Source organism: Lissotriton vulgaris, chromosome 1_1 (genome assembly GCF_964263255.1).
Source record: "Lissotriton vulgaris chromosome 1_1, aLisVul1.2, whole genome shotgun sequence".
NCBI classification, from domain to species: domain Eukaryota; kingdom Metazoa; phylum Chordata; class Amphibia; order Caudata; family Salamandridae; genus Lissotriton; species Lissotriton vulgaris.
This window is the reverse complement of record NC_141685.1, coordinates 1,540,303,354-1,540,374,423: the sequence shown is the minus strand read 5'-3', so window position 1 is coordinate 1,540,374,423 and position 71,070 is coordinate 1,540,303,354.

Genomic DNA, 71,070 nt, shown 5'->3' with positions numbered 1-71,070 from the left:
CATTTTGAAGCCAGGCAATGTGTTCAGGCCTGCACACACTTTGCCTTGCGTTCAACCATTATGCCCAGGGGTACTCAGTGGTGCATGGGCCTAGTCTTTCTGTGGGGTGTCTTGAATTTAAACATCATTGAGGGCATGGATGGCATGGGATTGTGGTGATTTTTGAGTGTTTTTCAACTTTTTGGGGTGTTGTTGGGGCCCGGCCATGTGGGTGGGGGCCATTTTGAGGCCTGGTACAGGCAGGGCCTGGCCATGTGGTGGGGGTCTAGGGGCCATTTTGAAGCCAGGCAGTGTGTTCAGGCCTGCACCCAGTTTGCCTTGCTTTCAACCATTATGCCCAGGGGTACTTAGTGGTGCATGGGACTAATCTTTCTGTGTGGTGTCTTGAATTTAAACATCATTGAGGGCATGGATGGCATGTGATTGTGGTGATTTTTGAGTGTTTCTCGACTTTTTGGGGTGTTGTTGGGGCCTGGCCATGTGGGTGGGGGGCATTTTGAGGCCTAGTACAAGCAGGGCCTGGACATGTGGTGGGGGTCAAGGGGCCAATTTGAAGCCAGGCAGTGTGTTCAGGGCTGCACCCAGTTTACCTTGCTATCAACCATTATGCCCAGGGGAACTCAGTGGTGCATGGGCCTAGTCTTTCTGTGGGGTGTCTTGAATTTAAACATCATTGAGGGCATGGATGGCATGGGATTGTGGTGATTTGTTGAGTGTTTTTCGACTTGTTGAGGTGTTGTTGGGGCCTGGCCATGTGGGTGGGGGCCATTTTGAGGACTGGTACAGGCAGAGCCTGACCATAAGGTGGGGTTCAAGGGGCCATTTTGAAGCCAGGCAGTGTGTTCAGGGCTGCACCCAGTTTACCTTGCTATCAACCATTATGCCCAGGGGAACTCAGTGGTGCATGGGCCTAGTCTTTCTGTGGGGTGTCTTGAATTTAAACATCATTGAGGGCATGGATGGCATGGGATTGTGGTGATTTTTGAGTGTTTTTCGACTTTTTGGGGTGTTGTTGGGGCCTGGCCATGTGGGTGGGGGTGAATTTGAGGCCTGGTACAGGCAGGGCCTGGCCATGTGGTGGGGGTCAAGGGGCCATTTTGAAGCCAGGCAGTGTGTTCAGGCCTGCACCCAGTTTGCCTTGCTTTCAACCATTATGCCCAGGAGTAGTGAGTGGTGCATGGGCCTAGTCTTTCTGTGGGGTGTCTTGAATTTAAACATCATTGAAGGCATGGATGGCATGGGATTGTGGTGATTTCTGAGTGTTTTTCGACTTTTTGGGGTGTTGTTGGGGCCTGGCCATGTGGGTGGGGGCCATTTTGAGGCCTGGCACAGGCAGGGCCTGGCCATGTGGTGGGGGTCAAGGGGGCATTTTGAAGCCAGGCAGTGTGTTCAGGCCTGCACCCAGTTTTCCTTGCTTTCAACCATTATGCCCAGGGGTACTCAGTGGTGCATGGGCCTAGTCTTTCTGTGGGGTGTCTTGAATTTAAACATCATTGAGGGCATGGATGACATGGGATTGTGTTAATTTTTGAGTGTTTTTTGACATTTTGGGGTGTTTTTGGGGCCTGGCCATGTGGGTGGGGGCCATTTTGAGGCCTGGCACAGGCAGGTCCTGGCCATGTTGTGGGGGTCAAGGGGCCATTTTGAAGCCAGGCATTGTGTTCAGGCCTGCACCCAGTTTGCCTATCTTTCAACCATTATGCCCAGGGGTACTCAGTGGTGCATGGGCCTAGTCTTTCTGTGGGGTGTCTTGAATTTAAACATCATTGAGGGCATGGATGACATGGGATTGTGGTGATTTTTGAGAGTTTTTTGACTTTTTGGAGTGTTGTTGGGGCCTGGCCATGTGGGTGGGGGCCATTTTGAGGCCTGGCACAGGCAGGGCCTGGCCATGTGGTGGGGGTCAAGGGACCATTTTGAAGCGAGGCAGTGTGTTCAGGCCTGCACCCAGTTTCCCTTGCTTTCAACCATTATGCCCAGGGGTACTCAGTGGTGCATGGGCCTAGTCATTCTGTGGGGTGTCTTGAATTTAAACATCATTAAGGGCATGGATGGCATGGGATTGTGGTGATTTTTGAGTGTTTTTCAACTTTTTGGGGTGTTGTTGGGGCCCGGCCATGTGGGTGGGGGCCATTTTGAGGCCTGGTACAGGCAGGGCCTGGCCATGTGGTGGGGGTCTAGGGGCCATTTTGAAGCCAGCAGTGTGTTCAGGCCTGCACACAGTTTACCTTGCTATCAACCATTATGCCCAGGGGAACTCAGTGATGCATGGGCCTAGTCTTTCTGTGGGGTGTCTTGAATTTAAACATCTTTGAGGGCATGGATGGCATGGGATTCTGGTGATTTTTGAGTGTTTTTTGACTTTTTAGGGTGTTGTTGGGGCCTGGCCATGTGGGTGGGGGTGAATTTGAGGCCTGGTACAGGCAAGGCCTGGCCATGTGGTAGGGGTCAAGGGGCCATTTTGAAGCCAGGCAGTGTGTTCAGGCCTGCACCCAGTTTGCCTTGCTTTCAACCATTATGCCCAGGAGTAGTGAGTGGTGCATTGGCCTAGTCTTTCTGTGGGGTGTCTTGAATTTAAACATCATTGAGGGCATGGATGGCATGGGATTGTGGTGATTTTTGAGTGTTTTTCGACTTTTTGGGGTGTTGTTGGGGCCTGGCCATGTGGGTGGGGGCTATTTTGAGGCCTGGCACAGGCAGGGCCTGGCCATGTGGTGGGGGTCAAGGGGCCATTTTGAAGCGAGGCAGTGTGTTCAGGCCTGCACCCAGTTTGCATTGCTTTCAACCATTATGCCCAGGGGTACTCAGTGGTGCATGGGCCTAGTCATTCTGTGGGGTGTCTTGAATTTAAACATCATTTAGGGCATGGATGGCATGGGATTGTGGTTATTTTTGAGTGTTTGTTGACTTTTTGGGGTGTTGTTGGGGTCTGGCCATGTGGGTGGGGGCCATTTTGAGGCCTGGTACAGGCAGGGGCTGGCCATGTGGTGGGGGTCAAGGGGCCATTTTGAAGCCAGGCAGTGTGTTCAGCCCTTCACCCAGTTTGCCTTGCCTTGAACCATTATGCTCAGGGATACGTAGTGGTGCATGGGCCCAGTCTTTCTGTGGGGTGATTTGAATTTAAACATCATTGAGGGCATGGGATTGTGGTGATGTTTGAGTGTTTTTCGACTTTTTGGGGTGTTGTCGGGGCCTGGCCATGTGGGTGGGGACCATTATGAGGCCCGGTACAGGCAGGGCCTGGCCATGTGATTGGGGTCACGGGGCCATTTTGAAGCCAGGCAGTGTGTTCAGGCCGGCACCCAGTTTGCCTTGCCTTCCACCATTATGCCCAGGGGTACTCAGTGGTGCATGGACCTAGTCTTTCTGTGGGGTGTTTTGAAATTAAACATAATTGAGGGCATGGATGGCATGGGATTGTGGTGATTTGTTGAGTGTTTTTCGACTTGTTGAGGTGTTGTTGGGGCCTGGCCATGTGGGTGGGGGCCATTTTGAGGACTGGTACAGGCAGAGCCTGGCCATGTGGTGGGGTTCAAGGGGCCATTTTGAAGCCAGGCAGTGTGTTCAGGGCTGCACCCAGTTTACCTTGCTATCAACCATTATGCCCAGGGGAACTCAGTGGTGCATGGGCCTAGTCTTTCTGAAGGGTGTCTTGAATTTAAACATCATTGAGGGCATGGATGGCATGGGATTGTGGTGATTTTTGAGTGTTTTTCGACTTTTTGGGGTGTTGTTGGGGCCTGGCCATGTGGGTGGGGGTGAATTTGAGGCCTGCTACAGGCAGGGCTTGGCCATGTGGTGGGGGTCAAGGGGACATTTTGAAGCCAGGCAGTGTGTTCAGGCCTGCACCCAGTTTGCCTTGCTTTCAACCATTATGCCCAGGAGTAGTGAGTGGTGCATTGGCCTAGTCTTTCTGTGGGGTGTCTTGAATTTAAACATCATTGAAGGCATGGATGGCATGGGATTGTGGTGATTTTTGAGTGTTTTTTGACTTTTTGGGGTGTTGTTGGGGCCTGGCTATGTGGGTGGGGGCCATTTTGAGGCCTGGCACAGGCAGGGCCTGGCCATGTGGTGGGGGTCAAGGGGCTATTTTGAAGCCAGGCAGTGTGTTCAGGCCTGCACCCAGTTTGCCTTGCTTTCAACCATTATGCCCAGGGGTACTCAGTGGTGCATGGGCCTAGTCTTTCTGTGGGGTGTCTTGAATTTAAACATCATTGAGGGCATGGATGACATGGGATTGTGTTAATTTTTGAGTGTTTTTCGACTTTTTGGGGTGTTGTTGGTGCCTGGCCATGTGGGTCGGGGCCATTTTGAGGCCTGCCACAGGCAGGTCCTGGCCATATTGTGGGGGTCAAGGGGCCATTTTGAAGCTAGGCATTGTGTTCAGGCCTGCACCCAGTTTGCCTTGCTTTCAACCATTATGCCCAGGGGTACTCAGTGGTGCATGGGCCTAGACTTTCTGTGGAGTGTCTTGAATATAAACATCATTGAGGGCATGGATGGCATGGGATTGTGGTGATTTTTTAGTGATTTTTGACTTTTTGGAGTGTTGTTGGGGCCTGGCCAAGTGGGTGGGGACCATTATGAGGCCCAGTACAGGCAGGGCCTGGCCATGTGATGGGGGTCACGGGGCCATTTTGAAGCCAGGCATTGTGTTCAGGCCTGCACCCAGTTTGCCCTGATTTCAACCATTATGCACAGGGGTACTCAGTGGTGCATGGGCCTAGTCATTCCATGGGGTATCTTGAATTTAAACATCATTAAGGGCATGGATGGCATGGGATTGTAGTGATTTTTGAGTGTTTTTCGACTTTTTGGGGTGTTGTTGGGGCCTGGCCATGTGGGTGAGGGGCATTTTTGACCTGGTACAGGCAGGGCCTGGCCATGTGGTACGGGTCACTGGGCCATTTTGAAGCCAGGCAGTGTGTTCAGGCCGGCACCCAGTTTGCCTTGCCTTCCACCATTATGCCCAGGGGTACTCAGTGGTGCATGGGCCTAGTCATTCTGTGGGGTGTCTTGAATTTAAACATAATTGAGGGCATGGATGGCATGGGATTGTGGTGATTTTTGAGTGTTTTTCAACTTTTTGGGGTGTTGTTGGGGCCCAGCCATGTGGGTGGGGGCCATTTTGAGGCCTGGTACAGGCAGGGCCTGGCCATGTGGTGGGGGTCTAGGGGCCATTTTGAAGCCAGCAGTGTGTTCAGGCCTGCACACAGTTTACCTTGCTATCAACCATTATGCCCAGGGGAACTCAGTGATGCATGGGCCTAGTCTTTCTGTGGTGTGTCTTGAATTTAAACATCATTGAGGGCATGGATGGCATGGGATTGTGGTGATTTTTGAGTGTTTTTCGACTTTTTGGGGTGTTGTTGGGGCCTGGCCATGTGGGTGGGGGCTATTTTTGAGGCCTGGCACAGGCAGGGCCTGGCCATGTGGTGGGGGTCAAGGGGCCATTTTGAAGCGAGGCAGTGTGTTCAGGCCTGCACCCAGTTTGCCTTGCTTTCAACCATTATGCCCAGGGGTACTCAGTGGTGCATGGGCCTAGTCATTCTGTGGGGTGTCTTGAATTTAAACATCATTGAGGGCATGGATGGCATGGGATTGTGGTTATTTTTGAGTGTTTGTTGACTTTTTGGGGTGTTGTTGGGGTCTGGCCATGTGGGTGGGGGCCATTTTGAGGCCTGGTACAGGCAGGGGCTGGCCATGTGGTGGGGGTCAAGGGGCCATTTTGAAGCCAGGCAGTGTGTTCAGCCCTTCACCCAGTTTGCCTTGCCTTGAACCATTATGCTCAGGGATACTTAGTGGTGCATGGGCCCAGTCTTTCTGTGGGGTGATTTGAATTTAAACATCATTGAGGGCATGGATGGCATGGGATTGTGGTGATGTTTGAGTGTTTTTCGACTTTTTGGGGTGTTGTCGGGGCCTGGCCATGTGGGTGGGGACCATTATGAGGCCTGGTACAGGCAGGGCCTGGCCATGTGATGGGGGTCACGGGGCCATTTTGAAGCCAGGCAGTGTGTTCAGGCCGGCACCCAGTTTGCCTTGCCTTCCACCATTATGCCCAGGGGTACTCAGTGGTGCATAGACCTAGTCTTTCTGTGGGGTGTTTTGAAATTAAACATAATTGAGGGCATGGATGGCATGGGATTGTGGTGATTTGTTGAGTGTTTTTCGACTTGTTGAGGTGTTGTTGGGGCCTGGCCATGTGGGTGGGGGCCATTTTGAGGACTGGTACAGGCAGAGCCTGGCCATGTGGTGGGGTTCAAGGGGCCATTTTGAAGCCAGGCAGTGTGTTCAGGGCTGCACCCAGTTTACCTTGCTATCAACCATTATGCCCAGGGGAACTCAGTGGTGCATGGGCCTAGTCTTTCTGTGGGGTGTCTTGAATTTAAACATCATTGAGGGCATGGATGGCATGGGATTGTGGTGATTTTTGAGTGTTTTTCGACTTTTTGGGGTGTTGTTGGGGCCTGGCCATGTGGGTGGGGGTGAATTTGAGGCCTGCTACAGGCAGGGCTTGGCCATGTGGTGGGGGTCAAGGGGCCATTTTGAAGCCAGGCAGTGTGTTCAGGCCTGCACCCAGTTGACCTTGCTTTCAAACATTATGCCCAGGAGTAGTGAGTGGTGCATGGGCCTAGTCTTTCTGTGGGGTGTCTTGAATTTAAACATCATTGAGGGCATGGATGGCATGGGATTGTGGTGATTTTTGAGTGTATTTCGACTTTGTGGGGTGTTGTTGGGGCCTGGCCATGTGGGTGGGGGCCATTTTGAGGCCAGGTACAGGCAGGGCCTCGCCATGTGGTGGGGATCAAGGGGCCATTTTGAAGCCAGGCAGTGTGTTCAGGCCTGCACACACTTTGCCTCGCTTTCAACCATTATGCCCAGGGGTACTCAGTGGTGCATGGGCCTAGTCTTTCTGTGGGGTGTCTTGAATTTAAACATCATTGAGGGCATGGATGGCATGGGATTGTGGTGATTTTTGAGTGTTTCTCGACTTTTTGGGGTGTTGTTGGGGCCTGGCCATGTGGGTGGGGGGCATTTTGAGGCCTTGTACAAGCAGGGCCTGGACATGTGGTGGGGGTCAAGGGGCCAATTTGAAGCCAGGCAGTGTGTTCAGGCCTGCACCCAGTTTGCCTTGCCTTGAACCAATATGCCCAGGGGTACTTAGTGGTGCATGGCCTAGTCTTTCTGTAGGGTGATTTGAATTTAAACATTATTGAGGGCATTGATGGCATGGGATTGTGGTGATTTTTGAGTGTTTTTCGACTTTTTGGGGTGTTGTTGGGGCCTGACTATATGGGTGGGGGCCATTTTGGGGCCTGGTACAGGCAGGGCCTGGCCATGTGGTGGGGGTCAAGTGGCCATTTTTAAGCCAGGCAGTGTGTTTAGGCCTGCACCCAGTTTGCCTTGCTTTTAACCATGATGCCCAGGGGTACTCAGTGGTGATTGGGCCTACATCATTGAGGGCATGGATGGCATGGGATTGTGGTGATTGTTGAGTGTTTTTCGACTTTTTGGGGTGTTGTTGGGGCCTTACCATGTGGGTGGGGGCCATTTTGAGGCCTGGTACAGGCAGGCCCTGACCCTGTGGTGGGGGTCAAGTGGCCATTTTGAAGCCAGGCAGTGTGTTCAGGCCTGCACCCAGTTTGCCTTGTTTTTAACCATTATGCTCAGGGGTACTCAGTGGTGCATGGGCTTAGTCTTTCTGTGGGGTGATTTGTATTTAAACATCATTGAGGGCATGGGTGGCTTAGGATTGTAGTGATTTCTGAGTGCTTTTCGACTTTTTGAGGTGTTGGGCCTGGCCATGAGGGTGGGGTCCATTGTGAGGCCTGGTACAGGCAGGGCCTGGCCATGTGGTGGGGGTCAAGGTGCCATTTTGAGGCCAGGCAGTGTGTTCAGGCCTGCACCCAGTTTGCCTTGCTTTCAAACATTATGCCCAGGGGTACTCAGTGGTGCATGGGCCTAGTCTTTCTGTGGGGTGTCTTGAATTTAAACATCATTGAGGGCATGGATGGCATGGGATTGTGGTGATTTTTGAGTGTTTTTCGACTTTGTGGGGTGTTGTTGGGGCCTGGCCATGTGGGTGGGGGTCATTTTGCGGCCAGGTACAGGCAGGGCCTGGCCATGTGGTGGGGATCAAGGGGCCATTTTGAAGCCAGGCAATGTGTTCAGGCCTGCACACACTTTGCCTTGCGTTCAACCATTATGCCCAGGGGTACTCAGTGGTGCATGGGCCTAGTCTTTCTGTGGGGTGTCTTGAATTTAAACATCATTGAGGGCATGGATGGCATGGGATTGTGGTGATTTTTGAGTGTTTTTCAACTTTTTGGGGTGTTGTTGGGGCCCGGCCATGTGGGTGGGGGCCATTTTGAGGCCTGGTACAGGCAGGGCCTGGCCATGTGGTGGGGGTCTAGGGGCCATTTTGAAGCCAGGCAGTGTGTTCAGGCCTGCACCCAGTTTGCCTTGCTTTCAACCATTATGCCCAGGGGTACTTAGTGGTGCATGGGACTAATCTTTCTGTGGGGTGTCTTGAATTTAAACATCATTGAGGGCATGGATGGCATGCGATTGTGGTGATTTTTGAGTGTTTCTCGACTTTTTGGGGTGTTGTTGGGGCCTGGCCATGTGGGTGGGGGGCATTTTGAGGCCTAGTACAAGCAGGGCCTGGACATGTGGTGGGGGTCAAGGGGCCAATTTGAAGCCAGGCAGTGTGTTCAGGGCTGCACCCAGTTTACCTTGCTATCAACCATTATGCCCAGGGGAACTCAGTGGTGCATGGGCCTAGTCTTTCTGTGGGGTGTCTTGAATTTAAACATCATTGAGGGCATGGATGGCATGGGATTGTGGTGATTTGTTGAGTGTTTTTCGACTTGTTGAGGTGTTGTTGGGGCCTGGCCATGTGGGTGGGGGCCATTTTGAGGACTGGTACAGGCAGAGCCTGACCATAAGGTGGGGTTCAAGGGGCCATTTTGAAGCCAGGCAGTGTGTTCAGGGCTGCACCCAGTTTACCTTGCTATCAACCATTATGCCCAGGGGAACTCAGTGGTGCATGGGCCTAGTCTTTCTGTGGGGTGTCTTGAATTTAAACATCATTGAGGGCATGGATGGCATGGGATTGTGGTGATTTTTGAGTGTTTTTCGACTTTTTGGGGTGTTGTTGGGGCCTGGCCATGTGGGTGGGGGTGAATTTGAGGCCTGGTACAGGCAGGGCCTGGCCATGTGGTGGGGGTCAAGGGGCCATTTTGAAGCCAGGCAGTGTGTTCAGGCCTGCACCCAGTTTGCCTTGCTTTCAACCATTATGCCCAGGAGTAGTGAGTGGTGCATGGGCCTAGTCTTTCTGTGGGGTGTCTTGAATTTAAACATCATTGAAGGCATGGATGGCATGGGATTGTGGTGATTTCTGAGTGTTTTTCGACTTTTTGGGGTGTTGTTGGGGCCTGGCCATGTGGGTGGGGGCCATTTTGAGGCCTGGCACAGGCAGGGCCTGGCCATGTGGTGGGGGTCAAGGGGGCATTTTGAAGCCAGGCAGTGTGTTCAGGCCTGCACCCAGTTTTCCTTGCTTTCAACCATTATGCCCAGGGGTACTCAGTGGTGCATGGGCCTAGTCTTTCTGTGGGGTGTCTTGAATTTAAACATCATTGAGGGCATGGATGACATGGGATTGTGTTAATTTTTGAGTGTTTTTCGACATTTTGGGGTGTTTTTGGGGCCTGGCCATGTGGGTGGGGGCCATTTTGAGGCCTGGCACAGGCAGGTCCTGGCCATGTTGTGGGGGTCAAGGGGCCATTTTGAAGCCAGGCATTGTGTTCAGGCCTGCACCCAGTTTGCCTATCTTTCAACCATTATGCCCAGGGGTACTCAGTGGTGCATGGGCCTAGTCTTTCTGTGGGGTGTCTTGAATTTAAACATCATTGAGGGCATGGATGGCATGGGATTGTGGTGATTTTTGAGAGTTTTTTGACTTTTTGGAGTGTTGTTGGGGCCTGGCCATGTGGGTGGGGGCCATTTTGAGGCCTGGCACAGGCAGGGCCTGGCCATGTGGTGGGGGTCAAGGGACCATTTTGAAGCGAGGCAGTGTGTTCAGGCCTGCACCCAGTTTCCCTTGCTTTCAACCATTATGCCCAGGGGTACTCAGTGGTGCATGGGCCTAGTCATTCTGTGGGGTGTCTTGAATTTAAACATCATTAAGGGCATGGATGGCATGGGATTGTGGTGATTTTTGAGTGTTTTTCAACTTTTTGGGGTGTTGTTGGGGCCCGGCCATGTGGGTGGGGGCCATTTTGAGGCCTGGTACAGGCAGGGCCTGGCCATGTGGTGGGGGTCTAGGGGCCATTTTGAAGCCAGCAGTGTGTTCAGGCCTGCACACAGTTTACCTTGCTATCAACCATTATGCCCAGGGGAACTCAGTGATGCATGGGCCTAGTCTTTCTGTGGGGTGTCTTGAATTTAAACATCTTTGAGGGCATGGATGGCATGGGATTCTGGTGATTTTTGAGTGTTTTTTGACTTTTTAGGGTGTTGTTGGGGCCTGGCCATGTGGGTGGGGGTGAATTTGAGGCCTGGTACAGGCAAGGCCTGGCCATGTGGTAGGGGTCAAGGGGCCATTTTGAAGCCAGGCAGTGTGTTCAGGCCTGCACCCAGTTTGCCTTGCTTTCAACCATTATGCCCAGGAGTAGTGAGTGGTGCATTGGCCTAGTCTTTCTGTGGGGTGTCTTGAATTTAAACATCATTGAGGGCATGGATGGCATGGGATTGTGGTGATTTTTGAGTGTTTTTCGACTTTTTGGGGTGTTGTTGGGGCCTGGCCATGTGGGTGGGGGCTATTTTGAGGCCTGGCACAGGCAGGGCCTGGCCATGTGGTGGGGGTCAAGGGGCCATTTTGAAGCGAGGCAGTGTGTTCAGGCCTGCACCCAGTTTGCATTGCTTTCAACCATTATGCCCAGGAGTACTCAGTGGTGCATGGGCCTAGTCATTCTGTGGGGTGTCTTGAATTTAAACATCATTTAGGGCATGGATGGCATGGGATTGTGGTTATTTTTGAGTGTTTGTTGACTTTTTGGGGTGTTGTTGGGGTCTGGCCATGTGGGTGGGGGCCATTTTGAGGCCTGGTACAGGCAGGGGCTGGCCATGTGGTGGGGGTCAAGGGGCCATTTTGAAGCCAGGCAGTGTGTTCAGCCCTTCACCCAGTTTGCCTTGCCTTGAACCATTATGCTCAGGGATACGTAGTGGTGCATGGGCCCAGTCTTTCTGTGGGGTGATTTGAATTTAAACATCATTGAGGGCATGGATGGCATGGGATTGTGGTGATGTTTGAGTGTTTTTCGACTTTTTGGGGTGTTGTCGGGGCCTGGCCATGTGGGTGGGGACCATTATGAGGCCCGGTACAGGCAGGGCCTGGCCATGTGATTGGGGTCACGGGGCCATTTTGAAGCCAGGCAGTGTGTTCAGGCCGGCACCCAGTTTGCCTTGCCTTCCACCATTATGCCCAGGGGTACTCAGTGGTGCATGGACCTAGTCTTTCTGTGGGGTGTTTTGAAATTAAACATAATTGAGGGCATGGATGGCATGGGATTGTGGTGATTTGTTGAGTGTTTTTCGACTTGTTGAGGTGTTGTTGGGGCCTGGCCATGTGGGTGGGGGCCATTTTGAGGACTGGTACAGGCAGAGCCTGGCCATGTGGTGGGGTTCAAGGGGCCATTTTGAAGCCAGGCAGTGTGTTCAGGGCTGTACCCAGTTTGCCTTGCTTTCAACCATTATGCCCAGGAGTAGTGAGTGGTGCATTGGCCTAGTCTTTCTGTGGGGTGTCTTGAATTTAAACATCATTGAAGGCATGGATGGCATGGGATTGTGGTGATTTTTGAGTGTTTTTTGACTTTTTGGGGTGTTGTTGGGGCCTGGCTATGTGGGTGGGGGCCATTTTGAGGCCTGGCACAGGCAGGGCCTGGCCATGTGGTGGGGGTCAAGGGGCTATTTTGAAGCCAGGCAGTGTGTTCAGGCCTGCACCCAGTTTGCCTTGCTTTCAACCATTATGCCCAGGGGTACTCAGTGGTGCATGGGCCTAGTCTTTCTGTGGGGTGTCTTGAATTTAAACATCATTGAGGGCATGGATGACATGGGATTGTGTTAATTTTTGAGTGTTTTTCGACTTTTTGGGGTGTTGTTGGTGCCTGGCCATGTGGGTCGGGGCCATTTTGAGGCCTGCCACAGGCAGGTCCTGGCCATATTGTGGGGGTCAAGGGGCCATTTTGAAGCTAGGCATTGTGTTCAGGCCTGCACCCAGTTTGCCTTGCTTTCAACCATTATGCCCAGGGGTACTCAGTGGTGCATGGGCCTAGACTTTCTGTGGGGTGTCTTGAATATAAACATCATTGAGGGCATGGATGGCATGGGATTGTGGTGATTTTTTAGTGATTTTTGACTTTTTGGAGTGTTGTTGGGGCCTGGCCAAGTGGGTGGGGACCATTATGAGGCCCAGTACAGGCAGGGCCTGGCCATGTGATGGGGGTCACGGGGCCATTTTGAAGCCAGGCATTGTGTTCAGGCCTGCACCCAGTTTGCCCTGCTTTCAACCATTATGCACAGGGGTACTCAGTGGTGCATGGGCCTAGTCATTCCATGGGGTATCTTGAATTTAAACATCATTAAGGGCATGGATGGCATGGGATTGTAGTGATTTTTGAGTGTTTTTCGACTTTTTGGGGTGTTGTTGGGGCCTGGCCATGTGGGTGAGGGGCATTTTTGACCTGGTACAGGCAGGGCCTGGCCATGTGGTACGGGTCACGGGGCCATTTTGAAGCCAGGCAGTGTGTTCAGGCCGGCACCCAGTTTGCCTTGCCTTCCACCATTATGCCCAGGGGTACTCAGTGGTGCATGGGCCTAGTCATTCTGTGGGGTGTCTTGAATTTAAACATAATTGAGGGCATGGATGGCATGGGATTGTGGTGATTTTTGAGTGTTTTTCAACTTTTTGGGGTGTTGTTGGGGCCCGGCCATGTGGGTGGGGGCCATTTTGAGGCCTAGTACAGGCAGGGCCTGGCCATGTGGTGGGGGTCTAGGGGCCATTTTGAAGCCAGCAGTGTGTTCAGGCCTGCACACAGTTTACCTTGCTATCAACCATTATGCCCAGGGGAACTCAGTGATGCATGGGCCTAGTCTTTCTGTGGTGTGTCTTGAATTTAAACATCTTTGAGGGCATGGATGGCATGGGATTCTGGTGATTTTTGAGTGTTTTTTGACTTTTTGGGGTGTTGTTGGGGCCTGGCCATGTGGGTGGGGGTGAATTTGAGGCCTGGTACAGGCAGGGCCTGGCCATGTGGTAGGGGTCAAGGGGCCATTTTGAAGCCAGGCAGTGTGTTCAGGCCTGCACCCAGTTTGCCTTGCTTTCAACCATTATGCCCAGGAGTAGTGAGTGGTGCATTGGCCTAGTCTTTCTGTGGGGTGTCTTGAATTTAAACATCATTGAGGGCATGGATGGCATGGGATTGTGGTGATTTTTGAGTGTTTTTCGACTTTTTGGGGTGTTGTTGGGGCCTGGCCATGTGGGTGGGGGCTATTTTGAGGCCTGGCACAGGCAGGGCCTGGCCATGTGGTGGGGGTCAAGGGGCCATTATGAAGCGAGGCAGTGTGTTCAGGCCTGCACCCAGTTTGCATTGCTTTCAACCATTATGCCCAGGGGTACTCAGTGGTGCATGGGCCTAGTCATTCTGTGGGGTGTCTTGAATTTAAACATCATTGAGGGCATGGATGGCATGGGATTGCGGTTATTTTTGAGTGTTTGTTGACTTTTTGGGGTGTTGTTGGGGTCTGGCCATGTGGGTGGGGGCCATTTTGAGGCCTGGTACAGGCAGGGGCTGGCCATGTGGTGGGGGTCAAGGGGCCATTTTGAAGCCAGGCAGTGTGTTCAGCCCTTCACCCAGTTTGCCTTGCCTTGAACCATTATGCTCAGGGATACTTAGTGGTGCATGGGCCCAGTCTTTCTGTGGGGTGATTTGAATTTAAACATCATTGAGGGCATGGATGGCATGGGATTGTGGTGATGTTTGAGTGTTTTTCGACTTTTTGGGGTGTTGTCGGGGCCTGGCCATGTGGGTGGGGACCATTATGAGGCCCGGTACAGGCAGGGCCTGGCCATGTGATGGGGGTCACGGGGCCATTTTGAAGCCAGGCAGTGTGTTCAGGCCGGCACCCAGTTTGCCTTGCCTTCCACCATTATGCCCAGGGGTACTCAGTGGTGCATGGACCTAGTCTTTCTGTGGGGTGTTTTGAAATTAAACATAATTGAGGGCATGGATGGCATGGGATTGTGGTGATTTGTTGAGTGTTTTTCGACTTGTTGAGGTGTTGTTGGGGCCTGGCCATGTGGGTGGGGGCCATTTTGAGGACTGGTACAGGCAAAGCCTGGCCATGTGGTGGGGTTCAAGGGGCCATTTTGAAGCCAGGCAGTGTGTTCAGGGCTGCACCCAGTTTACCTTGCTATCAACCATTATGCCCAGGGGAACTCAGTGGTGCATGGGCCTAGTCTTTCTGTGGGGTGTCTTGAATTTAAACATCATTGAGGGCATGGATGGCATGGGATTGTGGTGATTTTTGAGTGTTTTTCGACTTTTTGGGGTGTTGTTGGGGCCTGGCCATGTGGGTGGGGGTGAATTTGAGGCCTGCTACAGGCAGGGCTTGGCCATGTGGTGGGGGTCAAGGGGCCATTTTGAAGCCAGGCAGTGTGTTCAGGCCTGCACCCAGTTTGCCTTGCTTTCAACCATTATGCCCAGGAGTAGTGAGTGGTGCATTGGCCTAGTCTTTCTGTGGGGTGTCTTGAATTTAAACATCATTGAAGGCATGGATGGCATGGGATTGTGGTGATTTTTGAGTGTTTTTCGACTTTTTGGGGTGTTGTTGGGGCCTGGCTATGTGGGTGGGGGCCATTTTGAGGCCTGGCACAGGCAGGGCCTGGCCATGTGGTGGGGGTCAAGGGGCTATTTTGAAGCCAGGCAGTGTGTTCAGGCCTGCACCCAGTTTGCCTTGCTTTCAACCATTATGCCCAGGGGTACTCAGTGGTGCATGGGCCTAGTCTTTCTGTGGGGTGTCTTGAATTTAAACATCATTGAGGGCATGGATGACATGGGATTGTGTTAATTTTTGAGTGTTTTTCGACTTTTTGGGGTGTTGTTGGGGCCTGGCCATGTGGGTGGGGGCCATTTTGAGGCCTGGCACAGGCAGGTCCTGGCCATGTTGTGGGGGTCAAGGGGCCATTTTGAAGCCAGGCATTGTGTTCAGGCCTGCACCCAGTTTGCCTTGCTTTCAACCATTATGCCCAGGGGTACTCAGTGGTGCATGGGCCTAGACTTTCTGTGGGGTGTCTTGAATATAAACATCATTGAGGGCATGGATGGCATGGGATTGTGGTGATTTTTTAGTGATTTTTGACTTTTTGGAGTGTTGTTGGGGCCTGGCCAAGTGGGTGGGGACCATTATGAGGCCCAGTACAGGCAGGGCCTGGCCATGTGATGGGGGTCACGGGGCCATTTTGAAGCCAGGCATTGTGTTCAGGCCTGCACCCAGTTTGCCCTGCTTTCAACCATTATGCCCAGGGGTACTCAGTGGTGCATGGGCCTAGTCATTCCGTGGGGTATCTTGAATTTAAACATCATTAAGGGCATGGATGGCATGGGATTGTAGTGATTTTTGAGTGTTTTTCGACTTTTTGGGGTGTTGTTGGGGCCTGGCCATGTGGGTGAGGGGCATTTTTGACCTGGTACAGGCAGGGCCTGGCCATGTGGTAGGGGTCACGGGGCCATTTTGAAGCCAGGTAGTGTGTTCAGGCCGGCACCCAGTTTGCCTTGCCTTCCACCATTATGCCCAGGGGTACTCAGTGGTGCATGGGCCTAGTCTTTCTGTGGGGTGTTTTGAATTTAAACATAATTGAGGGCATGGATGGCATGGGATTGTGGTGATTTGTTGAGTGTTTTTCGACTTGTTGAGGTGTTGTTGGGGCCTGGCCATGTGGGTGGGGGCCATTTTGAGGACTGGTACAGGCAGAGCCTGGCCATGTGGTGGGGCTCAAGGGGCCATTTTGAAGCCAGCAGTGTGTTCAGGCCTGCACCCAGTTTACCTTGCTATCAACCATTATGCCCAGGGGAACTCAGTGGTGCATGCGCCTAGTCTTTCTGTGGGGTGTCTTGAATTTAAACATCTTTGAGGGCATGGATGGCATGGGATTGTGGTGATTTTTGAGTGTTTTTTTACTTTTTGGGGTGTTGTTTGGGCCTGGCCATGTGGGTGGGGGTGAATTTAAGACCTGGTACAGGCAGGGCCTGGCCATGTGGTGGGGGTCAAGGGGCCATTTTGAAGCCAGGCAGTGTGTTCAGGCCTGCACCCAGTTTGCCTTGCTTTCAACCATTATGCCCAGGAGTAGTGAGTGGTGCATTGGCCTAGTCTTTCTGTGGGGTGTCTTGAATTTAAACATCATTGAGGGCATGGATGGCATGGGATTGTGGTTATTTTTTAGTGTTTTTCGACTTTTTGGGGTGTTGTTGGGGCCTGGCCATGTGGGTGGGGGCTATTTTGAGGCCTGGCACAGGCAGGGCCTGGCCATGTGGTGGGGGTCAAGGGGCCATTTTGAAGCGAGGCAGTATGTTCAGGCCTGCACCCAGATTGCTTTGCTTTCAACCATTATGCCCAGGGGTACTCAGTGGTGCATGGGCCTAGTCATTCTGTGGGGTGTCTTGAATTTAAACATCATTGAGGGCATGGATGGCATGGGATTGTGGTGATTTGTGAGTGTTTGTTGACTTTTGGGGTGTTGTTGGGGTCTGGCCATGTGGGTGGGGGCCATTTTGAGGCCTGGTACAGGCAGGGGCTGGCCATGTGGTGGGGGTCAAGGGGCCATTTTGAAGCCAGGCAGTGTGTTCAGCCCTTCACCCAGTTTGCCTTGCCTTGAACCAGTATGCTCAGGGGTACTTAGTGGTGCATGGGCCCAGTCTTTGTGTGGGGTGATTTGAATTTAAACATCATTGAGGGCAAGGATGGCATGGGATTGTGGTGATGTTTGAGTGTTTTTCGACTTTTTGGGGTGTTGTTGGGGCCTGGCCATGTGGGTGGGGGCCATTTTGAGGCCTGGAACAGGCAGGGCCTGGCCATGTGGTACGGGTCACTGGGCCATTTTGAAGCCAGGCAGTGTGTTCAGGCCGGCACCCAGTTTGCCTTGCCTTCCACCATTATGCCCAGGGGTACTCAGTGGTGCATGGGCCTAGTCATTCTGTGGGGTGTCTTGAATTTAAACATAATTGAGGGCATGGATGGCATGGGATTGTGGTGATTTTTGAGTGTTTTTCAACTTTTTGGGGTGTTGTTGGGGCCCAGCCATGTGGGTGGGGGCCATTTTGAGGCCTGGTACAGGCAGGGCCTGGCCATGTGGTGGGGGTCTAGGGGCCATTTTGAAGCCAGCAGTGTGTTCAGGCCTGCACACAGTTTACCTTGCTATCAACCATTATGCCCAGGGGAACTCAGTGATGCATGGGCCTAGTCTTTCTGTGGTGTGTCTTGAATTTAAACATCATTGAGGGCATGGATGGCATGGGATTGTGGTGATTTTTGAGTGTTTTTCGACTTTTTGGGGTGTTGTTGGGGCCTGGCCATGTGGGTGGGGGCTATTTTTGAGGCCTGGCACAGGCAGGGCCTGGCCATGTGGTGGGGGTCAAGGGGCCATTTTGAAGCGAGGCAGTGTGTTCAGGCCTGCACCCAGTTTGCCTTGCTTTCAACCATTATGCCCAGGGGTACTCAGTGGTGCATGGGCCTAGTCATTCTGTGGGGTGTCTTGAATTTAAACATCATTGAGGGCATGGATGGCATGGGATTGTGGTTATTTTTGAGTGTTTGTTGACTTTTTGGGGTGTTGTTGGGGTCTGGCCATGTGGGTGGGGGCCATTTTGAGGCCTGGTACAGGCAGGGGCTGGCCATGTGGTGGGGGTCAAGGGGCCATTTTGAAGCCAGGCAGTGTGTTCAGCCCTTCACCCAGTTTGCCTTGCCTTGAACCATTATGCTCAGGGATACTTAGTGGTGCATGGGCCCAGTCTTTCTGTGGGGTGATTTGAATTTAAACATCATTGAGGGCATGGATGGCATGGGATTGTGGTGATGTTTGAGTGTTTTTCGACTTTTTGGGGTGTTGTCGGGGCCTGGCCATGTGGGTGGGGACCATTATGAGGCCTGGTACAGGCAGGGCCTGGCCATGTGATGGGGGTCACGGGGCCATTTTGAAGCCAGGCAGTGTGTTCAGGCCGGCACCCAGTTTGCCTTGCCTTCCACCATTATGCCCAGGGGTACTCAGTGGTGCATAGACCTAGTCTTTCTGTGGGGTGTTTTGAAATTAAACATAATTGAGGGCATGGATGGCATGGGATTGTGGTGATTTGTTGAGTGTTTTTCGACTTGTTGAGGTGTTGTTGGGGCCTGGCCATGTGGGTGGGGGCCATTTTGAGGACTGGTACAGGCAGAGCCTGGCCATGTGGTGGGGTTCAAGGGGCCATTTTGAAGCCAGGCAGTGTGTTCAGGGCTGCACCCAGTTTACCTTGCTATCAACCATTATGCCCAGGGGAACTCAGTGGTGCATGGGCCTAGTCTTTCTGTGGGGTGTCTTGAATTTAAACATCATTGAGGGCATGGATGGCATGGGATTGTGGTGATTTTTGAGTGTTTTTCGACTTTTTGGGGTGTTGTTGGGGCCTGGCCATGTGGGTGGGGGTGAATTTGAGGCCTGCTACAGGCAGGGCTTGGCCATGTGGTGGGGGTCAAGGGGCCATTTTGAAGCCAGGCAGTGTGTTCAGGCCTGCACCCAGTTGACCTTGCTTTCAAACATTATGCCCAGGAGTAGTGAGTGGTGCATGGGCCTAGTCTTTCTGTGGGGTGTCTTGAATTTAAACATCATTGAGGGCATGGATGGCATGGGATTGTGGTGATTTTTGAGTGTATTTCGACTTTGTGGGGTGTTGTTGGGGCCTGGCCATGTGGGTGGGGGCCATTTTGAGGCCAGGTACAGGCAGGGCCTCGCCATGTGGTGGGGATCAAGGGGCCATTTTGAAGCCAGGCAGTGTGTTCAGGCCTGCACACACTTTGCCTCGCTTTCAACCATTATGCCCAGGGGTACTCAGTGGTGCATGGGCCTAGTCTTTCTGTGGGGTGTCTTGAATTTAAACATCATTGAGGGCATGGATGGCATGGGATTGTGGTGATTTTTGAGTGTTTCTCGACTTTTTGGGGTGTTGTTGGGGCCTGGCCATGTGGGTGGGGGGCATTTTGAGGCCTTGTACAAGCAGGGCCTGGACATGTGGTGGGGGTCAAGGGGCCAATTTGAAGCCAGGCAGTGTGTTCAGGCCTGCACCCAGTTTGCCTTGCCTTGAACCAATATGCCCAGGGGTACTTAGTGGTGCATGGCCTAGTCTTTCTGTAGGGTGATTTGAATTTAAACATTATTGAGGGCATTGATGGCATGGGATTGTGGTGATTTTTGAGTGTTTTTCGACTTTTTGGGGTGTTGTTGGGGCCTGACTATATGGGTGGGGGCCATTTTGGGGCCTGGTACAGGCAGGGCCTGGCCATGTGGTGGGGGTCAAGTGGCCATTTTTAAGCCAGGCAGTGTGTTTAGGCCTGCACCCAGTTTGCCTTGCTTTTAACCATGATGCCCAGGGGTACTCAGTGGTGATTGGGCCTACATCATTGAGGGCATGGATGGCATGGGATTGTGGTGATTGTTGAGTGTTTTTCGACTTTTTGGGGTGTTGTTGGGGCCTTACCATGTGGGTGGGGGCCATTTTGAGGCCTGGTACAGGCAGGCCCTGACCCTGTGGTGGGGGTCAAGTGGCCATTTTGAAGCCAGGCAGTGTGTTCAGGCCTGCACCCAGTTTGCCTTGTTTTTAACCATTATGCTCAGGGGTACTCAGTGGTGCATGGGCTTAGTCTTTCTGTGGGGTGATTTGTATTTAAACATCATTGAGGGCATGGGTGGCTTAGGATTGTAGTGATTTCTGAGTGCTTTTCGACTTTTTGAGGTGTTGGGCCTGGCCATGAGGGTGGGGTCCATTGTGAGGCCTGGTACAGGCAGGGCCTGGCCATGTGGTGGGGGTCAAGGTGCCATTTTGAGGCCAGGCAGTGTGTTCAGGCCTGCACCCAGTTTGCCTTGCTTTCAAACATTATGCCCAGGGGTACTCAGTGGTGCATGGGCCTAGTCTTTCTGTGGGGTGTCTTGAATTTAAACATCATTGAGGGCATGGATGGCATGGGATTGTGGTGATTTTTGAGTGTTTTTCGACTTTGTGGGGTGTTGTTGGGGCCTGGCCATGTGGGTGGGGGTCATTTTGCGGCCAGGTACAGGCAGGGCCTGGCCATGTGGTGGGGATCAAGGGGCCATTTTGAAGCCAGGCAATGTGTTCAGGCCTGCACACACTTTGCCTTGCGTTCAACCATTATGCCCAGGGGTACTCAGTGGTGCATGGGCCTAGTCTTTCTGTGGGGTGTCTTGAATTTAAACATCATTGAGGGCATGGATGGCATGGGATTGTGGTGATTTTTGAGTGTTTTTCAACTTTTTGGGGTGTTGTTGGGGCCCGGCCATGTGGGTGGGGGCCATTTTGAGGCCTGGTACAGGCAGGGCCTGGCCATGTGGTGGGGGTCTAGGGGCCATTTTGAAGCCAGGCAGTGTGTTCAGGCCTGCACCCAGTTTGCCTTGCTTTCAACCATTATGCCCAGGGGTACTTAGTGGTGCATGGGACTAATCTTTCTGTGGGGTGTCTTGAATTTAAACATCATTGAGGGCATGGATGGCATGCGATTGTGGTGATTTTTGAGTGTTTCTCGACTTTTTGGGGTGTTGTTGGGGCCTGGCCATGTGGGTGGGGGGCATTTTGAGGCCTAGTACAAGCAGGGCCTGGACATGTGGTGGGGGTCAAGGGGCCAATTTGAAGCCAGGCAGTGTGTTCAGGGCTGCACCCAGTTTACCTTGCTATCAACCATTATGCCCAGGGGAACTCAGTGGTGCATGGGCCTAGTCTTTCTGTGGGGTGTCTTGAATTTAAACATCATTGAGGGCATGGATGGCATGGGATTGTGGTGATTTGTTGAGTGTTTTTCGACTTGTTGAGGTGTTGTTGGGGCCTGGCCATGTGGGTGGGGGCCATTTTGAGGACTGGTACAGGCAGAGCCTGACCATAAGGTGGGGTTCAAGGGGCCATTTTGAAGCCAGGCAGTGTGTTCAGGGCTGCACCCAGTTTACCTTGCTATCAACCATTATGCCCAGGGGAACTCAGTGGTGCATGGGCCTAGTCTTTCTGTGGGGTGTCTTGAATTTAAACATCATTGAGGGCATGGATGGCATGGGATTGTGGTGATTTTTGAGTGTTTTTCGACTTTTTGGGGTGTTGTTGGGGCCTGGCCATGTGGGTGGGGGTGAATTTGAGGCCTGGTACAGGCAGGGCCTGGCCATGTGGTGGGGGTCAAGGGGCCATTTTGAAGCCAGGCAGTGTGTTCAGGCCTGCACCCAGTTTGCCTTGCTTTCAACCATTATGCCCAGGAGTAGTGAGTGGTGCATGGGCCTAGTCTTTCTGTGGGGTGTCTTGAATTTAAACATCATTGAAGGCATGGATGGCATGGGATTGTGGTGATTTCTGAGTGTTTTTCGACTTTTTGGGGTGTTGTTGGGGCCTGGCCATGTGGGTGGGGGCCATTTTGAGGCCTGGCACAGGCAGGGCCTGGCCATGTGGTGGGGGTCAAGGGGGCATTTTGAAGCCAGGCAGTGTGTTCAGGCCTGCACCCAGTTTTCCTTGCTTTCAACCATTATGCCCAGGGGTACTCAGTGGTGCATGGGCCTAGTCTTTCTGTGGGGTGTCTTGAATTTAAACATCATTGAGGGCATGGATGACATGGGATTGTGTTAATTTTTGAGTGTTTTTCGACATTTTGGGGTGTTTTTGGGGCCTGGCCATGTGGGTGGGGGCCATTTTGAGGCCTGGCACAGGCAGGTCCTGGCCATGTTGTGGGGGTCAAGGGGCCATTTTGAAGCCAGGCATTGTGTTCAGGCCTGCACCCAGTTTGCCTATCTTTCAACCATTATGCCCAGGGGTACTCAGTGGTGCATGGGCCTAGTCTTTCTGTGGGGTGTCTTGAATTTAAACATCATTGAGGGCATGGATGGCATGGGATTGTGGTGATTTTTGAGAGTTTTTTGACTTTTTGGAGTGTTGTTGGGGCCTGGCCATGTGGGTGGGGGCCATTTTGAGGCCTGGCACAGGCAGGGCCTGGCCATGTGGTGGGGGTCAAGGGACCATTTTGAAGCGAGGCAGTGTGTTCAGGCCTGCACCCAGTTTCCCTTGCTTTCAACCATTATGCCCAGGGGTACTCAGTGGTGCATGGGCCTAGTCATTCTGTGGGGTGTCTTGAATTTAAACATCATTAAGGGCATGGATGGCATGGGATTGTGGTGATTTTTGAGTGTTTTTCAACTTTTTGGGGTGTTGTTGGGGCCCGGCCATGTGGGTGGGGGCCATTTTGAGGCCTGGTACAGGCAGGGCCTGGCCATGTGGTGGGGGTCTAGGGGCCATTTTGAAGCCAGCAGTGTGTTCAGGCCTGCACACAGTTTACCTTGCTATCAACCATTATGCCCAGGGGAACTCAGTGATGCATGGGCCTAGTCTTTCTGTGGGGTGTCTTGAATTTAAACATCTTTGAGGGCATGGATGGCATGGGATTCTGGTGATTTTTGAGTGTTTTTTGACTTTTTAGGGTGTTGTTGGGGCCTGGCCATGTGGGTGGGGGTGAATTTGAGGCCTGGTACAGGCAAGGCCTGGCCATGTGGTAGGGGTCAAGGGGCCATTTTGAAGCCAGGCAGTGTGTTCAGGCCTGCACCCAGTTTGCCTTGCTTTCAACCATTATGCCCAGGAGTAGTGAGTGGTGCATTGGCCTAGTCTTTCTGTGGGGTGTCTTGAATTTAAACATCATTGAGGGCATGGATGGCATGGGATTGTGGTGATTTTTGAGTGTTTTTCGACTTTTTGGGGTGTTGTTGGGGCCTGGCCATGTGGGTGGGGGCTATTTTGAGGCCTGGCACAGGCAGGGCCTGGCCATGTGGTGGGGGTCAAGGGGCCATTTTGAAGCGAGGCAGTGTGTTCAGGCCTGCACCCAGTTTGCATTGCTTTCAACCATTATGCCCAGGAGTACTCAGTGGTGCATGGGCCTAGTCATTCTGTGGGGTGTCTTGAATTTAAACATCATTTAGGGCATGGATGGCATGGGATTGTGGTTATTTTTGAGTGTTTGTTGACTTTTTGGGGTGTTGTTGGGGTCTGGCCATGTGGGTGGGGGCCATTTTGAGGCCTGGTACAGGCAGGGGCTGGCCATGTGGTGGGGGTCAAGGGGCCATTTTGAAGCCAGGCAGTGTGTTCAGCCCTTCACCCAGTTTGCCTTGCCTTGAACCATTATGCTCAGGGATACGTAGTGGTGCATGGGCCCAGTCTTTCTGTGGGGTGATTTGAATTTAAACATCATTGAGGGCATGGATGGCATGGGATTGTGGTGATGTTTGAGTGTTTTTCGACTTTTTGGGGTGTTGTCGGGGCCTGGCCATGTGGGTGGGGACCATTATGAGGCCCGGTACAGGCAGGGCCTGGCCATGTGATTGGGGTCACGGGGCCATTTTGAAGCCAGGCAGTGTGTTCAGGCCGGCACCCAGTTTGCCTTGCCTTCCACCATTATGCCCAGGGGTACTCAGTGGTGCATGGACCTAGTCTTTCTGTGGGGTGTTTTGAAATTAAACATAATTGAGGGCATGGATGGCATGGGATTGTGGTGATTTGTTGAGTGTTTTTCGACTTGTTGAGGTGTTGTTGGGGCCTGGCCATGTGGGTGGGGGCCATTTTGAGGACTGGTACAGGCAGAGCCTGGCCATGTGGTGGGGTTCAAGGGGCCATTTTGAAGCCAGGCAGTGTGTTCAGGGCTGTACCCAGTTTGCCTTGCTTTCAACCATTATGCCCAGGAGTAGTGAGTGGTGCATTGGCCTAGTCTTTCTGTGGGGTGTCTTGAATTTAAACATCATTGAAGGCATGGATGGCATGGGATTGTGGTGATTTTTGAGTGTTTTTTGACTTTTTGGGGTGTTGTTGGGGCCTGGCTATGTGGGTGGGGGCCATTTTGAGGCCTGGCACAGGCAGGGCCTGGCCATGTGGTGGGGGTCAAGGGGCTATTTTGAAGCCAGGCAGTGTGTTCAGGCCTGCACCCAGTTTGCCTTGCTTTCAACCATTATGCCCAGGGGTACTCAGTGGTGCATGGGCCTAGTCTTTCTGTGGGGTGTCTTGAATTTAAACATCATTGAGGGCATGGATGACATGGGATTGTGTTAATTTTTGAGTGTTTTTCGACTTTTTGGGGTGTTGTTGGTGCCTGGCCATGTGGGTCGGGGCCATTTTGAGGCCTGCCACAGGCAGGTCCTGGCCATATTGTGGGGGTCAAGGGGCCATTTTGAAGCTAGGCATTGTGTTCAGGCCTGCACCCAGTTTGCCTTGCTTTCAACCATTATGCCCAGGGGTACTCAGTGGTGCATGGGCCTAGACTTTCTGTGGGGTGTCTTGAATATAAACATCATTGAGGGCATGGATGGCATGGGATTGTGGTGATTTTTTAGTGATTTTTGACTTTTTGGAGTGTTGTTGGGGCCTGGCCAAGTGGGTGGGGACCATTATGAGGCCCAGTACAGGCAGGGCCTGGCCATGTGATGGGGGTCACGGGGCCATTTTGAAGCCAGGCATTGTGTTCAGGCCTGCACCCAGTTTGCCCTGCTTTCAACCATTATGCACAGGGGTACTCAGTGGTGCATGGGCCTAGTCATTCCATGGGGTATCTTGAATTTAAACATCATTAAGGGCATGGATGGCATGGGATTGTAGTGATTTTTGAGTGTTTTTCGACTTTTTGGGGTGTTGTTGGGGCCTGGCCATGTGGGTGAGGGGCATTTTTGACCTGGTACAGGCAGGGCCTGGCCATGTGGTACGGGTCACGGGGCCATTTTGAAGCCAGGCAGTGTGTTCAGGCCGGCACCCAGTTTGCCTTGCCTTCCACCATTATGCCCAGGGGTACTCAGTGGTGCATGGGCCTAGTCATTCTGTGGGGTGTCTTGAATTTAAACATAATTGAGGGCATGGATGGCATGGGATTGTGGTGATTTTTGAGTGTTTTTCAACTTTTTGGGGTGTTGTTGGGGCCCGGCCATGTGGGTGGGGGCCATTTTGAGGCCTAGTACAGGCAGGGCCTGGCCATGTGGTGGGGGTCTAGGGGCCATTTTGAAGCCAGCAGTGTGTTCAGGCCTGCACACAGTTTACCTTGCTATCAACCATTATGCCCAGGGGAACTCAGTGATGCATGGGCCTAGTCTTTCTGTGGTGTGTCTTGAATTTAAACATCTTTGAGGGCATGGATGGCATGGGATTCTGGTGATTTTTGAGTGTTTTTTGACTTTTTGGGGTGTTGTTGGGGCCTGGCCATGTGGGTGGGGGTGAATTTGAGGCCTGGTACAGGCAGGGCCTGGCCATGTGGTAGGGGTCAAGGGGCCATTTTGAAGCCAGGCAGTGTGTTCAGGCCTGCACCCAGTTTGCCTTGCTTTCAACCATTATGCCCAGGAGTAGTGAGTGGTGCATTGGCCTAGTCTTTCTGTGGGGTGTCTTGAATTTAAACATCATTGAGGGCATGGATGGCATGGGATTGTGGTGATTTTTGAGTGTTTTTCGACTTTTTGGGGTGTTGTTGGGGCCTGGCCATGTGGGTGGGGGCTATTTTGAGGCCTGGCACAGGCAGGGCCTGGCCATGTGGTGGGGGTCAAGGGGCCATTATGAAGCGAGGCAGTGTGTTCAGGCCTGCACCCAGTTTGCATTGCTTTCAACCATTATGCCCAGGGGTACTCAGTGGTGCATGGGCCTAGTCATTCTGTGGGGTGTCTTGAATTTAAACATCATTGAGGGCATGGATGGCATGGGATTGCGGTTATTTTTGAGTGTTTGTTGACTTTTTGGGGTGTTGTTGGGGTCTGGCCATGTGGGTGGGGGCCATTTTGAGGCCTGGTACAGGCAGGGGCTGGCCATGTGGTGGGGGTCAAGGGGCCATTTTGAAGCCAGGCAGTGTGTTCAGCCCTTCACCCAGTTTGCCTTGCCTTGAACCATTATGCTCAGGGATACTTAGTGGTGCATGGGCCCAGTCTTTCTGTGGGGTGATTTGAATTTAAACATCATTGAGGGCATGGATGGCATGGGATTGTGGTGATGTTTGAGTGTTTTTCGACTTTTTGGGGTGTTGTCGGGGCCTGGCCATGTGGGTGGGGACCATTATGAGGCCCGGTACAGGCAGGGCCTGGCCATGTGATGGGGGTCACGGGGCCATTTTGAAGCCAGGCAGTGTGTTCAGGCCGGCACCCAGTTTGCCTTGCCTTCCACCATTATGCCCAGGGGTACTCAGTGGTGCATGGACCTAGTCTTTCTGTGGGGTGTTTTGAAATTAAACATAATTGAGGGCATGGATGGCATGGGATTGTGGTGATTTGTTGAGTGTTTTTCGACTTGTTGAGGTGTTGTTGGGGCCTGGCCATGTGGGTGGGGGCCATTTTGAGGACTGGTACAGGCAAAGCCTGGCCATGTGGTGGGGTTCAAGGGGCCATTTTGAAGCCAGGCAGTGTGTTCAGGGCTGCACCCAGTTTACCTTGCTATCAACCATTATGCCCAGGGGAACTCAGTGGTGCATGGGCCTAGTCTTTCTGTGGGGTGTCTTGAATTTAAACATCATTGAGGGCATGGATGGCATGGGATTGTGGTGATTTTTGAGTGTTTTTCGACTTTTTGGGGTGTTGTTGGGGCCTGGCCATGTGGGTGGGGGTGAATTTGAGGCCTGCTACAGGCAGGGCTTGGCCATGTGGTGGGGGTCAAGGGGCCATTTTGAAGCCAGGCAGTGTGTTCAGGCCTGCACCCAGTTTGCCTTGCTTTCAACCATTATGCCCAGGAGTAGTGAGTGGTGCATTGGCCTAGTCTTTCTGTGGGGTGTCTTGAATTTAAACATCATTGAAGGCATGGATGGCATGGGATTGTGGTGATTTTTGAGTGTTTTTCGACTTTTTGGGGTGTTGTTGGGGCCTGGCTATGTGGGTGGGGGCCATTTTGAGGCCTGGCACAGGCAGGGCCTGGCCATGTGGTGGGGGTCAAGGGGCTATTTTGAAGCCAGGCAGTGTGTTCAGGCCTGCACCCAGTTTGCCTTGCTTTCAACCATTATGCCCAGGGGTACTCAGTGGTGCATGGGCCTAGTCTTTCTGTGGGGTGTCTTGAATTTAAACATCATTGAGGGCATGGATGACATGGGATTGTGTTAATTTTTGAGTGTTTTTCGACTTTTTGGGGTGTTGTTGGGGCCTGGCCATGTGGGTGGGGGCCATTTTGAGGCCTGGCACAGGCAGGTCCTGGCCATGTTGTGGGGGTCAAGGGGCCATTTTGAAGCCAGGCATTGTGTTCAGGCCTGCACCCAGTTTGCCTTGCTTTCAACCATTATGCCCAGGGGTACTCAGTGGTGCATGGGCCTAGACTTTCTGTGGGGTGTCTTGAATATAAACATCATTGAGGGCATGGATGGCATGGGATTGTGGTGATTTTTTAGTGATTTTTGACTTTTTGGAGTGTTGTTGGGGCCTGGCCAAGTGGGTGGGGACCATTATGAGGCCCAGTACAGGCAGGGCCTGGCCATGTGATGGGGGTCACGGGGCCATTTTGAAGCCAGGCATTGTGTTCAGGCCTGCACCCAGTTTGCCCTGCTTTCAACCATTATGCCCAGGGGTACTCAGTGGTGCATGGGCCTAGTCATTCCGTGGGGTATCTTGAATTTAAACATCATTAAGGGCATGGATGGCATGGGATTGTAGTGATTTTTGAGTGTTTTTCGACTTTTTGGGGTGTTGTTGGGGCCTGGCCATGTGGGTGAGGGGCATTTTTGACCTGGTACAGGCAGGGCCTGGCCATGTGGTAGGGGTCACGGGGCCATTTTGAAGCCAGGTAGTGTGTTCAGGCCGGCACCCAGTTTGCCTTGCCTTCCACCATTATGCCCAGGGGTACTCAGTGGTGCATGGGCCTAGTCTTTCTGTGGGGTGTTTTGAATTTAAACATAATTGAGGGCATGGATGGCATGGGATTGTGGTGATTTGTTGAGTGTTTTTCGACTTGTTGAGGTGTTGTTGGGGCCTGGCCATGTGGGTGGGGGCCATTTTGAGGACTGGTACAGGCAGAGCCTGGCCATGTGGTGGGGCTCAAGGGGCCATTTTGAAGCCAGCAGTGTGTTCAGGCCTGCACCCAGTTTACCTTGCTATCAACCATTATGCCCAGGGGAACTCAGTGGTGCATGCGCCTAGTCTTTCTGTGGGGTGTCTTGAATTTAAACATCTTTGAGGGCATGGATGGCATGGGATTGTGGTGATTTTTGAGTGTTTTTTTACTTTTTGGGGTGTTGTTTGGGCCTGGCCATGTGGGTGGGGGTGAATTTAAGACCTGGTACAGGCAGGGCCTGGCCATGTGGTGGGGGTCAAGGGGCCATTTTGAAGCCAGGCAGTGTGTTCAGGCCTGCACCCAGTTTGCCTTGCTTTCAACCATTATGCCCAGGAGTAGTGAGTGGTGCATTGGCCTAGTCTTTCTGTGGGGTGTCTTGAATTTAAACATCATTGAGGGCATGGATGGCATGGGATTGTGGTTATTTTTTAGTGTTTTTCGACTTTTTGGGGTGTTGTTGGGGCCTGGCCATGTGGGTGGGGGCTATTTTGAGGCCTGGCACAGGCAGGGCCTGGCCATGTGGTGGGGGTCAAGGGGCCATTTTGAAGCGAGGCAGTATGTTCAGGCCTGCACCCAGATTGCTTTGCTTTCAACCATTATGCCCAGGGGTACTCAGTGGTGCATGGGCCTAGTCATTCTGTGGGGTGTCTTGAATTTAAACATCATTGAGGGCATGGATGGCATGGGATTGTGGTGATTTGTGAGTGTTTGTTGACTTTTGGGGTGTTGTTGGGGTCTGGCCATGTGGGTGGGGGCCATTTTGAGGCCTGGTACAGGCAGGGGCTGGCCATGTGGTGGGGGTCAAGGGGCCATTTTGAAGCCAGGCAGTGTGTTCAGCCCTTCACCCAGTTTGCCTTGCCTTGAACCAGTATGCTCAGGGGTACTTAGTGGTGCATGGGCCCAGTCTTTGTGTGGGGTGATTTGAATTTAAACATCATTGAGGGCAAGGATGGCATGGGATTGTGGTGATGTTTGAGTGTTTTTCGACTTTTTGGGGTGTTGTTGGGGCCTGGCCATGTGGGTGGGGGCCATTTTGAGGCCTGGAACAGGCAGGGCCTGGCCATGTGGTTCGGGTCAAGTGGCCATTTTGAAGCCAGGCAGTGTGTTCAGGCCTGCACACAGTTTGCCTTGCTTTTAACCATTATGCCCAGGGATACTCAGTGGTGCATGGGCCTAGTCTTTCTGTGGGGTTTCATGAATTTAAACATCATTGAGGGCATGGATGTCATGGGATTGTGGTGATTTGTGAGTGTTTTTCGACTTTTTGGGGCGTTGTTGGGGCCTGGCCATGTAGGCGGGGGCCATTTTGAGGCCTGGTACAGGCAGGGCCTGGCCATGTGGTGGGGGTCAAGGGGCTATTTTGAAGCCAGGAAGTGTGTTCAGGCCTGCACCCAGTTTGCCTTGCTTTCAACCATTATGCCCAGGGGTACTCAGTGGTGCATGGGCCTAGTCTTTCTGTGGGGTGTCTTGAATTTAAACATCATTGAGGGCATGGATGGCATGGGATTGTGGTGATTTTTTAGTGTTTTTCGACTTTGTGGGGTGTTGTTGGGGCCTGGCCATGTGGGCGGGGGCCATTTTGAGGCCTGGTACTGGCAGGGCCTGGCCATGTGGTGGGGGTCAAGGGGCCAATTTTAAGCCAGGCAGTGTGTTCAGGCCTGCACCCAGTTTGCCTTGCCTTGAACCATTATGCCCAGGGGTACTTAGTGGTGCATGGGCCTAGTCTTTCTGTGTGGTGATTGGAATTTAAACATCATTAAGGGCATGGATGGCATGGGATTGTGGTGATTTTTGAGTGTTTTTTTACTTTTTGGGGTGTTGTTGGGGCCTGGCCATGTGGGTGGGGGCCATTTTGAGGCCCGGTACAGGCAGGGCCTGGCCTTGTGGTGGGGGTCAAGGGGCCATTTTGAATCGAGGCACTGTGTTCAGGCCTGCACCCAGTTTGCCTTGCTTTCAACCATTATGCCCAGGGGTACTCAGTGGTGCATGGGCCTAGTCATTCTGTGGGGTGTCTTGAATTTAAAGATCATTGAGGGCATGGATGGCATGGGATTGTGGTGATTTTTGAGTGTTTGTTGACTTTTTGGGGTGTTGTTGGGGTCTGGCCATGTGGGTGGGGGCCATTTTGAGGCCTGGTACATGCAGGGGCTGACCATGTGTTGGGGGTCAAGGGGCCATTTTGAAGCCAGGCAGTGTGTTCAGCCCTTTACCCAGTTTGCCTTGCCTTGAACCATTATGCTCAGGGGTACTTAGTGGTGCATGGGCCCAGTCTTTCTGTGGGGTGATTTAAATTTAAACATCATTGAGGGCATGGATGGCATGGGATTGTGGTGATGTTTGAGTGTTTTTCGACTTTTTGGGGTGTTGTTGGGGCCTGGCCATGTGGGTGGGGGCCATTTTGAGGCCTGGTACAGGCAGGGCCTGGCCATGTGGTTCGGGTCAAGTGGCCATTTTGAAGCCAGGCAGTGTGTTCAGGCCTGCACCCAGTTTGCCTTGCTTTTAACCATTATGCCCAGGGGTACTCAGTGGTGCATGGGCCTAGTCTTTCTGTGGGGTTTCATGAATTTAAACATCATTGAGGGCATGGATGTCATGGGATTGTGGTGATTTGTGAGTGTTTTTGGACTTTCTGGGGCGTTGTTGGGGCCTGGCCATGCGGGCGGGGCCATTTTGAGGCCTGGTACAGGCAGGGCCTGGCCATGTGGTGGGGGTCAAGGGGCCAATTTTAAGCCAGGCAGTGTGTTCAGGCCTGCACCCAGTTTGCCTTGCCTTGAACCATTATGCCCAGGGGTACTTAGTGGTGCATGGGCCTAGTCTTTCTGTGGGGTGATTTGAATTTAAACATCATTAAGGGCATGGATGGCATGGGATTGTGGTGATTTTAGAGTGTTTTTTTTCTTTTTGGGGTGTTGTTGGGGCCTGGCCATGTGGGTGGGGGCCATTTTGAGGCCCGGTACAGGCAGGGCCTGGCCATGTGGTGGGGGTCAAGGGGCCAATTTGAAGCCAGGCAGTGTGTTCAGGCCTGCACACACTTTTGCCTTGCTTTCAACCAATATGCCCAGGGGTACTCAGTGGTGCATGGGCATAGTCTTTCTGTGGGGTGTCTTGAATTTAAACATCATTGGGGGCATGGATGGCAAGGGATTGTGGTGATGTTTGAGTGTTTTTCGACTTTTTGGGGTGTTGTCGGGGCCTGGCCATGTGGGTGGGGACCATTATGAGGCCCGGTACAGGCAGGGCCTGGCCATGTGATGGGGGTCACGGGGCCATTTTGAAGCCAGGCAGTGTGTTCAGGCCGGCACCCAGTTTGCCTTGCCTTCCACCATTATGCCCAGGGGTACTCAGTGGTGCATGGACCTAGTCTTTCTGTGGGGTGTTTTGAAATTAAACATAATTGAGGGCATGGATGGCATGGGATTGTGGTGATTTGTTGAGTGTTTTTCGACTTGTTGAGGTGTTGTTGGGGCCTGGCCATGTGGGTGGGGGCCATTTTGAGGACTGGTACAGGCAAAGCCTGGCCATGTGGTGGGGTTCAAGGGGCCATTTTGAAGCCAGGCAGTGTGTTCAGGGCTGCACCCAGTTTACCTTGCTATCAACCATTATGCCCAGGGGAACTCAGTGGTGCATGGGCCTAGTCTTTCTGTGGGGTGTCTTGAATTTAAACATCATTGAGGGCATGGATGGCATGGGATTGTGGTGATTTTTGAGTGTTTTTCGACTTTTTGGGGTGTTGTTGGGGCCTGGCCATGTGGGTGGGGGTGAATTTGAGGCCTGCTACAGGCAGGGCTTGGCCATGTGGTGGGGGTCAAGGGGCCATTTTGAAGCCAGGCAGTGTGTTCAGGCCTGCACCCAGTTTGCCTTGCTTTCAACCATTATGCCCAGGAGTAGTGAGTGGTGCATTGGCCTAGTCTTTCTGTGGGGTGTCTTGAATTTAAACATCATTGAAGGCATGGATGGCATGGGATTGTGGTGATTTTTGAGTGTTTTTCGACTTTTTGGGGTGTTGTTGGGGCCTGGCTATGTGGGTGGGGGCCATTTTGAGGCCTGGCACAGGCAGGGCCTGGCCATGTGGTGGGGGTCAAGGGGCTATTTTGAAGCCAGGCAGTGTGTTCAGGCCTGCACCCAGTTTGCCTTGCTTTCAACCATTATGCCCAGGGGTACTCAGTGGTGCATGGGCCTAGTCTTTCTGTGGGGTGTCTTGAATTTAAACATCATTGAGGGCATGGATGACATGGGATTGTGTTAATTTTTGAGTGTTTTTCGACTTTTTGGGGTGTTGTTGGGGCCTGGCCATGTGGGTGGGGGCCATTTTGAGGCCTGGCACAGGCAGGTCCTGGCCATGTTGTGGGGGTCAAGGGGCCATTTTGAAGCCAGGCATTGTGTTCAGGCCTGCACCCAGTTTGCCTTGCTTTCAACCATTATGCCCAGGGGTACTCAGTGGTGCATGGGCCTAGACTTTCTGTGGGGTGTCTTGAATATAAACATCATTGAGGGCATGGATGGCATGGGATTGTGGTGATTTTTTAGTGATTTTTGACTTTTTGGAGTGTTGTTGGGGCCTGGCCAAGTGGGTGGGGACCATTATGAGGCCCAGTACAGGCAGGGCCTGGCCATGTGATGGGGGTCACGGGGCCATTTTGAAGCCAGGCATTGTGTTCAGGCCTGCACCCAGTTTGCCCTGCTTTCAACCATTATGCCCAGGGGTACTCAGTGGTGCATGGGCCTAGTCATTCCGTGGGGTATCTTGAATTTAAACATCATTAAGGGCATGGATGGCATGGGATTGTAGTGATTTTTGAGTGTTTTTCGACTTTTTGGGGTGTTGTTGGGGCCTGGCCATGTGGGTGAGGGGCATTTTTGACCTGGTACAGGCAGGGCCTGGCCATGTGGTAGGGGTCACGGGGCCATTTTGAAGCCAGGTAGTGTGTTCAGGCCGGCACCCAGTTTGCCTTGCCTTCCACCATTATGCCCAGGGGTACTCAGTGGTGCATGGGCCTAGTCTTTCTGTGGGGTGTTTTGAATTTAAACATAATTGAGGGCATGGATGGCATGGGATTGTGGTGATTTGTTGAGTGTTTTTCGACTTGTTGAGGTGTTGTTGGGGCCTGGCCATGTGGGTGGGGGCCATTTTGAGGACTGGTACAGGCAGAGCCTGGCCATGTGGTGGGGCTCAAGGGGCCATTTTGAAGCCAGCAGTGTGTTCAGGCCTGCACCCAGTTTACCTTGCTATCAACCATTATGCCCAGGGGAACTCAGTGGTGCATGCGCCTAGTCTTTCTGTGGGGTGTCTTGAATTTAAACATCTTTGAGGGCATGGATGGCATGGGATTGTGGTGATTTTTGAGTGTTTTTTTACTTTTTGGGGTGTTGTTTGGGCCTGGCCATGTGGGTGGGGGTGAATTTAAGACCTGGTACAGGCAGGGCCTGGCCATGTGGTGGGGGTCAAGGGGCCATTTTGAAGCCAGGCAGTGTGTTCAGGCCTGCACCCAGTTTGCCTTGCTTTCAACCATTATGCCCAGGAGTAGTGAGTGGTGCATTGGCCTAGTCTTTCTGTGGGGTGTCTTGAATTTAAACATCATTGAGGGCATGGATGGCATGGGATTGTGGTTATTTTTTAGTGTTTTTCGACTTTTTGGGGTGTTGTTGGGGCCTGGCCATGTGGGTGGGGGCTATTTTGAGGCCTGGCACAGGCAGGGCCTGGCCATGTGGTGGGGGTCAAGGGGCCATTTTGAAGCGAGGCAGTATGTTCAGGCCTGCACCCAGATTGCTTTGCTTTCAACCATTATGCCCAGGGGTACTCAGTGGTGCATGGGCCTAGTCATTCTGTGGGGTGTCTTGAATTTAAACATCATTGAGGGCATGGATGGCATGGGATTGTGGTGATTTGTGAGTGTTTGTTGACTTTTGGGGTGTTGTTGGGGTCTGGCCATGTGGGTGGGGGCCATTTTGAGGCCTGGTACAGGCAGGGGCTGGCCATGTGGTGGGGGTCAAGGGGCCATTTTGAAGCCAGGCAGTGTGTTCAGCCCTTCACCCAGTTTGCCTTGCCTTGAACCAGTATGCTCAGGGGTACTTAGTGGTGCATGGGCCCAGTCTTTGTGTGGGGTGATTTGAATTTAAACATCATTGAGGGCAAGGATGGCATGGGATTGTGGTGATGTTTGAGTGTTTTTCGACTTTTTGGGGTGTTGTTGGGGCCTGGCCATGTGGGTGGGGGCCATTTTGAGGCCTGGAACAGGCAGGGCCTGGCCATGTGGTTCGGGTCAAGTGGCCATTTTGAAGCCAGGCAGTGTGTTCAGGCCTGCACACAGTTTGCCTTGCTTTTAACCATTATGCCCAGGGATACTCAGTGGTGCATGGGCCTAGTCTTTCTGTGGGGTTTCATGAATTTAAACATCATTGAGGGCATGGATGTCATGGGATTGTGGTGATTTGTGAGTGTTTTTCGACTTTTTGGGGCGTTGTTGGGGCCTGGCCATGTAGGCGGGGGCCATTTTGAGGCCTGGTACAGGCAGGGCCTGGCCATGTGGTGGGGGTCAAGGGGCTATTTTGAAGCCAGGAAGTGTGTTCAGGCCTGCACCCAGTTTGCCTTGCTTTCAACCATTATGCCCAGGGGTACTCAGTGGTGCATGGGCCTAGTCTTTCTGTGGGGTGTCTTGAATTTAAACATCATTGAGGGCATGGATGGCATGGGATTGTGGTGATTTTTTAGTGTTTTTCGACTTTGTGGGGTGTTGTTGGGGCCTGGCCATGTGGGCGGGGGCCATTTTGAGGCCTGGTACTGGCAGGGCCTGGCCATGTGGTGGGGGTCAAGGGGCCAATTTTAAGCCAGGCAGTGTGTTCAGGCCTGCACCCAGTTTGCCTTGCCTTGAACCATTATGCCCAGGGGTACTTAGTGGTGCATGGGCCTAGTCTTTCTGTGTGGTGATTGGAATTTAAACATCATTAAGGGCATGGATGGCATGGGATTGTGGTGATTTTTGAGTGTTTTTTTACTTTTTGGGGTGTTGTTGGGGCCTGGCCATGTGGGTGGGGGCCATTTTGAGGCCTGGTACAGGCAGAGCCTGGCCATGTGGTGGGGCTCAAGGGGCCATTTTGAAGCCAGCAGTGTGTTCAGGCCTGCACCCAGTTTACCTTGCTATCAACCATTATGCCCAGGGGTACTCAGTGGTGCATGGGCCTAGTCATTCTGTGGGGTGTCTTGAATTTAAAGATCATTGAGGGCATGGATGGCATGGGATTGTGGTGATTTTTGAGTGTTTGTTGACTTTTTGGGGTGTTGTTGGGGTCTGGCCATGTGGGTGGGGGCCATTTTGAGGCCTGGTACATGCAGGGGCTGACCATGTGTTGGGGGTCAAGGGGCCATTTTGAAGCCAGGCAGTGTGTTCAGCCCTTTACCCAGTTTGCCTTGCCTTGAACCATTATGCTCAGGGGTACTTAGTGGTGCATGGGCCCAGTCTTTCTGTGGGGTGATTTAAATTTAAACATCATTGAGGGCATGGATGGCATGGGATTGTGGTGATGTTTGAGTGTTTTTCGACTTTTTGGGGTGTTGTTGGGGCCTGGCCATGTGGGTGGGGGCCATTTTGAGGCCTGGTACAGGCAGGGCCTGGCCATGTGGTTCGGGTCAAGTGGCCATTTTGAAGCCAGGCAGTGTGTTCAGGCCTGCACCCAGTTTGCCTTGCTTTTAACCATTATGCCCAGGGGTACTCAGTGGTGCATGGGCCTAGTCTTTCTGTGGGGTTTCATGAATTTAAACATCATTGAGGGCATGGATGTCATGGGATTGTGGTGATTTGTGAGTGTTTTTGGACTTTCTGGGGCGTTGTTGGGGCCTGGCCATGCGGGCGGGGCCATTTTGAGGCCTGGTACAGGCAGGGCCTGGCCATGTGGTGGGGGTCAAGGGGCCAATTTTAAGCCAGGCAGTGTGTTCAGGCCTGCACCCAGTTTGCCTTGCCTTGAACCATTATGCCCAGGGGTACTTAGTGGTGCATGGGCCTAGTCTTTCTGTGGGGTGATTTGAATTTAAACATCATTAAGGGCATGGATGGCATGGGATTGTGGTGATTTTAGAGTGTTTTTTTTCTTTTTGGGGTGTTGTTGGGGCCTGGCCATGTGGGTGGGGGCCATTTTGAGGCCCGGTACAGGCAGGGCCTGGCCATGTGGTGGGGGTCAAGGGGCCAATTTGAAGCCAGGCAGTGTGTTCAGGCCTGCACACACTTTTGCCTTGCTTTCAACCAATATGCCCAGGGGTACTCAGTGGTGCATGGGCATAGTCTTTCTGTGGGGTGTCTTGAATTTAAACATCATTGGGGGCATGGATGGCAAGGGATTGTGGTGATTTTTGAGTGTTTTTCGACTTTTTGAGGTGTTGTTGGGCCTGGCCATGAGGGTGGGGGGCATTTTGATGCCTGGTACAGGCAGGGCCTGGCCATGTGGTGGGGTTCAAGGGGCCATTTTGAAGGCAGGCAGTGTGTTCAGCCCTGCACCCAGATTGCCTTGCCTTGAACCATTATGCCCAGGGGTACTTAGTGGTGCATGGGCCTAGTCTTTCTGTGGGGTGATTTGAATTTAAACATCATTAAGGGCATGGATGGCATGGGATTGTGGTGATTTTAGAGTGTTTTTTTTACTTTTTGGGGTGTTGTTGGGGCCTGGCCATGTGGGTGGGGGCCATTTTGAGGCCCGGTACAGGCAGGGCCTGGCCATGTGGTGGGGGTCAAGGGGCCAATTTGATGCCAGGCAGTTTGTTCAGTTGTTATAGACAGAGGGGTCCCCAACATATATAGAGTAAGTAAATAGAAAGGGGGAGAAAAACAAAAATTTCTTTCAAAGGATTGAAAAAGACAATCAAATTTAATTAGAAAATGCAGTGTTTTATTCACCATGCATTTGTATCATCATAGTCAAGTAATACACGTAACACAGTAGTATTATAATTCTTGTGCCCATAGAGAGGAAAGGAGGGGGGAGGGGAATGAAAGTAAAGTTAACAAGAAAAATGTGACTCACTTTACATTAAGTCAATACAAAAAGCATACGTTCAAGTTCAAAAATAGGTTCTAAATGATCCCTGTCCCAACAGGGTCCTATACCAAGTACCAAAAGTCCGGAAATTTTTCAGATGCAGTCAAGCTCCTATGAAGCCGTGCAAATCGCGCTGATAATAGGAGTTGAAATGGGGTAGATAGCGGTCTACGTTTCGACCCAAGTGGTGTAGGATAGTTGATCCTTACAATACGGGTCTTCTTCAGGACATGTGGGGGCGGGGGGGTGGCGGTGTGGGCAAAAACTCCTAGGGTTGAAAACAAAGGATTTTTAGTAATAATTAATACTGGGCTACAAATCCCTATCTGGTACCGTAGCGGTGAAGCATCGCCCGGGAACAACATTAAAAACACACACTGAGGGCTAAACAGGAGGACATATAGGTGTTTACCTGCTGTGAAATGCAGGTCTCCGTGTGACACGAGAGATCACAAATGTCCGTGGTACAAAATCAGTCGATCGTTAGTAAAAGGTAAGGAGTCAAAGGGGAAATGCCTTATTTGCAAGAGCGGCTGGACTGATTCAATCAGTCCATGTCTGGAAGGGAAATGAAGGGATAATCAATCAAACGCCCCCAGAGTAAATGCAACTTAAATGGTGGTTCTCTGGGCGAGCTTACCCGTGGGTATTGGTCCCGCCTTTGTTACAGAGGACGTCTTAAATGTAGGCGGCGTCTCCTATGATCAGGAAAACTGCCGATGGAGTGGCGGGCTGGACAAAATCAACAGTCCGTGTCTGAAATAAAACAGTGAATTAGGAGAGCCATTGAGCTGGCGTGGCCACCTAGAAAGGGTTTTGATATGCTAACAAACTTACCCGTAAGCGCGAGGCTTTCCGGATCGACAGGGGTGTCTCAAAAGTAGAACGCGACTCCCGTAACCAGGAAGTAACCTGGGAGGGGGCGTGGTAACCCTTAAATACTCGGCCGATGGAAATGAATGAAAGACTGTGCCGCAGTTACTAGGCAACATGGAAATGGACGCAACAGTGAAAATTCGCCGTGTGAATTAAAAAGTGGAGTGAGTTTGAAAACGATCTTCACAAAGTAAACAGAATGGTTCCCCTTCCAGGAAATATACTGTGTGTGAGCAATAGTGTTTAGTTCAGAGCAGCGGTTCTAAAGCATAGATAAATAGGCCTGTTAACAAACACTGCACGAGTGAGAAAAATAAAGAAGAAGAAGAAACATAAAATCAATAAGAACTAAAGCGTCTGGTTATAATGAGAAATCAATAGTTGCACATGCTATTACATTGTTAAGAGCAGTATCATATGTCTGCATGAACCTGCCGACAAGGCGGTTTAATGCGTGACATCTACACAGATTATACCGGTGTATGTTGTAATAGTCATAATTATGGATGGGGAACAGAGTTGCTCATACCGCATGGACCTACCAACACGGCGGTCAGATGCATTACACAAATATACGGTCAAAGCTAGAAAGCAGATATTTTGGGTAGGATGATATTCAGGAGACTCAAAGATTGGCCAATTGGGCAAAGGTATTCTCAGATTCATTTAACCCATTCTTTACAGAGTCGAAAAAAGCAATCCATTTCAGTTCCCTGACATTCAGGACAGGAGTTATACTGCCACCCCTGGGGCCAAGTTTAACCTGCTCTAAGATGACCCACTTGAGGCTGTCTGGTGGGTGATTCAGTTCAGTGCAATGTTCTACCATTGGGGCCCCTTGTACCTTACATTTGATCCTGCTACAGTGTTGAAGGAACCTAACTTTGGCCCGTTGCTGTGTCTGTCCCACGTAAGTTAAATCGCATGGGCATATAATGCAGTATACCACGTTGGTGGTATTGCAATTGGTAATACCACCAACGTGGTATACTGCATTATATGCCCATGCGATTTTTCGACTCTGTAAAGAATGGGTTAAATGAATCTGGTCCATGCGGTATGAGCAACTCTGTTCCCCATCCATAATTATGACTATTACAACATACACCGGTATAATCTGTGTAGATGTCACGCATTAAACCGCCTTGTCGGCAGGTTCATGCAGACATATGATACTGCTCTTAACAATGTAATAGCATGTGCAACTATTGATTTCTCATTATAACCAGACGCTTTAGTTCTTATTGATTTTATGTTTCTTCTTCTTCTTTATTTTTCTCACTCGTGCAGTGTTTGTTAACAGGCCTATTTATCTATGCTTTAGAACCGCTGCTCTGAACTAAACACTATTGCTCACACACAGTATATTTCCTGGAAGGGGAACCATTCTGTTTACTTTGTGAAGATCGTTTTCAAACTCACTCCACTTTTTAATTCACACGGCGAATTTTCACTGTTGCGTCCATTTCCATGTTGCCTAGTAACTGCGGCACAGTCTTTCATTCATTTCCATCGGCCGAGTATTTAAGGGTTACCACGCCCCCTCCCAGGTTACTTCCTGGTTACGGGAGTCGCGTTCTACTTTTGAGACACCCCTGTCGATCCGGAAAGCCTCGCGCTTACGGGTAAGTTTGTTAGCATATCAAAACCCTTTCTAGGTGGCCACGCCAGCTCAATGGCTCTCCTAATTCACCGTTTTATTTCAGACACGGACTGTTGATTTTGTCCAGCCCGCCACTCCATCGGCAGTTTTCCTGATCATAGGAGACGCCGCCTACATTTAAGACGTCCTCTGTAACAAAGGCGGGACCAATACCCACGGGTAAGCTCGCCCAGAGAACCACCGTTTAAGTTGCATTTACTCTGGGGGCGTTTGATTGATTATCCCTTCATTTCCCTTCCAGACATGGACTGATTGAATCAGTCCAGCCGCTCTTGCAAATAAGGCATTTCCCCTTTGACTCCTTACCTTTTACTAACGATCGACTGATTTTGTACCACGGACATTTGTGATCTCTCGTGTCACACGGAGACCTGCATTTCACAGCAGGTAAACACCTATATGTCCTCCTGTTTAGCCCTCAGTGTGTGTTTTTAATGTTGTTCCCGGGCGATGCTTCACCGCTACGGTACCAGATAGGGATTTGTAGCCCAGTATTAATTATTACTAAAAATCCTTTGTTTTCAACCCTAGGAGTTTTTGCCCACACCGCCACCCCCCCGCCCCCACATGTCCTGAAGAAGACCCGTATTGTAAGGATCAACTATCCTACACCACTTGGGTCGAAACGTAGACCGCTATCTACCCCATTTCAACTCCTATTATCAGCGCGATTTGCACGGCTTCATAGGAGCTTGACTGCATCTGAAAAATTTCCGGACTTTTGGTACTTGGTATAGGACCCTGTTGGGACAGGGATCATTTAGAACCTATTTTTGAACTTGAACGTATGCTTTTTGTATTGACTTAATGTAAAGTGAGTCACATTTTTCTTGTTAACTTTACTTTCATTCCCCTCCCCCCTCCTTTCCTCTCTATGGGCACAAGAATTATAATACTACTGTGTTACGTGTATTACTTGACTATGATGATACAAATGCATGGTGAATAAAACACTGCATTTTCTAATTAAATTTGATTGTCTTTTTCAATCCTTTGAAAGAAATTTTTGTTTTTCTCCCCCTTTCTATTTACTTACTCTATATATGTTGGGGACCCCTCTGTCTATAACAATTTAATACCCAGGTCCCTTTGACTTTTTTGGGTCTAACCCTGTTTCATAACAGGCAGTTTGTTCAGGCCTGCACACAGTTTGCCTTGCTTTCAACCAATATGCCCAGGGGTACTCAGTGGTGCATGGGCCTAGTCATTCTGTGGGGTGTCTTGAATTTAAACATCATTGAGGGCATGGATGGCATGGGATTGTGGTGATTTGTGAGTGTTTGTTGACTTTTTGGGGTGTTGTTGGGGTCTGGCCATGTGGGTGGGGGCCATTTTGAGGCCTGGTACAGGCAGGGGCTGGCCATGTGGTGGGGGTCAAGGGGCCATTTTGAAGCCAGGCAGTGTGTTCAGCCCTTCACCCAGTTTGCCTTGCCTTGAACCAGTATGCTCAGGGGTACTTAGTGGTGCATGGGCCCAGTCTTTGTGTGGGGTGATTTGAATTTAAACATTATTGAGGGCAAGGATGGCATGGGATTGTGGTGATGTTTGAGTGTTTTTCGACTTTTTGGGGTGTTGTTGGGGCCTGGCCATGTGGGTGGGGGCCATTTTGAGGCCTGGTACAGGCAGGGCCTGGCCATGTGGTTCGGGTCAAGTGGCCATTTTGAAGCCAGGCAGTGTGTTCAGGCCTGCACCCAGTTTGCCTTGCTTTTAACCATTATGCCCAGGGATACTCAGTGGTGCATGGGCCTAGTCTTTCTGTGGGGTTTCATGAATTTAAACATCATTGAGGGCATGGATGTCATGGGATTGTGGTGATTTGTGAGTGTTTTTCGACTTGTTGGGGCGTTGTTGGGGCCTGGCCATGTGGGCGGGGGCCATTTTGAGGCCTGGTACAGGCAGGGCCTGGCCATGTGGTGGGGGTCAAGGGGCCAATTTTAAGCCAGGCAGTGTGTTCAGGCCTGCACCCAGTTTGCCTTGCCTTGAACCATTATGCCCAGGGGTACTTAGTGGTGCATGGGCCTAGTCTTTCTGTGGGGTGATTTGAATTTAAACATCATTAAGGGCATGGATGGCATGAGATTGTGGTGATTTTTGAGTGTTTTTTTACTTTTTGGGGTGTTGTTGGGGCCTGGCCATGTGGGTGGGGGCCATTTTGAGGCCCGGTACAGGCAGGGCCTGGCCTTGTGGTGGGGGTCAAGGGGCCATTTTGAAGCGAGGCAGTGTGTTCAGGCCTGCACCCAGTTTGCCTTGCTTTCAACCATTATGCCCAGGGGTACTCAGTGGTGCATGGGCCTAGTCATTCTGTGGGGTGTCTTGAATTTAAACATCATTGAGGGCATGGATGGCATGGGATTGTGGTGATTTGTGAGTGTTTTTCAACTTTTTGGGGTGTTGTTGGGGCCTGGCCATGTGGGTGGGGGTCATTTTGAGGCCTGGTACAGGCAGGGCCTGGCCATGTGGTGGGGGTCAAGGGGCCATTTTGAAGCCAGTCAGTGTGTTCAGGCCTGCACCCAGTTTGCCTTGCTTTCATCCATTATGCCCAGGGGTACTTAGTGGTGCATGGGACTAATCTTTCCTTGGGGTGTCTTGAATTTAAACATCATTGAGGGCATGGATGGCATGGGATTGTGGTGATTTTTGAGTGTTTCTTGACTTTTTGGGGTGTTGTTGGGGCCTGGCCATGTGGGTGGGGGGCATTTTGAGACCTGGTACAAGCAGGGCCTGGACATGTGGTGGGGGTCAAGGGGCCAATTTGAAGTCAGGCAGTGTGTTCAGGCCTGCACCCAGTTTGCCTTGCCTTGAACCAATATGCCCAGGGGTACTTAGTGGTGCATGGGCCTAGTCTTTCTGTAGGGTGATTTGAATTTAAACATCATTGAGGGCATTGATGGCATGGGATTGTGGTGATTTTTGAGTGTTTTTCGACTTTTTGGGGTGTTGTTGGGGCCTGACTATATGGGTGGGGGCCATTTTGAGGCCTGGTACAGGCAGCGCCTGGCCATGTGGTGGGGGTCAAGTGGCCAAATTTAAGCCAGGCAGTGTGTTTAGGCCTGCACCCAGTTTGCCTTGCTTTTAACCATGATGCCCAGGGGTACTCAGTGGTGATTTGGCCTACATCATTGAGGGCATGAATGGCATGGGATTGTGGTGATTTTTGAGTGTTTTTCGACTTTTTGGGGTGTTGTTGGGGCCTTACCATGTGGATGGGGGTAATTTTGAGGCCTGGTACAGGCAGGGCCTGACCCTGTGGTGGGGGTCAAGTGGCCATTTTGAAGCCAGGCAGTGTGTTCAGGCCTGCACCCAGTTTGCCTTGCTTTCAACCAATATGCCCAGGGGTACTCAGTGGTGCATGGGCCTAGTCATTCTGTGGGGTGTCTTGAATTTAAACATCATTGAGGGCATGGATGGCATGGGATTGTGGTGATTTGTGAGTGTTTGTTGACTTTTTGGGGTGTTGTTGGGGTCTGGCCATGTGGGTGGGGGCCATTTTGAGGCCTGGTACAGGCAGGGGCTGGCCATGTGGTGGGGGTCAAGGGGCCATTTTGAAGCCAGGCAGTGTGTTCAGCCCTTCACCCAGTTTGCCTTGCCTTGAACCAGTATGCTCAGGGGTACTTAGTGGTGCATGGGCCCAGTCTTTGTGTGGGGTGATTTGAATTTAAACATCATTGAGGGCAAGGATGGCATGGGATTGTGGTGATGTTTGAGTGTTTTTCGACTTTTTGGGGTGTTGTTGTGGCCTGGCCATGTGGGTGGGGGCCATTTTGAGGCCTGGTACAGGCAGGGCCTGGCCATGTGGTTCGGGTCAAGTGGCCATTTTGAAGCCAGGCAGTGTGTTCAGGCCTGCACCCAGTTTGCCTTGCTTTTAACCATTATGCCCAGGGATACTCAGTGGTGCATGGGCCTAGTCTTTCTGTGGGGTTTCATGAATTTAAACATCATTGAGGGCATGGATGTCATGGGATTGTGGTGATTTGTGAGTGTTTTTCGACTTGTTGGGGCGTTGTTGGGGCCTGGCCATGTGGGCGGGGGCCATTTTGAGGCCTGGTACAGGCAGGGCCTGGCCATGTGGTGGGGGTCAAGGGGCCAATTTTAAGCCAGGCAGTGTGTTCAGGCCTGCACCCAGTTTGCCTTGCCTTGAACCATTATGCCCAGGGGTACTTAGTGGTGCATGGGCCTAGTCTTTCTGTGGGGTGATTTGAATTTAAACATCATTAAGGGCATGGATGGCATGAGATTGTGGTGATTTTTGAGTGTTTTTTTACTTTTTGGGGTGTTGTTGGGGCCTGGCCATGTGGGTGGGGGCCATTTTGAGGCCCGGTACAGGCAGGGCCTGGCCTTGTGGTGGGGGTCAAGGGGCCATTTTGAAGCGAGGCAGTGTGTTCAGGCCTGCACCCAGTTTGCCTTGCTTTCAACCATTATGCCCAGGGGTACTCAGTGGTGCATGGGCCTAGTCATTCTGTGGGGTGTCTTGAATTTAAACATCATTGAGGGCATGGATCGCATGGGATTGTGGTGATTTGTGAGTGTTTTTCAACTTTTTGGGGTGTTGTTGGGGCCTGGCCATGTGGGTGGGGGTCATTTTGAGGCCTGGTACAGGCAGGGCCTGGCCATGTGGTGGGGGTCAAATGGCCATTTTGAAGCCAGGCAGTGTGTTCAGGCCTGCACCCAGTTTGCCTTGCTTTCATCCATTATGCCCAGGGGTACTTAGTGGTGCATGGGACTAATCTTTCCTTGGGGTGTCTTGAATTTAAACATCATTGAGGGCATGGATGGCATGGGATTGTGGTGATTTTTGAGTGTTTCTTGACTTTTTGGGGTGTTGTTGGGGCCTGGCCATGTGGGTGGGGGGCATTTTGAGACCTGGTACAAGCAGGGCCTGGACATGTGGTGGGGGTCAAGGGGCCAATTTGAAGTCAGGCAGTGTGTTCAGGCCTGCACCCAGTTTGCCTTGCCTTGAACCAATATGCCCAGGGGTACTTAGTGGTGCATGGGCCTAGTCTTTCTGTAGGGTGATTTGAATTTAAACATCATTGAGGGCATTGATGGCATGGGATTGTGGTGATTTTTGAGTGTTTTTCGACTTTTTGGGGTGTTGTTGGGGCCTGACTATATGGGTGGGGGCCATTTTGAGGCCTGGTACAGGCAGGGCCTGGCCATGTGGTGGGGGTCAAGTGGCCATTTTTAAGCCAGGCAGTGTGTTTAGGCCTGCACCCAGTTTGCCTTGCTTTTAACCATGATGCCCAGGGGTACTCAGTGGTGATTTGGCCTACATCATTGAGGGCATGAATGGCATGGGATTGTGGTGATTTTTGAGTGTTTTTCGACTTTTTGGGGTGTTGTTGGGGCCTTACCATGTGGATGGGGGTCATTTTGAGGCCTGGTACAGGCAGGGCCTGACCCTGTGGTGGGGGTCAAGTGGCCATTTTGAAGCCAGGCAGTGTGTTCAGGCCTGCACCCAGTTTGCCTTGTTTTTAACCATTATGCTCAGGGGTACTCAGTGGTGCATGGGCTTAGTCTTTCTGTGGGGTGATTTTTATTTAAACATCATTGAGGGCATGGATGGCATAGGATTGTGGTGATTTTTGAGTGTTTTTCGACTTTTTGAGGTGTTGGGCCTGGCCATGAGGGTGGGGTCAATTGTGAGGCCTGGTACAGGCAGGGCCTGGCCATGTGGTGGGGGTCAAGGGGCCATTTTGAGGCCAGGTAGTGTGTTCAGGCCTGCACCCAGTTTGCCTTGCTTTCAAACATTATGCCCAGGGGTACTCAGTGGTGCATGGGCCTAGTCTTTCTGTGGGGTGTCTTGAATTTAAACATCATTGAGGGCATGGATGGCATGGGATTGTGGTGATTTTTTAGTGTTTTTCGACTTTGTGGGGTGTTGTTGGGGCCTGGCCATGTGGGCGGGGGCCATTTTGAGGCCTGGTACAGGCAGGGCCTGGCCATGTGGTGGGGGTCAAGGGGCCAATTTTAAGCCAGGCAGTGTGTTCAGGCCTGCACCCAGTTTGCCTTGCCTTGAACCATTATGCCAAGGGGTACTTAGTGGTGCATGGGCCTAGTCTTTCTGTGGGGTGATTGGAATTTAAACATCATTAAGGGCATGGATGGCATGGGATTGTGGTGATTTTTGAGTGTTTTTTTACTTTTTGGGGTGTTGTTGGGGCCTGGCCATGTGGGTGGGGGCCATTTTGAGGCCCGGTACAGGCAGGGCCTGGCCTTGTGGTGGGGGTCAAGGGGCCATTTTGAATCGAGGCAGTGTGTTCAGGCCTGCACCCAGTTTGCCTTGCTTTCAACCATTATGCCCAGGGGTACTCAGTGGTGCATGGGCCTAGTCATTCTGTGGGGTGTCTTGAATTTAAAGATCATTGAGGGCATGGATGGCATGGGATTGTGGTGATTTTTGAGTGTTTGTTGACTTTTTGGGGTGTTGTTGGGGTCTGGCCATGTGGGTGGGGGCCATTTTGAGGCCTGGTACATGCAGGGGCTGACCATGTGTTGGGGGTCAAGGGGCCATTTTGAAGCCAGGCAGTGTGTTCAGCCCTTTACCCAGTTTGCCTTGCCTTGAACCATTATGCTCAGGGGTACTTAGTCGTGCATGGGCCCAGTCTTTCTGTGGGGTGATTTGAATTTAAACATCATTGAGGGCATGGATGGCATGGGATTGTGGTGATGTTTGAGTGTTTTTCGACTTTTTGGGGTGTTGTTGGGGCCTGGCCATGTGGGTGGGGGCCATTTTGAGGCCTGGTACAGGCAGGGCCTGGCCATGTGGTTCGGGTCAATTGGCCATTTTGAAGCCAGGCAGTGTGTTCAGGCCTGCACCCAGTTTGCCTTGCTTTTAACCATTATGCCCAGGGGTACTCAGTGGTGCATGGGCCTAGTCTTTCTGTGGGGTTTCATGAATTTAAACATCATTGAGGGCATGGATGTCATGGGATTGTGGTGATTTGTGAGTGTTTTTCGACTTTCTGGGGCGTTGTTGGGGCCTGGCCATGCGGGCGGGGCCATTTTGAGGCCTGGTACAGGCAGGGCCTGGCCATGTGGTGGGGGTCAAGGGGCCAATTTTAAGCCAGGCAGTGTGTTCAGGCCTGCACCCAGTTTGCCTTGCCTTGAACCATTATGCCCAGGGGTACTTAGTGGTGCATGGGCCTAGTCTTTCTGTGGGGTGATTTGAATTTAAACATCATTAAGGGCATGGATGGCATGGGATTGTGGTGATTTTAGAGTGTTTTTTTACTTTTTGGGGTGTTGTTGGGGCCTGGCCATGTGGGTGGGGGCCATTTTGAGGCTTGGTACAGGCAGGGCCTGGCCATGTGGTGGGGGTCAAGGGGCCAATTTGAAGCCATGCAGTGTGTTCAGGCCTGCACACAGTTTGCCTTGCTTTCAACCAATATGCCCAGGGGTACTCAGTGGTGCATGGGCATAGTCTTTCTGTGGGGTGTCTTGAATTTAAACATCATTGGGGGCATGGATGGCAAGGGATTGTGGTGATTTTTGAGTGTTTTTCGACTTTTTGAGGTGTTGTTGGGCCTGGCCATGAGGGTGGGGGGCATTTTGATGCCTGGTACAGGCAGGGCCTGGCCATGTGGTGGGGTTCAAGGGGCCATTTGAAGGCAGGCAGTGTGTTCAGCCCTGCACCCAGATTGCCTTGCCTTGAACCATTATGCCCAGGGGTACTTAGTGGTGCATGGGCCTAGTCTTTCTGTGGGGTGATTTGAATTTAAACATCATTAAGGGCATGGATGGCATGGGATTTTGGTGATTTTAGAGTGTTTTTTTTACTTTTTGGGGTGTTGTTGGGGCCTGGCCATGTGGGTGGGGGCCATTTTGAGGCCCGGTACAGGCAGGGCCTGGCCATGTGGTGGGGGTCAAGGGGCCAATTTGAAGCCAGGCAGTTTGTTCAGGCCTGCACACAGTTTGCCTTGCTTTCAACCAATATGCCCAGGGGTTCTCAGTGGTGCATGGGCATAGTCTTTCTGTGGGGTGATTTGAATGTAAACATCATTGAGGGCATGTATGGCATAGGAGTGTGGTGATTTATGAGTGTTTTATGACTTTTTGGAGTGTTGTTGGGGCCTGGCCATGTGGGTGGGGGCCATTTTGAGGCCTGGTACAGGCAGGGCCTGACCCTGTGGTGGGGGTCAAGTGGCCATTTTGAAGCCAGGCAGTGTGTTCAGGCCTGCACCCAGTTTGCCTTGTTTTTAACCATTATGCTCAGGGGTACTCAGTGGTGCATGAGCCTAGCCTTTCTGTGGGGTGTCTTGAATTTTAACATCATTGAGGGCATGGATGGTATGGGATTGTGGTGATTTTTGAGTGTTTTTCAACTTTTTTGGGTTTTGTTGGGGCCTGGCCATCTGGGTGGGGGCCATTTTGAGGCCTGGTACAGTCAGGGCTTGGCCATGTGGTGGGGGTGAAGTGGCCATTTTGAAGCCAGGCAGTGTGTTCAGGCCTGCACCCAGTTTGCCTTGCCTTGAACCATTATGCCCAGGGGTACTTAGTGGTGCATGGGCTTAGTCTTTCTGTGGGCTGATTTGAATTTAAACATCATTGAGGGCAAGGATGGCATAGGATTGTGGTGATTTTTGAATGTTTTTCGACTTTTTGAGGAGTTGTTGGGCCTGGCCATGAGGGTGGGGTCCATTTTGAGGCCTGGTACAGGCAGGGCCTGTCCATGTGGTGGGGGTCAAGGGGCCATTTTGAGGCCAGGCAGTGTGTTCAGGCCTGCACCCAGTTGGTCTTGCTTTCAAACATTATGCCCAGGGGTACTCAGTGGTGCATGGGTCTAGTCTTTCTGTGGGGTGTCTTGAATTTAAACATCATTGAGGGCATGGATGGCATGGGATTGTGGTGATTTTTGAGTGTATTTCGACTTTGTGGGGTGTTGTTGGGGCCTGGCCATGTGGGTGGGGGCCATTTTGAGGCCAGGTACAGGCAGGGCCTCGCCATGTGGTGGGGATCAAGGGGCCATTTTGAAGCCAGGCAGTGTGTTCAGGCCTGCACCCAGTTTGCCTTGCCTTGAACCATTATGCCCAGGGGTACTTAGTGGTGCATGGGCTTAGTCTTTCTGTGGGCTGATTTGAATTTAAACATCATTGAGGGCAAGGATGGCATAGGATTGTGGTGATTTTTGAGTGTTTTTCGACTTTTTGAGGAGTTGTTGGGCCTGGCCATGAGGGTGGGGTCCATTTTGAGGCCTGGTACAGGCAGGGCCTGTCCATGTGGTGGGGGTCAAGGGGCCATTTTGAGGCCAGGCAGTGTGTTCAGGCCTGCACACACTTTGCCTTGCTTTCAACCATTATGCCCAGGGGTACTCAGTGGTGCATGGGCCTAGTCTTTCTGTGGGGTGTCTTGAATTTAAACATCATTGAGGGCGTGGATGGCATGGGATTGTGGTGATTTGTGAGTGTTTTTCGACTTTTTGGGGTGTTGTTGGGGCCTGGCCATGTGGGTGGGGGTCATTTTGAGGCCTGGTACAGGCAGGGCCTGGCCATGTGGTGGGGGTCAAGGGGCCATTTTGAAGCCAGGCAGTGTGTTCAGGCCTGTACCCAGTTTGCCTTGCTTTCATTTATTATGCCCAGGGGTACTTAGTGGTGCATGGGACTAATCTTTCTGTGGGGTGTCTTGAATTTAAACATCATTGAGGGCATGGATGGCATGGGATTGTGGTGATTTTTGAGTGTTTCTCAACTTTTTGGGGTGTTGTTGGGGCCTGGCCATGTGGGTGGGGGGCATTTTGAGGCCTGGTACAAGCAGGGCCTGGACATGTGGTGGGGGTCAAGGGGCCAATTTGAAGCCAGGCAGTGTGTTCAGGCCTGCACCCAGTTTGCCTTGCCTTGAACCAATATGCCCAGGGGTACTTAGTGGTGCATGGGCCTAGTCTTTCTGTAGGGTGATTTGAATTTAAACATCATTGAGGGCATTGATGGCATGGGATTGTGGTGATTTTTGAGTGTTTTTCGACTTTTTGGGGTGTTGTTGGGGCCTGACTATATGGGTGGGGGCCATTTTGAGGCCTGGTACAGGCAGGGCCTGTCCATGTGGTGGGGGTCAAGTGGCCATTTTTAAGCCAGGCAGTGTGTTTAGGCCTGCACCCAGTTTGCCTTGCTTTTAACCATGATGCCCAGGGGTACTCAGTGGTGATTGGGCCTACATCATTGAGGGCATGGATGGCATGGGATTGTGGTGATTGTTGAGTGTTTTTCGACTTTTTGGGGTGTTGTTGGGGCCTTACCATGTGGGTGGGGGCCATTTTGAGGCCTGGTACAGGCAGGGCCTGACCCTGTGGTGGGGGTCAAGAGGCCATTTTGAAGCCAGGCAGTGTGTTCAGGCCTGCACCCAGTTTGCCTTGTTTTTAACCATTATGCTCAGGGGTACTCAGTGGTGCATGGGCTTAGTCTTTCTGTGGGGTGATTTGTATTTAAACATCATTGAGGGCATGGATGGCTTAGGATTGTGGTGATTTCTGAGTGTTTTTCGACTTTTTGAGGTGGTGGGCCTGGCCATGATGGTGGGGTCCATTGTGAGGCCTGGTACAGGCAGGGCCTGGCCATGTGGTGGGGGTCAAGGTGCCATTTTGAGGCCAGGCAGTGTGTTCAGGCCTGCACCCAGTTTGCCTTGCTTTCAAACATTATGCCCAGGGGTACTCAATGGTGCATGGGCCTAGTCTTTCTGTGGGGTGTCTTGAATTTAAACATCATTGAGGGCATGGATGGCATGGGATTGTGGTGATTTTTGAGTGTTTTTCGACTTGTGGGGTGTTGTTGGGGCCTGGCCATGTGGGTGGGGGCCATTTTGTGGCCAGGTACAGGCAGGGCCTGGCCATGTGGTGGGGATCAAGGGGCCATTTTGAAGCCAGGCAATGTGTTCAGGCCTGCACACACTTTGCCTTGCTTTCAACCATTATGCCCAGGGGTACTCAGTGGTGCATGGGCCTAGTCTTTCTGTGGGGTGTCTTGAATTTAAACATCATTGAGGGCATGGATGGCATGGGATTGTGGTGATTTTTGAGTGTTTTTCAACTTTTTGGGGTGTTGTTGGGGCCCGGCCATGTGGGTGGGGGCCATTTTGAGGCCTGGTACAGGCAGGGCCTGGCCATGTGGTGGGGGTCTAGGGGCCATTTTGAAGCCAGGCAGTGTGTTCAGGCCTGCACCCAGTTTGCCTTGCTTTCAACCATTATGCCCAGGGGTACTTAGTGGTGCATGGGACTAATCTTTCTGTGGGGTGTCTTGAATTTAAACATCATTGAGGGCATGGATGGCATGGTATTGTGGTGATTTTTGAGTGTTTCTCGACTTTTTGGGGTGTTGTTGGGGCCTGGCCATGTGGGTGGGGGGCATTTTGAGGCCTGGTACAAGCAGGGCCTGGACATGTGGTGGGGGTCAAGGGGCCAATTTGAAGCCAGGCAGTGTGTTCAGGCCTGCAACCAGTTTGCCTTGCCTTGAACCAATGTGCCCAGGGGTACTTAGTGGTGCACGGGCCTAGTCTTTCTGTAGGGTGATTCGAATTTAAACATCATTGAGGGCATGGATGGCATGGGATGGTGGTGATTTTTGAGTGTTTTTTGACTTTTTGGGGTGTTGTTGGGGCCTGACTATGTGGGTGGGGGCCATTTTGAGGCCTGGTACAGGCAGGGCCAGGCCATGTGGTGGGGGCCAAGTGGCCATTTTTAAGCCAGGCAGTGTGTTTAGGCCTGCACCCAGTTTGCCTTGCTTTTAACCATTATGCCTAGGGGTACTCAGTGGTGCATGGGCCTACATCATTGAGGGCATGGATGGCATGGGATTGTGGTGATTTTTGAGTGTTTTTTGACTTTTTGGGGTGTTGTTGGGGCCTGGCCATGTGGGTGGGGGCCATTTTGAGGCCTGGTACAGGCACGGCCTGGCCATGTGGTGGGGGTCAAGGGGCCATTTTGAAGACAGGCAGTGTGTTCAGGCCTGCACCCAGTTTGCCTTGCTTTAAACCATTATGCCCAGGGGTACTCAGTGGTGCATGGGCCTAGTCTTTCTGTGGGGTGTCTTGAATTTAAACATCATTGAGGGCATGGATGGCATGGGATTGTGGTGATTTTTGAGTGTTTTTTGACTTTTTGAGGTGTTGTTGGGGCCTGGTTATGTGGGTGGGGGCCATTTTGAGGCCTGGTACAGGCAGGGCCTGGCCATGTGGTGGGGGTCAAGGGGCCATTTTGAATCCAGGCAGTGTGTTCAGGCCTGCACCCAGTTTGCCTCGCTTTCAACCATTTTGCCCAGGGGTACTCAGTGGTGCATGAGCCTAGTCTTTCGGTGGCGTGTCTGGAAATTTAAACATCATTGAGGGCATGGATGGCATGGGATTCTTCTGATTTTTTAGTGTTTTTTACGACTTTTTGAGGTGTTGTTGGGGCCTAGCCATGTGGGTGGGGGTCATTTTGAGGCCTGGTACAGACAGGGCCCGGCCATGTTGTGGGGGTCAATGGGCAATTTTGAAGCCAGGCAGTGTGTGGAGGCCTGCACCCAGTTTGCCTTGCTTTCAGCCATTATGCCCAGGGGGTACTCATTGGTGCATGGGACTAGTCTTTCTGTGGGGTGTCTTGAATTTAAACATCATTGAGGGCATGGATGGCATGGGATTTTGGTGATTTTTGAGTGTTTTTCTACTTCAAAAATCACCACAATCCCATGCCATCCATGCCCTCAATGATGTTTAAATTCAAGAGACCCCACACATGGCTTCATGAGCAATAGGAACGTCTGGGGTGTTCAGCGGAGCAGCGTGTGGGGTAAGACGGTGGATAGTATGTCCCAAACCCATTGCATATTAGCAACACCTCAGACGTTCCTATTGCTCATGAAGCAAGCAAGCAAGCTTCCTAAGTCATTGAACTTGTAGCAGAACGCTGTAGGCACATTATAGCCTTATAGTATTTTCACTTTTTATATTATCAACTTTAATACATTTTGATATATATTTAATGAAACGTGAGTAAGGTGGGGAAGTTGTGCCCAGAGCTCTGCCTCCGAAACATGTCGAAGCACACCTGAGGTCATGTCAATAAACACGACAGATCTAACCTCACACTGCACTTTTTTTAATAGTACCAGCCGGAGTTAGGAATAAAATTGTTTTCGAGTATACTCACGTGCCAGGTACTTTTTAAACCTTCACCACGTCCCACCACTCACTTGTAAATACACCCAATACACATGCACCACATAAAGTAATCAACTATACGTGCTCCCACGTAGTCGTAGGTCGTAGCAAGCCGCATCCCGTTAGAGGGGTGCGAAGACCCCGATGATGAAGCATGACACCAAGGGGCCTTTTGGTGTGTGAGGGGTATTCTACAAAACACTAAGTGCTCCAGCACCATCTGTTGAACACTTCACCCTACCTCTGAGTTGGATTCTCTATGTTCATTAAAGTATTCTGTGGAGCAAGAATCCTTCTCCATTTTGCTCTACCTCCCCCTCCTGTTGTTTGAGTGTTCAACAACCACAGCCACAAACACAGGTGCAACTAGTACAAGCTCAAGTACATGGGCAAGGAGAGGCGCAAGTAGAGGCGCAAGTAGAGCCGCAAGAAGAGGCGCAAGTACAGCGCAAGGAGAGGCGCAAGTAGAGCCGCAAGGAGAGGCGCATGGACAGGTGCATGGAGAGGTGCGACTAGAGGTTCATGGAGCGGCACAACTGCCTACAACACTTGTTCCTCCAGAAGTAGGGGCAAATCAGGAAAGTCAGGAAATTGCTATTCAAGAGGAGGTATCATCCGAGAAAGCCACTCCTCCTGATGATGATCCATTGACTTCCAGATCCCCAGCAAGAAAAAGGTCAAGGAGGGCTACTACAAGTTCTTCTTCAAGCCCACTTCCTTCTGATGATCTTGATGTTGATTGGAACCCACCAATGCAGTCTGAGAGTGAGTCACGCCATGAGCCGACAAAGGTAGCTAAGCCTAAAAGGAAGGCTCCCGCAAAGCTTTGACTCATGGCTGATGACGATGAACAAGAAGTGGTGTCTTCTTGCTGCTGATGAACAGTCTGCAGATGACCCAGTCTTCACAGTCATCACTCCAGCCCCAGCAGGCATGCAGCAGTCAGACATTTTCACCCTATCCCGAATGGCTGCTGAGCAGGATATGGGTGGCGTGGCACTGGTACCACCGCCGTTAACAACAACACCAACACGACCTACAGCTTCCATCTTTTTCAGTCAGTAGGGCCGGCATGGACCTCCATCCAGCTCGTCCTCAAGTAGTGGTGCTGTAAGTGCACAACAGAAACAAATTTAGCCACGGCCATCCTCCACTTTATCTGGCATTGAAAGTCAAAGTAGCACCTCCACCTTCAGCAGACATTACCAGTCCCCAGTTTGGGACTTCTTTACTGTTAGCGCAAAGGCGAAAAACATGGTCGTTTGTTCGATTTGTAAAGCATGCGTTAGTCGGGGGAAGCCTGGTACCAACTATAGTACTGGAGGCCAGAGAGGTCATCTCAAGCAACACCACACTATTATTTGGGAAACACACATGAGGAAGATCGAGGAAGGCAAAAGAAAAACAAATCCAAATGTATCCATTGATATTGCATCTGATGATGACGAGAATCTGATCGTGCAGGGGGGAAGTGAAGAAGCGACAGACATTTTTTCTGGTACACCCAGTACCCCCGGCAGCAGCACTGTAGTGGTATCGCCCGCACCTTCTACCCCTGCAACATCTATGAGGCACACTAAGAGTGTTGGAGAGACACCAATGCGAAAAACTACATCACTGGCCCTAACTGGTTTGAAGACGTCATCATCATCCCGTAAAATGATCCAGCCCACCATTCGCGGAATGTTCTGGTCGGAGGCGCCATTTGAACGCAACCACCCAACGGTACGTCTGTATAACGCAAAGCTGGCTAAAATGCTAGCACTGGACCTTCTCCCTTTTTTCTTTCATGGAAGGGGTGGGGTTTCTAGAATTAGTGGCAACAGTCTGCCCTAATTGTAAGGTTCCTAGCCGGTCCTATTTTGCCAGAGTTGCGGTTTCAGCACTACATCAAGATGTGCTGGAGGTGATTGGGGCAGCGTTGCAGAAGAGTGCTGTTCACACTATACACTTGACAACAGACATGTGGACCAGTTGCCAAGCCCTTGATTACATGTGCATCCCTGCACACTGGGTCTCTTTTGCTGGGTCTTTTGCAGGGGTTAGAGACAAGTCAAGTGCAGTTGTTGACCTGGACACAGTTTTTCAAGCTACTCGGAAACATGCAACATTAGCCATGTTTGCCATGAAGAAAACTCATACTGCAAAAAACATTTTGGAGGAGTTTAACAGTAAGGTCTCTGAATGGCTGCAACCAAGAAATCACATAGTTGGTTATGTTTCCACGGATAATGGCAGTAATATAGTTAAGGCCATGCAGGACGGTGAATATTTCAGAGTGCCGTGTTTGGCGCACTGTATAAACCTGGTTGTTCAAGATTTCTTGACAAATGAAAACCCAATCAAGAAGTTACTGACCACCTGCCGAAGATTCTGCACACATTTCAGCCATTCTTTTAACCCCTTCAGTGCGGCGCAAATTTTTGCACTGTGCTGAACGTTCCATTGGGGCTATGGAACCATGAAGGAACGGTTCCGTCATAAGCACAGGCCAACCGACGCTCATGACGGAACCGTTCCGTCATGAGCATGGAAGGGGTTAAGGACTGGAAAGAGCTGAGGAGCATTCATAATAAACGTAAAGTGCCAGTCAAAGGACTCATCCAGGTGGTGGCAACATGTTGGAACTCAACCTTTTATATGCTTGAGGGTCTGTTTGAGCAGTGCATGGTAATGAATGACTATATCTTTTCACTAGGTTCTGCTATGAAAGACATGAGGCTAGAGTTGGAGGAATGACTGCTAGTTAAAAGCCTGACAGACATGCTTCGTCCGTTTGAGGTCTTCACGCCTGAAGTCCGCAGGGAGGACTGTTCTTTGAGCAAAGCTATCCCATTGTTGGTCGTGCTAGAGCACCAACTGAAGGCGGTGTCTTCAACGTTCAGAGATGATGTTGGAAAGCAAGATGCATATCGGTTGGCGGAGATCTTATTAAGCTGCCTAGTTGCCAATGAAAGGCTTCAAAAGATACATACAGAGCAACATTACATTTGTGCCACTATTCTGGATCCACGGTACAAAAAGGCAGTCGCCAGCAAAGCATTCATTCCTTTTGATGAAGCAGATGTTTCAAAGTACAAACATTGGCTAGTTGTGTCAGCCAGTCGGTTCGAAAAAGATCGGCAGAAAATTCAAGGAGCAGTCAGAAGTCCAACCGAATCAGAAGGCGATCCAGCGTCAAGTCCCATTTCTGAATCTGTGGGCGAAGGGAGTTACTTTCCCTCACAGCCGTTAATGACACCAGCAGCAAGCGTATCATCATCCTCACCTGCACCAGGCCCAGCCAATAATATTGTCGGAAGTGGATTGGCTAACTCATCAAGGGTTTGCTCGTTCCAGTACTGAGAAGGCCACAGATGGTACGCAAAGTGGAACAACCATGGAGAACCTTGAGTTGATGGTGCAGTCCTATCTGGATGACCCAACACAGGTCTTTGTTAATACAAACCCATTGCTGTATTGGTGCAGGAAAATGGCTCTATGGCCACTGATCACCAACCTGGCTATAAATTATTTGTCTTGCCCACTCGCAAGTGTGTCTTCTGAATGTGTTTTCAGTGCTGCTGGTGCCATTGTAACTTCAAAAAGGACCCGCCTCTCGGCCAAAAACGTGGGGAGGTTAACACTGATCAAGATGAATCAGCACTTGATACCACCACATTATAAAGTACTTGAATGCACGCAGGAAGAACACACCGACTTAGGTGACGGAAGTTCTTCTCTGTTACCTGACCTACTCCCATCTCAATTCATGGAGTTTGAGGACGAGCTCTACTTCCCTGACACCGAGCCCTGAAAATGACTTCCTTTTTTTCGTCCTTATTCACTTTTATTCCTGTGTGTCTTTCTTTGTTTTGCAACTTTTACCACAACAAAACTCTAATCACCTAATCACAACAAGTCCATCAACAGCACTGTCTTCATCTTATATTCCTTATTGATTTGAAGGTGCCGCAGTCTGCATTCCTGAGGTTCACAAGTTCACAACTCACTCATGCTTCTTTATACTCCTCATGCAAACTCCCCCTATCCATTTCCCTCAAGGCAGATGGATGGATTACGACGGGTCCCCTCAAGTGGGACTGAAATTACTGACTGACTACATGCTTGCTGATTGCTTACAGAGTTACTTCTGATATTGACAGGAAAGGCTACCCTGTGGGCTCTCACTTTCCGAAGAAGATGCGGACAAAAAGTAGAACAGGTAATGAATAATTGAGAAGATGGCATGCACTGGACAGCAATGGCTGTCTGGCTCTGATGAAACCAACTGCTGATTGTTTTTTGTGCATGAAATGATGATTCATATGTCTTGTCTTAGTTATTATTTAATCTTTCACACAGTAATTGTAACTCATGTCAACAACTCTTTTTTTTTTACCTTGTTTAATTAAAATTGTACTTCAAATTCAGGGGCCACTATATTGCATTTCACAAAATATGCAAAATGTCCATGGAGCGGACTCACTTGCCAATATACCATGATGATTGATTAAATAATATATCTTTTTCTTTACAGTCACCCACTGGGATGGATGGATCATCAGCGTCGATTTACGGAAGAACTATGTCCAATTCGTGAGTGGCAAACAGGTAAACCAGTCTACAACAACTACTATAGCAGGACTACATGTCTGTCTATTCGTGGTATGTATTGGTCGAGGGTGAGGCAGTGTACTGTTGTTGTTATGCCAGGCAGAGTCCACTCCAAACAGCAGTTCATGCAAAATTGGGGCTATGTGGCTTGCTGCATACAATTAGATATGCTTTGTCTGTCTGACAAAGAGCCTAGGTATGCTAAATCAGGTTGCTTCACTCAGTGGTGCCTGCCTTGACCCTCTGCATGGCACTGCCTCAAGTTTGGGCCAAACATCCGTTATGTTTGCAAAATTTGCTGTTTTTCGGTATTTCGCAAATCTCGCGAAAGTACCAAAAAATCGCAAATTCTTGAGCGGAACGGATTTTTGGCCCATGCTTGCGGCAGGGCCATGCAGACGATCAAGGCAGGCACCACTGAGTGAAGCATCCTCCTCCTGATGTAGCATACCTAGGCTCTTTGACACAGACAGACAAAGCATATCTACGGTTTAGGGTTTAGTGCGATTTACTAGGGATTTTAAGTTTAAGTTGGTATGGTTCACGCTGATTCTAGGGCTGGGGCCCGATGCAGGCTCGTTCATAATAATGTTGGCAATGTTTTAGGGGGGTTTGGTGTTCTTTGGTCCAGAATTGGCAGAATCTTGCACTTTTTGGGTGTTTTGCGGGCGCTTGTGTTTGGGTGAAAAGTAAGTGAAAACTAGTCATAGACCTTATTCTTCTTCTTCATCTTGAAAGAGCGCAGTGGTTCGATTTTGTTCTGCCTTGATGAGATTATTGTGATCGCTGGAACAAGTGACTGTCCAGGTGAGTTTTAAAAGGATCAAAGTAGTGGAAGTGCTGAAAACAGCAATGTTTTGTGAACAGTGCAATTTGACATGTTTTGAATATACCAGTATTGCATGTTTTTGGGGGGCTGTTTGGGGGTGTTCTACATTTGTGTGAGAGGGTTTTGGGGTCTGGGAGCACTGCTGGGATAGCATAATTTGTATTGGAAGTGATTTGAAGAAAATCCATGGTGGGAAAGAGGAGTTAGGGCCAAGCTGCAGAGCGCGTTTGGACCGATGTTGACTGGTTGGCTGAACCAGTATGAGTTTTAGCATTTTTGCTTTTTGCCTGTTTAGAGGTGTTCTGATTTTTTGCGGGTGGCTGCATGGGTCTGGGGGCATAGCTCGGAAGGTCTAAAATCGGAATCAAGTGTTTTGGACCAAATCCATGGTGAAAAGGTTTTTGCGTTTTTGCTCACTTGCCTGTCTTTGGGGTGCTGTTTGGGGGGCTTCTAGGTTTTTGTGGGTGGGTTTTGGGGTCTGGGAGCACTGCTGGCACAGTCTAATGTTGATTGCATTTGTTTTTCGGGAAATCCATGGCGGAAAAGGGGAGTTAGGGCCTAGCTGCAGAGTGTATTTGGACTGAATTGAAGGTAGGCTCATTTTTGCTTTTTGCCTGTTTGGGGGTGTTCTGCTTTTTGGCGGGTGGCTGCAGGGGTCCGGGGGCATAGCTTGGAAGGTCTAATATCGGAATCAAGTGTTTTGGACCAAATCCATGGCGAAAAAGTGTTTGCGTTTTTGCTTACTTGCCTCTCTTTGGGGTGCAGTTTGGGGGGCTTCTAGGTTTTTGTGGGTGGGCTTGGGGGTCTGGGAGCACTGCCGGCACAGTCTAATGTTGATTGCATTTGTTTTTCAGAAAATCCATGGTGGAAAAGGGGAGTTAAGGCCTAGCTGCAGAGCGTATTTGGACTGAATTGAAGATAGGCTCTTTTTTGCTTTTTGCCTGTTTGGGGGTGTTCTGCTTTCTGGTGGGTAGCTGCAGGGGTCTGGGGGCATAGCTAGGAAGGTCTAATATTGGAATCAAGTGTTTTGGACCAAATCCCTGGTAAAAAGTTTTTGTGTTTTTGCTCACTTGCTTGTCTTTGGGGTGCTGTTTGGGGGACTTCTAGGATTTTGTGGGTGGGTTTTGGGGTCTGGGAGCACTGCTGACACAGTCTAATGTTGATTGCATTTGTTTTTCAGGAAATCAATGGTGGAAAAGGGGAGTTAGGGTGTAGCTGCACAGCGCATTTGGACTGTATTCCAGGTAGGCCCGAAATTTGCTAAGTCTCAATTTTTGCGGTTTAGCTTTTTGCCTGTTTGGGGGGGGTTTAAACTTGTTTCCACCCGGTTTGACGGGTCTGGGGGCATTGCTGTGAAGGTCTAATACCGGATAAAAGTGGTTTGGAGAAAATCGGAGGTGAAAACGTTTTTCCATTTTCAGGCATTTCGCTCACTTTAGCGTTTTTGGGGGGCCGTTTGGGGGGTTTCCTGGTGTTTGTGGGGGGGTTTTGGGGTCTTGGAGCAACGCTGGGTATGGATAATTTTGACTGCAAGAGGTCTGAAGAAAATCCATGGTGGCAAAGGGGAGTTAGGGCGTAGCTGCAGAGCGCGCACGGAGTGATCTGGGAAATATGCAGAAATTTGTCAAAGTGCCCATTTTTCCATTTTTTGCTTTTTGGCTGTTTGGGGGGGTTACATTTGTTTCCGACTGGGTTGACGGGTCTGGGGGCATTGCTGTGAAGGTCTAATACCGGATAAAAGTGGTTTGGAGAAAATTGGAGGTGAAATTATTTTTCCATTTTCAGGCATTTTGCTCACTTTAGCGTTTTGGGGGGGCTGTTTGGGGGGTTTCCTGGTGTTTGTGGGGGGGCTTTGTGGTCTTGGAGCAATGCTGGGTATGGATACTTTTGATTGCAAGAGATTTGAAGACAATCCATTGTGGCAAAGGGGAGTTAGGGCCTAGCTGCAGAGCGCGCACGGAGTGATCTGGGAAATATGCAGAAATTTGTCAAAGTGCCCATTTTTCCATTTTTGCTTTTTGTCTGTTTGGGGTGTTACACTTGTTTCCCCCTGGGTTGACAGGTCTGGGGGTATTGCTGTGAAGGTCTAATACCGGATAAAAGTGGTTTGGAGAAAATTGGAGGTGAAATTTTTTTTCCGTTTTCAGGCATTTCGCTCACTTTAGCATTTTCGGGTGGCTGTTTTCAGGGGTTCCTGGTGTTTATGGGAGGGTGTTGGGGTCTTGGAGAAACGCTGGGTATGGATACTTTTGATTGCAAGAGGTTTGAAGAAAATCCATGGTGGCTATGGGGAGTTAGGGAGTAGCTGCAGAGCGCGCACGGAGTGATCTGGGAAATATGCAGAAATTTTTCAAAGTACCCATTTTTCCATTTTTGCTTTTCGGCTGGTTGGGGCGGGGTTAAACTTGTTTCCGCCTGGGTTGACGGGTCTGGGGGCATTGCTGTGAAGGTCTAATACCAGATAAAAGTGGTTTGGAGAAAATCGGAGGTGAAAAAGTTTTTCCATTTTCAGGCATTTAACTCACTTTAGCGTATTCGGGGGGCTGTGTGGGGGATTCCTGGTGTTTGTGGGGGGCTTTGGGGTCTTGGAGCAACGCTGGGTATGGATACTTCTGATTGCAAGAAGTTTGAAGAAAATCCATGGTGGCAAAGGGGAGTTATGGTCTAGCTGCAGAGCGCGCATGGAGTGATCTGGGAAATATGCAGAAATTTGTCAAAGTGCCCATTTTTCTATGTTTGCTTTTATGGCTGTTTGGGGGGGTTAAACTTGTTTCCGCCTGGGTTGACGGGTCAGGGGGCATTGCTGTGAAGGTCCAATACCGGATAAAAGTGGTTTGGATAAAATCGGAGGTGAAAACGTTTTTCCATTTTCAGGCATTTCGCTCACTTTAGCGTTTTCAGGGGGCTCTTTGGAGGGGTTCATGGTGTTTCTGGGGGGGGGTTTGGGGTCTTGGAGCAACACTGGGTATGGATACTTTTGATTGCAAGAGGTTTGAAGACAATCCATGGTGGCAAAGGGGAGTTAGGGCCTAGCTGCAGAGCGCAAACGGAGTGATCTGGGAAATATGCAGAAATTTGTCAAAGTACCCATTTTTCCATTTTTGCTTTTTGGCTGTTTGGGGGGGGTTAAACTTGTTTCCGCCTGGGTTGACGGGTCTGAGGGCATTGCTGTGAAGGTCTAATACCGGATAAAAGTGGTTTGGAGAAAATCAGAGGTGAAAACGTTTTTCCATTTTCAGGCATTTCGCTCACTTTAGCGTTTTTGGGGGGCCGTTTGGGGGGTTTCCTGGTGTTTGTGGGGGGGTTATGGGGTCTTGGAGCAACGCTGGGTATGGATACTTTTGACTGCAAGAGGTCTGAAGAAAATCCATGGTGGCAAAGGGGAGTTAGGGCGTAGCTGCAGAGCGAGCACGGAGTGATCTGGGAAATATGCAGAAAGTTGTCAAAGTGCCCATTTTTCCATTTTTGCTTTTTGGCTGTTTGGGGGGGGTTAAATTTGTTTCCGACTGGGTTGACGGGTCCGTGGGCATTGCTGTGAAGGTCTAATACCGGATAAAAGTGGTTAGGAGAAAATTGGAGGTGAAATTATTTTTCCATTTTCAGGCATTTTGCTCACTTTAGCGTTTTTGGGGGGCTGTTTGGGGAGTTCCTGGTGTTTGTGGGGGTGCTTTGGGGTCTTGGAGCAATGCTGGGTATGGATACTTTTGATTGCAAGAGGTTTGAAGACAATCCATTGTGGCAAAGGGGAGTTAGGGCCTAGCTGCAGAGCGCGCACGGAGTGATCTGGGCAATATGCAGAAATTTTTCAAAGTACCCATTTTTCCATTTTTGCTTTTCGGCTGGTTGGGGGGGGTTAAACTTGTTTCCGCCTGGGTTGACGGGTCTGGGGGCATTGCTGTGAAGGTCTAATACCGGATAAAAGTGGTTTGGAGAAAATCGGAGGTGAAAAAGTTTTTCCATTTTCAGGTATTTAACTCACTTTAGCATTTTCGGGGGTTGTTTGGGGGGGTTCCTGGTGTTTATGGGGGGGGTTTGGGGTCTTGGAGAAACGCTGGGTTTGGATACTTTTGATTGCAAGAGGTTTGAAGAAAATCCATGGTGGCTATGGGGAGTTAGGGAGTAGCTGCAGAGCGCGCACTTAGTGATCTGGGAAATATGCAGAAATTTTTCAAAGTACCCATTTTTCCATTTTTGCTTTTCGGCTAGTTGGGAGGGGGGTTAAACTTGTTTCCGCCTGGGTTGACGGGTCTGGGGGCATTGCTGTGAAGGTCTAATACTGGATAAAAGTGGTTTGGAGAAAATCGGAGGTGAAAAAGTTTTTCAATTTTCAGGCATTTAGCTCGCTTTAGCGTTTTCGGGGGGCTGTTTGGGGGGTTCCTGGTGTTTGTGGGGGGCTTTGGGGTCTTGGAGCAACGCTGGGTATGGATACTTTTGATTGCAAGAAGTTTGAAGAAAATCCATGGTGGCAAAGGGGAGTTATGGCCTAGCTGCAGAGCGCGCATGGAGTGATCTGGGAAATATGCAGAAATTTGTCAAAGTGCCCATTTTTCTATTTTTGCTTTTTGGCTGTTTGGGGGGGTTAAACTTGTTTCCGCCTGGGTTGACGGGTTTGGGGGCATTGCTGTGAAGGTCTAATACCGGTTAAAAGTGGTTTGGATAAAATCGGAGGTGAAAAAGTTTTTCCATTTTCAGGCATTTCGCTCACTTTAGCGTTTTCAGGGGGCTCTTTGGAGGGGTTCACGGTGTTTCTGAGGGGGGTTTTGGGGTCTTGGAGCAACACTGGGTATGGATACTTTTGATTGCAAGAGGTTTGAAGACAATCCATGGTGGCAAAGGGGAGTTAGGGCCTAGCTGCAGAGCGCGCACGGAGTGATCTGGGAAATATGCATAAATTTGTCAAAGTACCCATTTTTCCATTTTTGCTTTTTGGCTGTTTGGGGGGGTGTTAAACTTGTTTCCGCCTGGGTTGACGGGTCTGGGGGCATTGCTGTGAAGGTCTAATACCGGATATAAGTGGTTTGGAGAAAATCGGAGGTGAAAAAGTTTTTCCATTTTCAGGCATTTTGCTCACTTTAGCGATTCTTTTTTTTTTCCTATTTTTTTCTATTTAAAAAAAAAAGTGTTTTTTTTGTCCTCATATATGCCATCAGATGGTATTACTCTAGATGGAAACTCTCAAATCTTCCAACACAAAATTTAACTGTGCGCCCTGGAGTTTTATGCTTAGCAGTTAAAAGGTCTCCCAGTGGTAGGCTTTCTACTAGTCCAACTCGCCTGTTCGATGTCGATGTACCTTGTCCTGGGGAGGACCAGACCACAAACCCCTGGCATAATCATTGGACTTTTATTCTCTAACTGTCCAACCATTTTGTCAAAGGAGCCCAGATCTTTGCCGCACCCTCTCCCCTACACAGCAGATCTATTTTACTGATAGACATGATGTTTTTAGGCAGTCTGCGAACCTTGGGGGGGTTGGAGATTTCCATTCTCTGCAGACCTCCCTCCTAGCGATGACAATCACATAAAATATAAACTGAGTGATACTGTCTCTGATGTCGTATTCCTCTATTAAACCCAAAAGAATCAGTCTAGGACTGCAAGTGACTGGTCTAGACAGTACCTCCTCTAAAAAAGTGCAGACCAATATCCAATAGTTTTTAATTTCTGGACAATCTACGAAAATGTGTAGGCCATCTGCCGCTAAAAGCTTACATCTAGGACAAAAGTGTGATTCTCCAGATATTTTTGTCAATTTTGAGGGAGTCCAGTAAACCCTGTGTGCCGTGTAAAGATGATTCCTTCTGAGATTAGCAGGTTTTATTGTTTTTTGAGATATTATGAATGAATCTATCCAAACCTCCAGTTGCTTTTCCGTGCCATCTACCGATATATCCCCCCAAAGTTTCGAAATTTCTTCCTCCTGTCTGTCTTTTGCCCCTATTAACAAATTGTACCATGAAGAAACCTCACCCTTCCATCCTTCTTGTCTATTGGCTAATTCTAGGAATTCCCATCCCTCTACTTCTGATGCCCAATTTTGACTTCCCCGCCCTTTGTGAGGGACTCTCAGATTTTTTTCTAGAAAAAATAAACAAACTGTGTGTCTCCTTCCCCACTGAGTCAGTCATTCCATCTCCTACTTCTAGCCCCCCTGAGTCTCCATCTTTCCTTGCATTCAACAAACTAAACATGGACGAGGCTATTAGACTGCTCATCGCCTGCAAATCTGGCGCCCCCTCTGATCCTGTTCCCGCCAAAATCATGGGAGAACTGGCACCTTCACTGGCCTGCCCTTTCCTTACCGTCTGGAATGCCTCCCTTCACCATGGCGTCTTCCCCACCACCTGGAAGGAGGCACTGGTGATCCCTATTTTGAAAAAGGCAGACGCAGACCCCACTGTCTTCTCTAACTACCGTCCCATCTCTCTCCTTCCTAAACCTGCCAAAGTCCTGGAAAAAGCAGTACAGCTCCAACTTACGGACTATTTAGAAAACCACTCTCTGCTTCATGGATCCCAATCCGGTTTCAGAGCAGGATTCAGTACCGAAACGGCCCTGCTGGAGGTATCTGAGACCATCCGGGAGTGTGTGGACAGGGGCGAGGAGGCCATGCTGGTTCTCCTCGACCTGTCCGCAGCTTTCGATACGGTCTCTCACCCCATCCTCTTGGACCGCCTCAGGCAGATAGGCATCGGTGGCTCTGCCCTCGGCTGGATCGAGTCCTTTCTCTCATCCAGAAGCCAAAGAGTACTGCTACGCCCCTTCAAGTCAGAGGAAAAACCTCTGTCATGTGGGGTGCCTCAGGGCTCCGCCCTTAGCCCCCTATTCTTCAACGTCTATCTGGCCCCCCTGGCTGACGTCGTTGAGTCCTGCGGAGTCAGGGTGGTATCCTACGCCGACGACACACAGTTGGTGTTTTCTTTCCGGGACCACTCGGACTCCGCATTCCTCAACTTTCGCCAATGCCTGAATAACATCAGCGGCTGGATGACTACGAACCACTTGAGATTGAATGCAGATAAAACGGAGGTCCTGTTTTTCAATCAGAAAACCTCTATTCCCTCTTCTTGGTGGTGGCCGACAGCTCTCGATCCTGCCCCAACCCCGGTTCGATCGGCGCGGAATCTGGGCTTCCAATTTGATGACTCCTTGTCATGTAAAACTCAGATCAATAAGGTTACCTCCGCCTGCTTCATGAAACTACGGATGATAAAAAAGATCCTCCCGTACCTTCCCACGGATTCCCGCCGCACAGTCACCCAGGCCCTTATTACGTCCCACCTGGACTATGCTAATAGCCTCTATGCAGGGGCTCCGCAGTACCTGATTGGTCGACTGCAGATTGTCCAGAATGCTGCAGCCAGACTGATCGGTAACATCCCTTACCGTCAATCTGTCTCTGCATATCGAAGGCAACTCCACTGGCTCCCTGTGGCTAGCCGCATCCAGTTTAAGGTTCTCACCCTTACCTATCGAGCCGTCAACAACTTTGGCCCTACTTACCTGAAAAATCGGGTTTCGATATCCTGCTCCACCAGAGCCTTGAGGTCCAATGACCTCCGCCTCCTGATCTCGCCCCGTTTCAGACTTTCCAGAACCGGAGGCAGAGGTTTCGGTGTCATTGCTGCCAGACTTTGGAACTCCCTTCCACTTGAGCTGAGGTTCTGTCCCTCTGAAACCATCTTCCGAGCCAAACTCAAAACCTGGCTCTTCTCTGGACTTTAGATTCCCTTGCATCACTTTTTTCTCTTCCCTTTCCACTCAGTAACCCCTGGATTTTAGCGCCGGGACACCCCTTCGGGGGTAGCTGCGCGCTTTACAAATTCCATAAAATAAAATAAAAAAAAAAAAGATGATAATTGATAATCTTTAAACCTTGTGAGGGATCTTCCTGTCATAGTAGATATGGATGCCCAGTCTAGGAGATCTAGATTAGCCTGTAAGTCTCCCCATCGTACAAAGCCTGCCTCTCTCAAGGGGGAAGAAAGACGATCTAATAGACATTTCGGTGTTCCGGGGGAGTCCCAGACTGGAGCCAGGGAGTTGTAGTAGGGAATTTTCCAGATTTTACAAACTGCTTGCCACAGTTTAAGGGCTGTAAGTAGGATTTTTAAGCGGACTTTTTTGTAAAATATTTGGGCGCCGAATTTAAATAAGAAAAATTCAAGACCCGTAGGAAGGTCGGATAGCATTGCTTGAAACAAACGGCCGTGTGATGATGAATCTAACGTATTAGCCAGGAGTCTAAAATGTTTTAACTGAAACGCATAACAGTAGAAAAGCAGATCTGGGAGGGCCAGGCCACCTATTTTTAACCCCCTTCTCAACTTCCTCCAAGCAATTCTTGGTGACTTGGTGGCCCAAATAAATGAGCCTATCTTGCCCTGAAGGTTGGAAATATCTTTGTTTTGAAATGTCAATTGGAATGCTATTAAATAGGAAACTCACATTAGGCAGTACTACCATTTTAATTAAATTAACTCTACCATATTTACTGAGAGGTAGACCAGTCCATCTTTGTAGGAGTTTAGTTATATCTTTAACCACTATTTGCCAACTTATTTTGGGTATATCCAACAGTTTTTGCGTAATATAGATACCTAGGTACCTGATCTTTGTTTTCACGCCTGGTATAGGGACAGGACTATTCCAACTCATTATGTCTGTTTTGCTCTTATTAATGCTGTATCCTGAGACTGCTCCATATTCCTCTGCTAGTTTAAATAGCTTCGGAATAGCCTCTAATGGACTGATGGGGTATAACAACAAGTCATCAGCATACAGTGCGGTCTTTAACTCCAGCCCACCCATTTTGAAAGGAATGATTGTTGGATCTGATCTTAACAGTGTAACAAAAGGCTCGATGTATAAATCAAAAAGGAGAGGAGACAGGGGACAACCCTGTCTCGTCCCTCTTGATATCGATTACCAGTCCGTCAGGCAACCATTAATTAAGACTTTTGCCTGTGGATTCCCATATAATCCTTTAACAGCCTGAGTAAAGGGTGGTGGGAAGCAAAACCTGGTCAGGGTGTCCCAAAGGAACACCCAATTGACTTGATCAAAGGCCTTCGCGGCGTATATTGCCACGATGGCCAGTAGTGGCAGTCCCTTTTCTTCCACAAAATCAATTGCTCCGATGACCTGAAAGGTCAACTCATTTAATTGTCGCCCTGGGATAAACCCCCTTTGGTCAGGATGGATGATAGTTTTAATGACTTTGGATAGTCTCTCAGCCAGAATCCCCGAAAATATTTTAAGGTCAGAATTCAGAAGAGAGATAGGTCTATAAGACTCTATTTTCATTGGGTCTTTATTAGGTTTAGCTATTAGAGTAATAGTGGCCTCAAACCATGAGGGTGGGATACCCCCTCCTTGCTGGTTTATATTGTTAAAGAGGGACAACAGGTATGGAAGGCCGTCTGGACCTGGGGCTTTGTTCCTGCTCATCTTGTTTAGCTGTACCCTGATTACCCCCAGGGTCTTTTTATCTGCCTCGCTCAATTGGGGTAGTACCCTTTGGCTCCACCACTTCTCCAGATCTTCTATTCCAATCTTTATGTTTTCCTGGTATAACTCTTCTATGAAACCCCTAGCTTCATCCCTAATCTCTTCGTCCTTAGTCAGCTGTTCTCCCGAAGTTCTTTGGGACAGGCTGTTAATGTTATTCCTGGTCCTATCTGATCTGGCCTTCCATGCTAGAAGTGCCCCACACTTCTCTCCATATTCAAAGTTTTTTAGTTTGCTGGTCTCCCATCTGTCGTGGATCAGTTTATCTGCTTTAGCTTTGAGACTCAGCTGCAACTCCAGAAGCTCGTTTTCTAGTTCTGGGATCTTCTCCCTTTCCTCTAGAGCTGCCCGCTGAAGTTCCCGCTCTTTCTTCTTAGTAGAGTCCAAATCATTAGTTAGTTTCTCAATCTTTTATCTCTTTTCTTCTTTGTCTCATCTGATGTCCCAATAAACCTCTAAGAAAGGCCTTGAATGACTCCCAAACAGTTTGTTCTGTAGCTGAACCCAAGTTGAACAAAAAGTACTCTGTTATGCTACTCTTAATTTTAACTCCAATATTATCATCTAGTAGAATAGTTCTATCCAGGGTCCATCTACGTTCAGTGACAATATTTTTAAAATTAATGCTTAGTTGTACCACTGAGTGATCTGAAAGGCCCACTGGGATATGAGTAACTGAAGTCAAAACTGACTCGAAGGAGTGGTCTACCAGGAATAAATCAATTCTTGAGAATTGTTTGTACTTTTTACTGTAAAAAGAATAATCTCTTAGGTTACCATTCTTAGTTCTCCAGGCATCCAGCAAGTTAAATTATTTCATTATGTTCTTAAGAACTAAAAGAGTCCTTTTGGGCGAGACATATTTTGCTCTGGAGGTACGGTCTAGCTGAGTATCTAGAATGAGATTAAAGTCCCCCCCAAGAATGAGAGGTGCTTTGCTCAAAATTAAAACCCTCTCAAGATTATGAAGAAAGGTTTCATTGTCCTCATTTGGGCCGTAATACACTGCAAACGTGTACGGTGAACTAGCGATCAGGAGCTCCGCTACCAGCCACCTCCTTGACTGGTCAGTATCCCAACTCTGTACTTTAATTCCCTTGTTTGCCCTGATGATTATTGCAACCCCCCTGGATATTCCCTTTTGCCTGGAACATAAAACTTCCTGTACCCAACGCCTTTTCTCGAAGACCTTCTTACACTCTTTTGCCTCAAGATGGGTCTCCTGCAATAAATATATGCTAGCCTCTAGGTTCTTTAAAAAATCACAAACCCTCTGTTGTTTCCTGAAGCTTCCTATTCCATTGAGATTCCAGGAAATGATCTTGCTACTTGTATATGGGTTTACTGCCATAACCAAATATTACCCTCCCAAATACTCTCCAGGAAAAAAGCATTATCTGAGTGTCTATATGTGTATGTCTATGTTTGTATTTGTTTGTGTATGTGTATATTTGTATTTCTGTGGTTGAATGAGGACTTTTTATTCTTTTTTCCCCTTCCCTCCCCCCCCGCCCACTCCCTCCCCTGAGAAACCCTCCCTTCATCTTGGGCGTTGTCTCGCCCCTGTGAAGCTCTCCGTCTTTCAGCACCCTGTCTATCCTATCCCTTGCCCCTATCATCTATTATCGGTGTGAATTGGTGTATTTGAAAGTTTTTTCTTTTTTTTCTTTTTAAGTGTGATGTGCAAACCCACCCTTTTTATATATATATATATTTTTATTATTTTTTACACAAAGAGAATTGATCAGTGTCTCAAATTACTATGTTCATTTTTTTTTTTTCATATAAGCAATAGATGCAGGTGGAAGTTAGGTTTAAGTATGCTCAGTACTAAGATGCTAGATATTTCCAACTAACCTACTCCCTCATGTTCCGCAACAGTTCGTCTACTTCTTCTGGCTGATTACAGGTATACATTTTATTATTCCACATAACTTTAAGCATGGCTGGAAACTTCATCTGTACTCTCGCTCCCAATGATCTAAGTTCAGGCATTCTTGAACCCAATTCCCATTGTCTCTGAGCCATTCTTCCTCCTATGTCAGACCTAATTTGGTATGGGTTGGCCCGATAGTGGAGAGAGGCGCTTGCTAAGGCTCTACTAAATATCAACTCCTCAACGTTGTAGGTCTGGAAATAGACCAGAATTTTCCTGGGTCCCTTGCGATCTGGGTGTAGTCTGAAAGGGTCTCTATGTACTCTCTGAATTTCCGCTTCTAGATCTATATCTAAGCGATCTTTCAAAACACCCTCTCTAAGGAGTCTACAGACAAAGGCTTTAATATCTCCTACCTCTTCCCCCTCTGGTCGGAATGCGAAGATTATTCTGTCTTGAGTGAGTCTCCAACCGTTCCATGTCCATCATTAAAGCCTTATTTTGTTTTTTTAAGGCACAGAGGTGCTCACTGTTCTGTGCTGTAGTAACTGAGAGGGTAGAAACCTTTTTTTCCAGTGTAACCATCCGGGCCTCTATCCCTTCCAATTTCGTTTCCAAAAGATCAAACCTATCGTGCAATCTTTTTTGGTTTGCCTCGGAAATTTCTAATTTTTCCAGCAGATCACCCCTCAATGAGTGAAATAGGAGCCCAATCTTATCAAACTCCTGGGGGGGGGAGTGGAAAACTGAGCAGCATCCTTTTCTGATCTAGCATGGGTTTTAGAAGTTAAGGTAATTATGGTGTTAGTGGTATCCATGTGGTTACACACTGCGACCTCTGATGTCTGTGTAGTCGTAGAGTCTTGATGGGATAGAGGGTTTTCAGTCAGACTATTACTGCCATTTATCAGAATGTCGTTGTCCAGGTTAACTGGGCTCTCTGGATCCTCTGACACCTCCTCGGCTTGTATTTCCGCAATAGGGGAGTACCTGTTATCCAAGGCCAGAGCAGATAAAGAGGGGGTCTGAATAATCTGGGTAGACTGCTGGCCCTCTTCTACATTAGCCCCTTCTTTTAAGGAATTCATTTTCTCAATCACTTTAAAATAGCTCTTAAGAGAGGGAGTATTTTTTTGTGTTGAGATCTGCTGAGGGAGTTTACTGCTGATACTCTTCTTAGTACTCCACTTCCTCTTACTTTTGTGTGGTGTAAGTGGTGAGGGTCTCACCTTCTCGCCCAATTCAGCTAAGT